This window comes from Podarcis bocagei, assembly GCF_964188305.1.
Source record: "Podarcis bocagei genome assembly, chromosome: Z".
Taxonomy (NCBI): Eukaryota; Metazoa; Chordata; class Lepidosauria; order Squamata; family Lacertidae; genus Podarcis; species Podarcis bocagei.
Window position 1 is genome coordinate 53,411,760 of NC_138140.1, and position 71,388 is coordinate 53,483,147.

The window sequence follows — 71,388 nt, forward strand, 5'->3', positions numbered from 1 at the left end:
TCTAAGCCGCTAAGCCACTTATCAGCTGATCCGATAAGCCGATAAGCCGCTAATAGCGCTAATAGCGCTAATCCGTCAATGGGCTTGCTTCGCAAGACGAAAAAACCACTAGACGAAGAGAATCACAGAACGGATTCTTTTCGTCTTGCTAGGCACCACTGTAACGCCTTATCTCGGTGGGGAGGAGTGTTATGTAATGAAGTTCTCACCCTGGGCCAGCAGGGGGATACTGTAGATAGTTATGCAAATAAGGGATCGAAAGTGACGTTCAGTGATTGGATAGTTTTAGAAAAGTTGTTACAATTATGTGTACTGGAGCTCTATATAAGCAGGCTGACTGACCCCTTCAGCTCAGTTCTGTTCTGGCCTGTGAATAAACAAGGGCTGTTTGAAGAATCGCTGTGTCGTCTGATATGTTTACCCACAACTTAACAGTTTATTTCGGCAGATCTTGTCCTAAAATACCAAACAAGAAAGCTTCTGCTGCAAATTCATATGTTCTGACTGTAGATCTTCTTTCCTTCCCCCCCTTTCCCATGCTTTATTGTCCATAATTGCATTGGTACATCAAAGACGTAGCTTGATTATTGCCCATCAATCAAACTCGTCGAAAATCAGAATCCAGCAAAAGAATGTTTCCACATTGGAAAAGTGACCGTGTTCATTCTAGGACAGGATGGATTCCAAAACCAGTTGAATATGCAGAGTTGTTGGACAATTTGTCGGGGGAAAAAATTAAACAAAACAAAACGCGTGTTAAAATATATATGAAAAATAATTGTTGCAGTCTAAACGCTGTTGTAGCATTTGAATAATATCTGTAATAGTTATTACAGATAAAAATAATACTATAATAATAATAATATAAATATTATAATAACTATGATAATGATAGCAACCTCTGCTTCAGAGTATCTGACAAATGATCCCCAGCGACAAAGTGAGTATTGCACACGAAAGCTCATACCTTGAAAGCTTATGTTTAATTGATCTTTAAGGTGCCACCGGAATTATTACAAAATATTTTTTCATCTTTCATCTTGTGATTTATTATCTGTAATAGGTGGTAGTAAGAATCAAGAACACAGATAATTAAATATTTATGTATACTTTTGGCTTTGATAACAACCTGACAAGTTTTGACAATCAGATAATAATGAATATGTGAAATATGGAGTGGATGGGAAGTGATATGTAAAGTAAGAAGATATTCTTTATTTTATTATATTAGATTTTTTCCCCTTTTAGTTGATTTGCTTTATAATTTTGTATTAATGGATGATAAGGAAGCTTTCTTTTATTTATTTCAATTGAGCATATAAAATTAAAAAAAGAAAAAAGAATATAAATCTTAGAAATATTTTTACCTCCCAAAGCATTTTATTTTAAAAATCCGATTTAAATTTAAAAAAATAGATTAAAAAAATCCGATTTATATGAAAATAAATAAATAAATCCGATTTTTTAAAAAATCAAAAGAAAGCATTGATTTTTATCCACCCTGATAATACATTTTTATTTGCTGCAAGTCACTTAGAGACCTTCAGGTGACAAGCGACTAATAATAATAATAATACCCGAAAAATAAAAGTCACGGGCAAAAGAGCGAACGGGGACTCGAACTCGTACTCCTGAAAAGGAATCATGACGCTTCCTCCACCGGCCCCTCCCTTCCACCGCAAAAGCCACTTTCTGGATTGGCCCGTTGTCATGGGGGACGTCAAAGTAAAGCAGCCAATCTGCGTTACCGCGCTTGCCCCGCCCTCAGTGGGCGGAGCGGCAAGGGACCGCAGCCGCGACGAAATCAAAAGGCTCGCCTTCCCTCGCCCGGGTTTTTTCCCTTTCCCCCCCGCCCTCTACTCCTCCTCCTTGGGAGGTGCTCCGGCCAGACGTACGCACGCGCAGAGGCCGACATGCGCAGGAGCAGAGGGGTGCATGCATGAAGGGCCGGCCCACCGTTTCCCTCCACTCCCAGCAGCCATCGCGCGCACACACCCGCATGCGCACTGCCTCCCGGCTGGCCCGCCTCCGCCTGAGGAGGCCCATCGACGCTGTGCTCCGGCGAGAAGGACGCACGCATGTGCAGGAGCAGCCCTTTCCTTCCCTCTCGCCCATGAGCCGGGCGATCCAGTACGCGTGCGCGCGCATGCGCAACGCCTACCGGCTGGCCGACCTCCGCCTGAGGAGGCGCTCCGACGCCGCTCCGGAGGCGAAGCTGAGGCGACGACGGGCAGGAGGAGCCGCCTCCCCCGGGCAAGCCCTCCGCGGGCGCTGCCATGCTCCTTCCGCCGCAGCTGGGAGGCCGGGCCTGAGGAGCCGCAGCCGAGCCGCCCTCGGTGAGCAGGCCCGCCGCCGCCGCCTCCATGGCCCAGGCCGAGAAGATGGAGCTGGACCTGGAGATGCCGCCGGCCGGGAGCGAGGGGGGCGGCCTGAGGCGCTCCAACAGCGCCCCGCTCATCCACGGGCTCAGGTGAGGCACGGGCCCTCCGTCGCGCGCGGGACCGGTGGTCGGGGATGGCAGGGTGAGGGGAGGGCAGGGGCACCTCCTCCTCTTGGGCTGGCCCTTGGCCACAGGAGGAATAATAACAATAATAAATAATTTTTATTTGTATCTCGTTCTCCCTGGCGGAGGCCAGGCTCGGGACGGCTAACATAGTAAAAACAACACAGTATGCATAAAAACAGACATCAGTTAATTATAATTGATCTTAAAATTAATTCAGACAAGTTATAACCTGGGCAGGTGGCAATTATCAGGTTGGAATTAAGAGAGTTTAACACTTGCTAGGACCAACTGTTTCCACTGGTTATTATTTTAAAAAGGACATTGGGGTCAGGAAGGGCAGAAAGGGGGCATCACCCCCGGAGGTAGCACCGCCCCTTGGCCCTCCAGCTGCTTTGGGACTACAATGTCCATCATCCCTAGGGATAATGGGAGTTGTAGTGCCCAAACAGCTGTAGGGCCAAGGGGATCAAGGCCATGCCTGATCTAGAGTAGTGGTGGCCCAACTTGGCCTGCCAGCTGCTTTGGGACTACAGTTCCCATCATCCCTGACCACTGGTCCTGTTAGCTAGGGGTGATGGGAGTTGTAGTCCCAAAACAGCTGGGGGGGCCAGGTTGTGCCATGCCTGCTTGAAATGAATGGGCGTACAGAGACTCAAAGAGACCAAGATCCATCATGCGCAACGAAGCCGAACTTAGGGTCGACGTGGGAATTATGAGACGTATAGGATGCCGAACTACCACACAGTCCCATGTGAATATTGTTTATAGGCACCTTGCCTGTATATATATGTGCAATGGAAGGCTTAAAAGCAGTTCTTGTGCCAGGTGAGCTGGGGGTTCCCCTGGAGGAAAAGCAGCGTGGATTTGATTTAAATCACTAGTCAGTAAGGTTTGATTTAAATCCATTTTTTACAGAAAGGTTTAACCTTGCTGGCATCCGCTTCGTATTGATAACCAGAAGACGATTGCATTTTTGGAAGAATAAATTTTCAGAGTTGTTTTCACAGTGACATCAGAAATGACCGATTTGGTTATATTATTAGAAATGCATAAACAGATAATGATGAAATTATTTTTATTTGGACACTGTACTCGATTGGAAGGAGAAAAATAATTTCCTTCATAACCATTTAAACCATGTATTCCACTATAACAATAACATGATAGCATATGGATCCATGTTTGTGAACCGACGTGGTTAAACAATTTTTTTTTAGTCAGAGTTTTAGCACACATGAGAAACTTTAAACAAATCCTTATTTCCTGATGAATAGCCTTTGGACTAGAATGTCACATAAATAGAAAACTATCTTTAGAAAGATTTTCCCTCCAGAAGCATTTTATTTTAAAAATCCGATTATTTTTTAAAAAGTGATTTAAATAAAAAAAAATCTAATTTTTATTCTTTACATCAGTGATGACCCAACTTGGCCCTTCAGCTTTTTTGGGCTACAACTCCCATCATCCCTAGCTAACAGGACCATTGGTCAGGGATGATGGAAATTGTAGTCCCAAAACAGTTGGAGGGTCAGGTTTGGCCATCACTGCTTTAAATCATAGATTTTAATCTACCCTGATATATATATATATATCTCGTATTTTTCATTCCATAAGACACGCCTAGTTTTTAGAAGAGGAAAACAAGAAAAAATACATTCTGAATCAAATGTTGTGCTAAACTACAGTGGTACCTCTGGTTAAGAACTTAATTTGTTCCAGAGGTCCGTTCTTAACCTAAAACTGTTCTTAACCTGAGGTACCACTTTAGCTAATGAGGCCTCCCGCTGCTGCTGCGCCACCGGAGCACAATTTCTCTTCTCATCCTGAAGCAAAATTCTTAACCCAAGGTACTATTTCTGGGTTCGTGGAGTATGTAATCTGAAGCGTCTGTAACCTGAAGCATCTGTAACCCAAGGTACCACTGTATATGAGCTTTCCACATTGAGTCCCTTAGATCTAGATTTATTATTTTAATAAAGCCAAAAGAAGTGGGACTTCTTGTTCATTGCAGAGAGCTCTGGGGGCTTTCATATGAGGGAGGAATCTGATTCAATTCCCATTTAAAGTCACACCTTCGTACACAACGCAAGGACCAAACCACAGCTGCCCTTCAAATTTCACACTTCTGCAAAGGAAGGCACTATTGTCCCAGCAAGACCAGTGGCGGGGGGAGGGTCTTGTGTGGCGGCACGTCGCCTGCGGGGACGTGGGATGTCGCTCATGCGATCGTCGTCCCAAGGGGGTGGCATGTGTGCGCGCGTGCCCATCCCAATGGGGCAGCCAAGCACAGGGGCAGACGTATTACACGGCTCCTGCTGTGTTTGCTTTGCACCCGTGTAAGTGGCTCCTTTCCTGCTTTGCAGCTTAAAAGCGAGCTGCGGAGGAGGGATGGACAGGAGCCATGCCTCGCATCTGTTCCGCCTCCGCGCAGCATTCGCTTCATAAGACGCACGGACACTTCCCCTTTTTAGGGGGGAAAAGGGCGTCATGGAGCGAAAAACACAGCATGTGCAATGGAATGCTTAAAAGCGGATTTATGTGCCAGGTCTACTGAGGGTTCCCCTGGAGAAAAGAGAGTTTTTAAGCTGTTAGCCTGACTCGCTAGGGAAGGTCTGCTCAGCACACAGGCTCTGGTGGTACGAGGGTCCTCTCTCACCTTCTAGCCATGGGGTATGCAAGTTTCGCACAATGAAATTTGGAAAAAAACACCCCTGTGTATGTCGAAAGAGAGAGAGGTTTGAGGAATGTAAATTTGCTTCGCAATGTTTTTATCCTCTGGACTACTTGCATCAGTGTTTAAAGCGGGGGTCAGGAAACTTTTTCAGCAGGAGACCGGTCCACTGTCCCTCAGACCTGACCCTCCTATGCCCCACAGATTACCCAGAAATGCATTTTAAATAAAAGGGCACATTCTACTAATGTAAAAACACGCTGATTCCTGGACCATCTGCGGGCTGGATTGAGAAGGCGATTGGGCCGGATCCAGCCCCTGGGCCTTAGTTTGCCTACCCATGGTTTAAAGCAGGCATGGCCAAACTTGGCCCTCCAGCAGTTTTGAGACTACAATTCCCATCATCCATGACCTCTTGTCCTGTTAGTTAGGGATGATGGGATTTGTAGTCCCAAAACAGCTTTAGGGCCAAGTTTGGCCATGCCTGCTTTAAAGCATACAGTTACAGATAGGTAGCCGTGTTGGTCTGCCATAGTCAAAATAAAAAAATTCCTTCCAGTAGCACCTTAAAGACCAACTAAGTTAGTTCTTGGTATGAGCTTTCGTGTGCAAGCACACGAAACACTGTGTATCTGAAGAAGTGTGCGTGCACACGAAAGCTCATACCAAGAACTAACTTAGTTGGTCTTTAAGGTGCTACTGGAAGGAATTTTTTTATTTTGATTAAAGCATACAGTTAAAGTACAAATACAGTGGTACCTCTGTTTACAATTCGTTCCAGAGGTCTGTTCTTAACCTGAAACCGTTTTTAACCTGAGGTACCACTTTAGCTAATGGGGACTCCTGCTGCCGCCGCATGATTTCTGTTCTCATCCTGAAGCAAAGTTCTTAACCCGAGGTACTATTTCTGGGTTAGCAGAGTCTGTAACCTGCAGCGTCTGTAACCAGAAGCATCTGTAACCCAAGGTACCACTGTAAAGGATCTGGAGAGGACATTGGAATGTTGTTCTACTTTACGCTACCTAAGGTCACAGGGAACTGGTATCCTATAGACCAGTGATGGCCAGACGTAGCCCTCCAGCTGTTTTGGGACTACAACTCCCATCATCCCTCGCTAACATGACCAGTGGTCAGGGATGATGGGCATTGTAGTCCCAAAACAGCTGGAGTGCCGAGTTTGGCTACCACAGCTATAGACGTCTGTTACAAAGGGCAATTAACCTGTATATCAGTGGGGCTTCTGTTGTTTTGTTGGCATCCATCTGTCTTGGAAGAGAATGGAGGATTGCACCTGTGGAATGGCCTTCATAGTAGTTTCAGACGGACGGCTTCTTGTCTCACAGCTCATACTCTTAGCCAACGTACTGCTATTCCATTAATAATTAATAATACTAACAATTTATTATTTATACACCCCATGCCCCCCAATCTGGCTGGGTTCCCCCAGCCTCTCTGGGTGGCTTCCAACCGAATATTAAAAACACAAGACAGCATCAAACATTAAGAAACTTCCCTAAACAGGGCTGCCTTCAGATATCTTTTAAAAGTCAGATTGTTGCTTATTGCCTTGATATCAGCTGGGAGGGCATTCCACAAGGCAGACGCCACCACTCAGAAGGCCATTTGCCTGGTTCCCTGTAACCTCGCTTCTCGCAGGGAGGGAACCAATGGGAGCCAATGCAGGTCACTCAGGACCAGACCAGTGTTATGTGATCTTGGTGGCCACTCCCAGTCCCCAGTCTGGCTGCTGTATTCTGAATTAATTGCAGTTTCCAAGTCACCTTCAAAGGCAGCCCCACGTAGAGCGCATGGCAGTAGTTCATTTCCTAAGTTAGATGGGTTCAACACAAAGTTTCTTCAGTCCCTATTACAGGTCCCAAACTGTGTCCCAAATTCAATTCTTGGAAACAGGTGGGTTGCCCTGAGATACAGGCGCTCTTGTTGAAAGTACTGAGATCTTTCTCAGTACTTGGCCTGGGGGAGGGATTACTTCTACATTTAACCAACAAGGAGTTTATCAGCCCATGGCTGAAAACTATGGCCAGAAAATCCAGGAAAGCTATGATACCGCCCTTGAATCCGTGAGGCAAAGATTTTGGGACATTTCACATAGCGACCTGCAATCCCGATCTTATGTAATTTGTAGCCCAGTCGCAGCTGGAATCCAATACAGGTATGAATTTCAGATATCCTCATATCTTAGGAACCTGTCCGTACCAACATATTAGTGTTTATTTACCAAGCCAGACTAAATGTATTTCCATCAGAAGTGCTGAATGGTAGATTGAGAGGCATCCCTTATCAGAACTGGCTTTGTTTATGTTCTCAGGACATCAATTGCATGAAGCATATTTTACTGCGATGTGGGCAGTACAAGCAAGCAAGGGACAAACTGATCAAACCCCTTCTGGCAAATCTGTCGGGAAAATCTGAAGCGTCCCATATTAAACATCTTTTGGAGGACAGGTCCAATGATATTGCACTGGCTGTGGCAAAGTTTCTTTCGGAAGTTAAAAGAAACAAAGATCTTCATGCTTGAGACATAACAAAATGACCGCTTCGGTTTCTCTTTCTTTTGTGGTTGGCTGTCATAACTGTATTTTGTCCTGAAATTGTTCAATGGGTCTTTGGACCGCAATAAAGGTTGATGATGCAGGGCAGCAGTGTGGCCAGGATTCAGAGTGCCACAGGTGATATTGTGCTAGCTCTGCATGGGAGCTACGTATTTATATAGAGCCAGCAATATACGTGGCACATTTCCGAACAAACCAAGCAGCCTCTTCCAAAGTTGATAGTCTACATTCAGATGGGAGAGAAAAGTGTGGGAAGGGAAGGATAGTCACCTGCATAACGTAATAGACGCTTTCGCTTCTTTCAGTGATAATTCCCAGGTCTTCCAGCCGCACGTCTTGCGCACCCGCCGGAACAGCACAACGGTCGTGAACCGGCACAGCATGGTAAGCACTGGGGAGATCCAAAGAGCTTTCGAACTCCAGCGGTTTGTGGAAGATGGAGGCTGTGCGGGAGACTGACTGACAGGCGGCGGAGGCCCTGTTGCATTTTGATCAAAGCTGAATTGGTTGCTGGAGGGCCGAGTTTGCCTATGCCTGCTTTAATGCTACTGTTAACTCCAGATAATAAAGGTAAAGGTACTCCTGCCCGTACGGGCCAGTCGTGACCAACTCTGGGGTTGCGCGCCCATCTCGTTTAAGAGGCCGGGGGTCAGCGCTGTCTGAGGACACTTCCGGGTCACGTGGCCAGCGTGACGAAGCTGCTCTGGCGAACCAGCACCAGCGCCACACATGGAAACGCCATTTACCTTCCCGCTATAAAGCGGTACCTATTTATCTACTCGCACTTAAGGGTGCTTTCGAACTGCTAGGTGGGCAGGAGCTGGGACCGAATGACGGGAGCTCACCCCGCCGCGGGGATTCGAACCGCTGACCATACGATCGCCAAGTCCTAGGCGCTGAGGTTTTACCCACAGTGCCACCCGCGTCCCAACTCCAGATAACAAACCAGAATAAACCAGATTTCCATGTCACAGTTGATGTGTGTGCTGTACTATCCAATCCAAGCCATTTAAACTTGGCCCTCCAGATGTTTTGGGACTACAATGCCCATTAGCCCTAGCTAACAGGACCAGTGGTCAGGGATGATGGGAATTGTAGTCCCCAAACAGTTGGAGGGCCAAGTTTGGGGATGCTTGCTCTAATATGACTCTCCTACCAAGGAGTTAACACTCTCGTGTCCAGATTGTGCTCTGGAGCATGCACACACACACACACACACACACACACGTGTGTGTGTGTGTGCGCGCGCGCGCGCGCAAGTTCTCTCTGGTGTCTCTTAATGAGCTGTATATGTCTGTATATAATACAGTGTTGTGGGGCATGCTTCCTGACTATATTACGTGGAAATTAATTAAATTCCTCTGGGTTGACTCTCCTCTTTACTTCTTGGGTACTCAGGCTTCTTTTCTGATCCAGACATCGTTTTTTTACAATCGCTGCCATTTGCACATCTCAGTTTCCCACCAGGGCAGAACTCCAACTCGAGGCCAGGCTTCCCATCGCGCCCAACGTAATCACACAAATAGAAACTGCAAATAGAAATATGCCCTGCCAGCCCACTGAGAAACTCTGCTCTGGAGCGTAGCTATTCATGACATATCTCAAGATTGAAGTTGTTGAGATTTTTTTACGGTTTTGGCCCAAAGCTGTTGAGCTTCTTTTAGGATTTTTAGGATTTTATCCCAAAGTTGTAGAGCTTTTTTTAGGCTTGATGCTGCTGAGTGCTGAGCTTTTCTTACGTTTTTGCCCCAAAGCTGTTGAGCTTCTTTTAGGATTCAAGTTGTTGAGCTTTTTTTAGGGTTGGAATTGTTGAGCATGCAGTAAACTTTATTTCCTCTTTCTATAACTTTTTGCAAGATGAGAAACTTGCAATTTTCTGTTTTGCAAAGAGGCAAGCTGATAACATTTTCAATGGCAGGGATTAATTCAGCTAATTTTGCCCCGAGATTGAATTAGCTTTAGTATCAGTCTCTGCATGCTAGGCTAAAGTGTCAATCATCTCCACCAGATGAACCAGCAAAGATGAGAAAAATAAGTTTTGCACCTGAAATTTCACATATAAATAATGCTTCAACTCTTCTTAGCCACCAATGAAGGTGTTTTCAGGTTCTATTGTTGTTAAAATATTCAGAGTAATATTACCTTCCTTTGCAACAGATTTATATGATGGAGTTTGACTGCATCTGCATGAGAGAAACTGTCATTCCTCTTTCCTTTTAAGAAGAATGAATATTCTTTCAATGCTATAAAAATAAGGAGTTTTCAGGGCCACCTGCCTTGGAGTAGAGGCTGAGTGGTAGTATATTTCTCCTACATTAAAATGGGTGGAATGCATATCTACCATAATCCATAGTCCTTGGGAGGTTACAGCTGTGGAAATATTAGTGTTCTTCAGGGTGGATTTGATTTAAATCATGATTTAAACCACTAGTAAGTAAGACTTGATTTAAATCATTTTTTTACAGAAAGGTTTAATCTTGCTGGCATCCTCTTCATATCGAGAACCAGAGGAAGGTTTCCTTTTTGGAATCTTAAATTTTCAGTCATTTTTACAGTCACATCAGAAATGACTGATTGGTTCTACTATCAGAAATAAACAGATCATTGTTTCTGTTTGGACAACTTTTCTGCTGTACTTGATTGGAAGGAGAAAAATAATCATTTCCTTCATAACAATTTAAACCATATATTTTACTAAAACAATAGCATAGTACATGGATCCATGTTTGTTAACTGATGTGGTTAAACTATTAGAAATACATTGAAAGATAATGATGAAATGATGGTGAGGTTTAATAAGTTAACTGTTTATATTTGGACAACATTTCTGCTGTACTTGATTAGAAGGAGAAAAATAATCATTTCCTTCATATTTCACTAAAATAAGAACATGATAGCATATGGACCCATGCTTGTAAACCATGCTTATGGTTAAATTTTTAATATTAAAAAAACTTCGAGTTTTAGCACACATAAAAACTTTAAACCAGGGGTCAGCAAACTTTTTCAGGAGGGGGCCAGTCCACTCTCCCTCAGACCTTGTTAGGGGCCGGACCCACCGCCTCCCAAAAGCACCCCCTCTGGAATGCCCCCCCCCCCGCTTATGCCACTCACGCCACAGCCACTGGCGCTGCCCCATCTTCGGCAGCGTCGGCGTCCCCTGTCTTGGCGGAGTACAGAGGCCATGCCGCTGGCTTGGTGGTGGAGGCAGCCTCCACGCCGCTGCCGCTTCCTTCCCACTCGGCCGCTTCCTCCTGCTCAAGGGGCGTCGCGGAAGTCAGTTTCCGCGTGGTGAGGCCTCTGCACCGCGCCTGTTTAGCACGGGGACTGACCAAGTGGGCGGTAGGGTCCTGCAAGGTTTGTGGGCCGGATTAATGAGCCCAGTGGGCCATATCCAGCCCGCGGGCCTTAGTTTGACGACCTCTGCTTTAAACAAACCTTCTTTCCTGATGAACAGCCTTTGGACTAGAATGTCACTTAAATAGAAAACTATCTTTAGAAAGACTTTTCCTCCAAAAGCGTTTTATTTTCCAAATCCGATTTTCCGAAATTTTCTGTGTATAAGATGCCCCCATGTATAAGACATCCCCCCCCCATGGGGGACTCCAAATTAAGAAAACACCCCTCAGCACTACCCATGTATAAGATGAGCCCCAATTTTAAACCTATTTTTGGGGTAAAACCCCCCCAAAAGACACGGAAAAATACGGTAAATTTAAAAAAAAATCCAATTTAAAATTTAAAAATCTGTTTTTTGTGGTTTTTTTTAAAAAAATATAGTTGATTTTTATCCACCTTGGTGTTATTACTATACAAGTTCCATGGGCAGTTTTTATTAACAGCTCATCTTTCCGTCTTTACAAAGTGGCGTGCCAGGTTCTTGATTGAGTGTCGGTTTTCAGCCCAGCCAAAGAAAGGTAACATCTGAAAGGTCTGTGCCTTCTTCCTTCTCTCCTGCAGCTGATCTCTTCCTCTACAATTCGTATCCCCAGCAGCCGACTCCATCAGATCAGAAGGGTAAGCAACATTTCACTTTTATGGGCACTGTCATTAAAGTACAAACATATATAAAAGTTCTTTGGAGTTGGTCTCTCAATAATATCTCGGTTCTTTGAAGAAAACAGTTGTCTTGTGTGCTCCACTCCCAAAACCAAGCTCTATTTTTTTTCCTTCCTAAAAGGAAAAAACTCTGGGTTTCTTAGCTAAATTTTTCTAGCTTCCACATATGGTTGTTAGAATTGGGGTCTCCATGACCCTATTCCACCTCTCCCTAATTTTCAGAAGCGCAGATTTTTCCATGTATAAGACTAGGGTTTCCCGTGAAAAGATAATGTTCAGAATTTGGGGGGTGTCTTATACTTGGGGGCGTCTTATAGACGAAAAAATACGGCAGTTAAATGCAACTTAAGGGCAAGTTCTTGTTTGCAGGTCTGGGGTCCCACAGTGTGCATTTAACCCAGGCATAGGCAAACTCTGCCCTCCGGATGTTTTGGGACTACAATTCCCATCATCCCTGACCGCTGGTCCTGCTAGCTAGGGATGGTGGGAGTTGTAGTCCCCAAACACTGGAGGGCTGAGTTTGGCTGTGCCTGATTTAACCTTTGGCTATTGCTAATTGGAATCCTCCTACTTGCATTCTAGAAGCTGAGCTATATCATCATCATCATCATCATCATCATCATCATCATACTCTTGTTTAGAACCCAGTATAATGGTCTCTATATAATCTTGGACTGGAGCTTTTGTTGGGGGTGTTGTTGCTGTTAATATTTTGTACTGTATCTTTATTTGGAATCTTACATTTGACATGGAAATTGTTCTATTTGGTTATGTACTATTGGATGTTTTCTTTATTGTATGTGACTACTTTTCTGTATAGTTACGTATTTTTTATAGTATGTTGTAAGCCTTGAGCATGACTTTAACTTTGGAAACTCAATAAGCACATGAGATGTAACTGGCTGTGTTCTTAGATAAATAAGGTATACTATTCATAGAATCAAATTGTAAATTTCAACAGAAGTAACTCATAAAATTCAACAAACGAACAAAGCAGAAGACCCAGTGGATCAGATCATTCTATAGTCAGTTCATGCATAAGGTCCATTCGTGTAATGATATTGTATTTATTTGCATTACTTAGAGTTTTAACTACTGATGAAGCCCAGGACGGCAAAACAAGGCCAATATTCCGGAAATCCTTGTCTTAGACTCTGTGAAAGGATTTTATGGAACTGTAACAACCTTTCATGTGGATGGTTTGGACTTTATGAACAGACAGGTGGAATAGACACCATTACACGTACCATTACACGTACAAAACCCACACATATGTACATTAGTGACAGAGGTGACCTCTGCTCTTTTTAAGCAGCATTTGAACACAGTTTGGCATGGAGTCTACTAGTTTCGAACAGTCCCTGTAGATCAGGGGTCAGCAAACTTTTTCAGCATGGGCCTCGTCCACTGTCACACACACCTTGTGGGGGGCCAGACTATATTTTGAAGAAATAAAAATGAATGAATTCCTATGCCCCACAAATAACCCAGAGATGCATTTTAAATAAATGGACACATTCTACTCATGTCAAAACACCAGGCAGGCTCCACAAATAACCCAGAGATGCACTTTAAATAAATGGACACATTCTACTCATGTCAAAATATGCTGATTCCAGGACCGTCTCCGGGCTGGATTGAGAAGGCCAATGGGCCGGATTTGGCCAGCGGGCCTTAGATTGCCTACCCATGATATAGGATATATTAGATTCTGCTGATATAGGACAGGCCTAGGCCAACTCGGCCCTTCAGATGTTTTGGGACTACAATGCCCATCCTCCCTGACCACTGGTCCTGTTAGCTAGAGATGATGGGAGTTGTAGTCCCAAAACAGCTTGAGGGCTGAGTCGGCCGATGCCTGATCGGTTGATATGTGGTTGATATAGGAAATGATAATTTTGCGGAGCAGGAAGTCGTTGAGAACTAAGCTGTGAATTCTTGTACTCCAGGAGGAAGGAGTGGATTTGATGAACAGAGAAGCGGCGCATGAAAGGTAGGTGCAACTGAACTGCTGTTTTTTAAAAAAGCAGATACTGTGTTCTCTTGTCGCCACTGATGAGCCTTTTTGTGTTTTAGGGAAGTCCAAACAGCAATGCAGATAAGCCAATCATGGGAAGAAAGCTTGAGCCTGGTAATCCTTTTACAGATGTTTAATATTTTAATTCCACTCCCTGACTTAACCAGTGAGCTCAGAGTGGGGGATGGAGTGATTGGCCGTTCTCTTTTTCATCGGGATCTTTATGGCGCAGCCTCTAGGGCCGCTGCGTCCCGTGAGGCTGTCAACATGACCCTTTTGTGTTCTCAGAGTGACAATGACTTGGACAAATCGGAAAAATCCTCGTCTCCAAAGAGGATAGACTTCATTCCCGTCTCTCCGGCACCTTCGCCTACGAGGGGGATTGGAAAGGTACGCCAGAGAGCTTCCTCAGTTTGGGAGTTGCAAGGGAAGCGGCATTGTGGGAAGACTACAGGAACTAAATGATATACAGTGGTACCTTGGGTTACAAACACTTCGGGTTACAGACTCCCCTAACCCAGAAATAGTACCTCGGGTTAAGAACTTTGCTTCAGGATGAGAACAGAAATCGTGCGGCGCCAGTGAGAGGTCCCATTAGCTAAAGTGGTGCTTCAGGTTAAGAACGGACCTCCAGAACGAATTAAGTTCTTAACCAGAGGTACCACTTTAGAGCAGGGCCTCAAATCTTTTGGACCGATAAGCTCATTAATAATCTTCAGAGAGGGCTGTGGGCACCAAGCCTTCTTGTTGCTTTTGTCCAGAAATGGAGAGATAAATATCCTTTACTTTCCCATGTAGTCAAGTTAAAAGAAAAACACCGTCGCATTAAAGCTTGCCTTGGTAAAAACCGTAGATTCCCTGCTCACTAACACCACAAAACCTTTGATCCAAAGCATGCAACCGAAGGAGTGCCGGAAGGAGTACCACATAGCGTCATTTCAGCTTCCTTCACTAGCAGGGGTGGAATAGTGAAATCCTGAGCACCAATTTTGAGAACCTGCTAGAGTATCACAGTGGTTTCTGATGACAGCACTTTTTAAGTGAGAAAAAAGCATCCGATGTTTGCAATATGTTTATAAAACTTTTTTTAATATCATAATTTTTATTACTTTTTTGCAAATGTTTTAAACATAACATGCAATTTATATATAATATAGAAAGCATTTGCTTACAACAGCCTGAGACTTCCCTCCTCCTTGACTCATTGTTTCCCCACTTATTACCGTATTTTTCGCCCTATAGGACGCACTTTTTCCCCTCCAAAAAAGAAGGGGAAATCTGGGTGCATCCTATGGGGCGAATGCAGGCTTTTGCTGAAGCTTGGAGAGCGAGAGGGGTCGGTGCGCACTGACCCCTCTCGCTCTCCAGGCTTCAGGAAGACATCCGCAGCCTAGGCAGCCCTGCGGGAGTTTCCGCAGGGATGTCTAGGCTGCGGATAGTAGCCTGCTTCCCGGAGCGTCGGGCGCCCTGAAAGCAGAGCGCCCGGCGTTGGGGAACACACCCGCAGCCTAGACAGCCCTGCAGGAGGTCCCGCAGGGATGTCTAGGCTGCAGATAGCAGCCTGCTTCCCGGAGCGCCGCCCTGGATAGCAGCCTGCCGCCCGGCACAAGGGGCACCGTGAAGCAGAGCGCCCGCGCGCCGGACAGACATCCGCAACGTGGGGAGCCCTGCAGGAGTTACCCTAGTCTTATAGACAAAAAAATACAGTGGTACCTTTGGATGCGAACGGGATCCGTTCCAGAGCCCCCTTTGCATCGTGAGCAGAACGCAACCCGCACCTGCAAGTGTTTTTAGCTAATTTCACTGGTGTTTATATGTTGATAAGACTTCTTTAAAACATCGTTTCAGGTGCTTTTCAATGCTGTGCTTGTCTTTCCTAGCAATGCTTTTCTCCCTCCCTGCAAATGTTTGTGAGTAGTAATGGACTGCCTCCAAGCCCAATTCCCAGCCCCACAAGGAGATTTTCAAAGTAAGTCACTGTATCTGTGGAAGTGTTTCTTAATAATCAGTTTGACTTCTGTACTGTTAATTTATACTGTACATGAACTATGCCTGTGAATGGAATATATCAGGGTGCATAAAAACCATTGATTTTTAAAAAATATATATTTTAAAGAAAAATCGGGATTCTTTTTTTATTTAAATCAGATTTTTTAAAATTTAAATCAGATTTTTAAAATAAAATGCTTTTGGAGGAAAAATCTTTCTAAAGATAGTTTTCTATTTAAGTGACATTCGAGTCCAAAGGCTATTCATCTGGAAATCAGGATTTGTTTAAAGTTTTCCTTTTTGGAAAATAATAAATTTTCAGAGTAGTTTTTACAGTTTTATCAAAAATTACTGATTTGGTCCTACTCTTAGAAATACATTGATTGACAGATAATTATGAAATTTGTTTCATAAACAAATTATGACAATTTATTTTAAGTTTTCATTTTTGGAAAATAATAAATTCCCAGTTTTTACAGTTCTATCCAAAATGACTGATTTGGTTCTACTATTAAAAATACATTGATTGACAGATAATTATGAAATTATTGTGAGGTTTAATAAGTTAACTGTTTCTATAATAATAATAATCTTTGTTATGTTATGTGGTCCAACGACCCATAAAAAGGATTCAAAATAAAATAGATTCATACAGACAACCCCCCAGAGAAGGGAGACCGAAGCGTTATTTGTTTAGTCATGGGTATGTTGATCTTTGATATGTATGACCACTGAAAGAAACTTTGCCGCGGCCACTGTGATATCATTGGACTTGTCGTCCAGAAGATATTTGATATAGTAGGCTTCAGATTGACCCAGCCAATTTGCCAATAGTGGTTTAATCTATAGTTCCCTAGCTTGATCATATTGTCCGCAATGCAATAAAATATGCCTCATGCAGTCGACGTCCTGAGAGCACACACAGATCCTATTTTGATAAGGGATACCTCTCAGTCTGGAGGCAGTGAGAGATTACTTTCTTGGGCTCCATGATCACTGTAGATGGTGACAGCAGCAACGAAATTAAAAGACGCCTGCTCCTTGGGAGAAAAGCAATGACAAACCTAGACAGCATCTTAAAAAGTAGAGACATCACCTTGCCAGCAAAGGTTCGTATAGTAAAAGCTATGGTTTTCCAAGTAGCAATGTATGGAAGTGAGAGCTGAACCATAAAGAAGGCTGATCGCCAAAGAATGGATGCTTTTGAATTATGGTGCTGGAGGAGAGTGTTGAGAGTCCCATGGACTGCAAGAAGATCAAACCTATCCATTCTGAAGGAAATCAGCCCTGAGTGCTCACTGGAAGGACAGATCCTGAAGCTGAGGCTCCAAGACTTTGGCCACCTCATGAGAAGAGAAGACTCCCTGGAAAGCCCCTGATGTTGGGAAAGATGGAGGGCACAAGGAGAAGGGGACGACAGAGGACGAGATGGTTGGACAGTGTTCTCGAAGCTACCAGCATGAGTTTGACCAAACTGCGGGAGGCAGTGGAAGACAGGAGTGCCTGGCGTGCTCTGGTCCATGGGGTCACGAAGAGTCGGACACGACTAAACAACAACAACAACACCTCTCAGTCTGGCGCTTAACACTTCTGATGGGAATACATTTAATCTGGCTTTGGTGAAAAGACGCCGGTATGTTGGTACAGACAAATTTCTAAGACATGCAGGTGTCTGAAACTCGAACCCATAGTGAATTCCTACTTCTAATGGGCCGCAGATAACATGAGATTGAGATCGGAGATCACTATGTGATATGTCCCAGAGGCTTTGCCTCAGAGATTCAAAGGCATTATCATAGCCCAGATGGTACAGGAGAGAAGGTGGCATACCAAGCCAAGTGGCTTTTCTAACCATCATTTTTGGCAGGAAATTGAAGCAACTAAATGCACAAATTGTCATCTCATCTGTCCTCCCAGTTGAACGACGTGGCCCAGGGAGAGAGGGAAAAATTGTGGAAGTGAACAGCTGGCTTCGCAAATGGTGTAAACAGGAACGGTTTGGATTCTTAGATCACGGACTGCAGTTTCTTGAAGATGGACTTCTGGCAAGTGATGGGCTGCACCTCACAACGGTTGGGAGAAATGTTTTTGCCAAAAATCTCAGAAACCTCATCAGGAGGGCTTTAAATTGACTAATGGGGGGGAGGGAGACAGTGCTCCTGAAGGTAGGAGTCTATCAGTTGATGAAGATGATCATCCAAATGTCATAGACCAAATGGAGCAAACAGCATGCAGACCTAGTGGTGGGAGGAAAAAATCCTTAAATAAGAGACACGGGGGAATGATTAATGGACTTCAATGTCTGTACACTAATGCGCAAAGCATGGGAAATAAACAAGATGAGCTTGAGCTCTTGGTACAGCAAACTAAATATGACATAATAGGCATCACTGAAACCTGGTGGGATAAGTCCCACGATTGGAATGTAATAATGGGGGGATACAATCTATTTCAGAGAAACAGACCGGACAAGAAAGGAGGAGGAGTGGCGTTATATGTCAGGGATGTGTATACCTGTGAAGAGATCCAAGATTTAGAACCTCAAAGCCAAAGTGAGAGCATTTGGGTCAAAATAAGGGAGAGAAGAATAACAGAGACCTCATTGTGGGAGTTTACTATAGATCCCCAAGCCAAACGGAGGACATAGATGATGCCTTCCTGGAACAGATGGCCAAGCATGCAAAAGGAAGGGAGATAGTAGTAATGGGGGACTTCAATTACCCGGATATTTGTTGGATGTCAAACTCAGCCAAGAGCATAAGGTCAAACAGATTCCTCACTGGCCTTGCAGACAACTTCATTGTCCAGAAAGTGGGAGAAGCAACAAGAGGAACAGCCATTTTAGATCTGGTCCTAACCAATGTTGATGACCTGGTTAGTGGGGTAGAAGTGGAAGGATCATTAGGCGCGAGTGATCATGCTCTTCTGAAGTTTACTATACAGCGGAAAGGAGCAGCCAAGCATACTAGGACTCAATTTCTTGACTTTAAGAAAGCCGACTTCATAAAACTTAGGGAAGTGCTGGGTGAGATCCCATGGACAGTAATATTAAAAGGAAAGGGAGTTCATGATGGCTGGGAGTTTGTTAAGAGGGAGATAGTAAAAGCGCAACTTCAGGCAATACCAATGAGACGGAAACATGGAAGGTGCCTAAAGAAGCCAGGGTGGCTATCTAAAGAACTTTTAACTGGGTTAAGATTAAAAAAGGATGTGTACAAAAAATGGAAAAGGGGGGAAACCACCAAAGAGGAATTCTAACAAATAGCCAGCACGTGTAGACACCAAGTCAGAAAAGCTAAAGCACAGAATGAACTCAGGCTTGCTAGAGAGGTTAAAAGCAACAAAAAAGGCTTTTCTGGGTATGTTCGTAGCAAAAGGAAGAACAAAGAAACAGTGGGGTCACTCAGAGGAGAAGATGGTGAAATGCAAACAGGGGACACAGAAAGGGCTGAACTTCTCAATACCTTCTTTGCCTCAGTCTTCTCCGATAAAGAAAACAATGCCCGACCTGAAGAATTTGGAGCAAATGATCCAGCAAAGGAAACACAGCCCAGAATAACTAAGGAGATAGTACAAGAATACTTGGCTAGTTTAGATGTATTCAAGTCTCCAGGGCCAGATGAACTGCATCCAAGAGTATTAAAAGAACTGGCAGATGTGATCTCAGAACCACTGGCAGTCATCTTTGAGAATTCCTGGAGAACAGGCGAAGTCCCGGCAGACTGGAGGAGGGCAAATGTTGTCCCTATTTTCAAAAAGGGGAAAAGAGAGGACCCAAATAATTACCGCCCAGTCAGTCTGACATCAATACCAGGGAAGATTCTGGAGCAGATCATTAAGCAAACAGTCTGTGAGCACCTAGAAAGGAATGCTGTGATCACCATTAGTCAGCATGGATTTCTGAAAAATAAGTCATGTCAGACTAACCTTTTTTGACAGAATTACAAGCCTGGTAGATGAAGGGAACGCAGTGGATGTAGCCTACCTTGATTTCAGCAAGGCATTTGACAAGGTGCCCCATGATATTCTTGTAAAGAAGCTGGTAAAATGCGGTCTTGACTATGCTACCACTCAGTGGATTTGTAACTGGCTGACTGACCGAACCCAAATAGTTCCTCTTCATCCTGGAGAAGAGTGACTAGTGGGGTGCCACAGGGTTCTGTCTTGGGCCTGGTCCTATTCAACATCTTTATCAACGACTTGGATGATGGACTCAAGGGCATCCTGATCAAATTTGCAGATGACACCTGTCAGGGGTTCAGGAGCAGAGGCGAGGGCAAGGGAGGAAACAGAGAGCGAGGGGGAGGAGGCCGAAGAAAAGATGAGTGATGACGACGACCCGAGATCTCCGAGTCTTTCCAGTGAATCAGAAGATTCACAGAAAGGAGCGCCAGTGGCCAGAGCAAGGGGGGAGCCTACGGGGACACCCCAGGAAGAAGGGTCCAGAGGGGGCTCAGAGGGCAGCAGTTGGAAATCGGGGCCAGCGTCACCAACAGAGCGCAGTGGAGAGGAAGGGCGCCAGGTACCGAGCTCTGGCAGCTCGCAGCAGAGGGGAGGGCATGAGTCAGGAGTGGCCACACCTCCATCGGGGAGCGAAGAAACGGTTAAGCGGAAAGTGGAAGGTTGGGCGCACGCGCCAAGTTCAAATGCACAGGAAAGTGGCGCAGTAAGCAGCCCGGAAAGGGAGCCAGGTCCTAAAGCCCGACGCAAGGAGACAGAAGGGTCCGGGGGGTCAGCGTCAGAAGAGTCCAGGAAGGAAGAGACCACGGGGGGCAGAGGGACCCAGAGAAGAACGGTCAGGCGGAAAAGGTGGAGTAAGGCTAGGGTATTAAGCTGGTGTACAGGGGGCGGAGACTCAGACGGAGCTTCGCCGGTCTAACCCATAAGACGTAGAGCTGCACGCAGCAGCTTGAGAATGGAAACTGTAACTCAATAAAGACTTTTATAAAGTGAACGCTGGCTAGCGTGATCCTCTGTGAGCTAGGATCTGGAAGCAGCTCTGACAACACCAAACTGGGAGGGGTGGCTAACACCCCAGAGGACAGGATCACACTTCAAAACGACCTTGACAGATTAGAGAACTGGGCAAAAACAAACAAGATGATTTTTTACAGGGAGAAATGTAAAGTATTGCACTTGGGCAAAAAAAATGAGAGGCACAAATACAAGATGGGGACACCTGGCTTGAGAGCAGTACATGTGAAAAGGATCTAGGAGTCTTGGTTGACCACAAACTTGACATGAGCCAACAGTGTGACGCGGCAGCTAAAAAAGCCAATGCAATTCTGGGCTGCGTCAATAGGAGTATAGCATCTAGATCAAGGGACGTAATCGTGCCACTGTATTCTGCTCTGGTCAGACCTCACCTTGAGTACTGTGTCCAGTTCTGGGCACCACAATTCAAGAAGGACACTGACAAACTGGAACGTGTCCAGAGGAGGGCAACCAAAATGGTCAAAGGCCTGGAAACGATGCCTTATGAGGAACGGCTAAGGGAGCTGGGCATGTTTAGCCTGGAGAAGAGGAGGTTAAGGGGTGATATGATAGCCATGTTCAAATATATAAAGGATGTCACATAGAGGAGGGAGAAAGGTTGTTTTCTGCTGCTCCAGAGAAGCGGACACGGAGCAATGGATCCAAACTACAAGAAAGAAGATTCCACCTAAACATTAGGAAGAACTTCCTGACAGTAAGAGCTGTTTGACAGTGGAATTTGCTGCCAAGGAGTGTGGTGGAGTCTCCTACTTTGGAGGTCTTTAAGCAGAGGCTTGACAACCATATGTCAGGAGTGCTCTGATGGTGTTTCCTGCTTGGCAGGCAGGGGGTTGGACTTGATAGCCCTTGTGGTCTCTTCCAACTCTATGATTCTATGATTTTCATCTATGAGCTGGCAAACTCCTCGTTGTTTAGGTATGGAAGCCCTTCCCTAGGCCAAAGACACAGATCTTGAGCTAGTATCTCAGGCCAGCCCACCATGCTTTAGTTGATAGAGGAAATTCACCTGTTTTGAAAAATAGTATTGCATTTGGAACACAATTTGGACCAGAGAAACTTTGCCTGGAAGCCATTGAACCTGGAGAATGAGCCATTGAACCAGGCGTTTGAGGCGTAGAGGAGTTGAGAGACAGATTTTGCATTAAATACCTTAATGGCTGATGGAACATAATGGCCTCCCCTTGTATGAAAGAATTGAAGTATAGCCAGTTTGCTTACCTCTGCCTTTTGATAGGCGGTCTGCCAATGATGTTTCCAGGACTTGGAATAATGGAACAGAAGCCCTAGGTACCAGAAGAATTTGGTCTGCTCTAGTTTGTGACCGTCCAGTACCCATTTACTCAGGGAGAATCTCTTCTCAAACACCAGGACTTTAGATTTTTCATAACTGATGGATAACCCATTACCAGAGCAGTAGTCTCAGAATTTCCTTAGTTGATAGTTCAGGCCAGGTCTGGTTCGGGAGAGGATGGCCGCGTCATCCGCATACAACAAGAGAGGGGTCTTTCTCGTCCCTATTTTTGGAACATGGCCATCAGGGTCCATTAAGCTTGCCTCTAAGTCATTCAGAAACGAACTGAACAAAGTAGGGGCCAAAATGCATCCCTGTCTCACTCCCCTGGCCATCTCAATACAGACCGAGAGCTGGCCCTGCAACCCACACCTAACCTGCAAATTGCTTCCACAGTGCAGGGCTTTAGTAAGATATAGGAGACGTTTATCCTTCAGTGCTAGATGCAACTTGGCCCATAGTTGGAATCTGGGGATGGAGTCAAAAGGCAGGTTTCAGGTCCATAAAGGCCACAAAGTGTTTTCCCTGTCGAGGTCTGGTGTACTTCTCGGCTAGGAGGGACAGCATTAGACAGTGGTCTGATGTTGAGTGGTTCTTGCAGAAAGCTGCCTGAGCTTCAGATAGTATGTTATAGTCATTTAGAAAAGTTGTCAGTTTATTACAGAGAAAGCAGCTGTCTTCCTGCAAAAGAATTTCAGAAAGAGACTTGAAAGAGAAGTGGCTAATTGCAACTTATTACTAAACTGAAAACTATGGAGAGACCTCATCTGAATAGAGATATTGTATTCCTGTCTCATTGCATATGCTAAAGCTATTTTTGGTCATCTGAATACCATCCCTTGCTTTTTCCTGCAGGACTAATTGCAGTCATTCACAGTCGCCAACAGGTTGACCATACTCATACTACTACCCTTCGGAGAAAAACCCCGCCCCACCCTTCCTCCCACTATATATCAGGGTCTGGGGAGTTCTCCTCCCTCTATATATAAGGGTCTGGGGGCTCCCCTCCCGCTATATATAAGGGCCTGGGGACTTCCGCTTCAATATATCTGAAGAAGTCATCCCCTCAATATGGACAAGCAGAAGGTTTCCTTGTTGAAATAATAAAATCCTTTATTTACAGAAAGGTTCGACCTTGCTGGTATCCTCTCAATGTGGACAAGCAGAGGAAGGTTTCCTTTTGGGAACCGTAAAATCACCCATCTCCTACTACCCTTCGGAGAAATACCCCACCCCTCCCTCCCTCTATATATAAGTGTCAGGGGACTTATGTTTCCGTGTATCAGAAGAAGGGGGCCTGCCCACGAAAGCTTTGACCCAGAACAAACTGAGTTGGTCTCTTAAGGCGCTGCTGAACCATTTTTTTATTTTTATTTATTTATTTTGACTGCGTCCCACCAATGCAGCTACCCACCTGAATCTAGATGTATGCTGGTGGACAGTGTCTGGTGTCATGTTTGTTATTATTATTTATTATTTCTTGTATTTCTACACCGCCCCATATCTCTCGGGGCACTTCACATTAAAAACCACTTGCATAAAACCAACACGGAAACCAGATTATCAGTTGTACAATTTAAACATGTGTGTTGCCTTACTTCAAATTCAGCCGCAGCACATGGCTAATTATTATTAATAGTAGAATGTCACCCAAAATTTACAATTTCCAAATAATGTACTGTACCTTTCAATTTTCTTACACTGTTCTTGAGGTTATTGACAGGTGTGTCAAATAAATAATTATCAGTTCTATACATCAGTTTTTATCAGCATCAGCTACCTACACTGGTTAGTGAGGTCTGATCTACAAGTTTTATATTTACATGTATGGATATCCTAAAAAAATTACTTGGTACGTATTCCTTATTTATTGTTTATTTGTTATTTAATATGCAGGGGACGCGGGTGGCGCTGTGGGTAAAACCTCAGCGCCTAGGACTTGCTGATCGTCAGGTCGGCGGTTTGAATCCCTGCGGCGGGGTGCGCTCCCGTTGCTCGGTCCCAGCGCCTGCCAACCTAGCAGTTTGAAAGCACCCCCGGGTGCAAGTAGATAAATAGGGACCGCTTACCAGCAGGAAGGTAAACAGCGTTTCCGTGTGCTGGGCTGGCTCGCCAGAGCAGCTTCGTCACGCTGGCCACGTGACCTGAAAGTGTCTGCGGACAGCGCTGGCCCCCGGCCTCTTAAGTGAGATGGGTGCACAACCCTAGAGTCTGTCAAGACTGGCCCGTACGGGCAGGGGTACCTTTACCTTTTATGCAGGTTGCTTCAGCACAGTTTAAAATGTCAACTCATTACGTTGGTGTTGGACCAATATATCTATATAGCAAATCTGGCAGCACAACGCAATTTGAAACTATAAAGTCACAGGCTGGTTACTTAAAGCCTATTTTTAAAATAAATTTCTTTCTTGTGGAAATTTCTCAGTTATCATTTAAACACGTTGTGTGTTGCATTCCTCATCTATGCAGATATAAATTGGCATTTCGGATGTTACATAACTTGTCATTATTTGTGTTTTATTTTGTGCAGATGATAGCATTTATTTTCAACTTTATATTGATGTTATTAGTGTTGCCCAGAAAATACTGCACCGTGTAGATTTGCTTATTAAAGAGCAGACTCATTTAACAGAGGTTCATTTGATAACCCGCTTGGGCACAGAGTCCATCTTCAGTGAAATTCCTCCGGCGGTTAAAAATATTATGGTGTTTTCTTTTCGGGATGAAATCTTGTGAAAGGCTACTCTTTGTAAGAATTGGGGGGGAGGGTTTCCTATACAGCATTATAATCAGGGTGGATTTGATTTAAATCAAACCGATTTAACTCACGATTTAAATTCCTTGATTTGAACCACTAGTCAGGAAGGCTTGATTTAAACCTTTTTTTCTTTCTTTTTTTACAGAAAGGTTCAACCTTGCAGGCAACCTCTAAATATGGACAAGCAGAGGAAGGTTTCCTTTTGGGAATAATAAAATCCCTTTTTTTACAGAAAGGTTCAACCTTGCAGGCATCCTCTTCATATTGACAAACAGAGGAAGGTTTCCTTTTTGGAATCATAAATCTTCAGAGGAGTTTTTACAGTTATATCAAAAATGACTGATTTAGTTATACCATTAGAAACAATTATGAAATTATGGTGAGGTTTAATAAGTTAACTCGTTCTATTTGGACAACTTTTCTGCAGTACTTTATTGGAAGGAGAAAAATAATCATTTCCTTCATAACAATTTAAACCATTTATTTCACTAAAGGAATAACATTATAGCACATGTATCCATGTTTGTTAACTGATGTGGTTAATTAATTTTTTTTAAACACACCTTAGACCAGCGAGGGCAAAGTTGGGCCACGCCTGATCTAGAACAGTGGTGGCTCAACTTGGCCCTCAAGCTGCCTTGGGACTACAACTCCCATCATCCCTGAGCACTGCTCCTGTGAGCTAGGGATGATGGGAGTTGTAGTTCCCAAAGAGCTGGAGGGCCAAATTTGGCCATGCCTGCCTTAGACTGAGTTTTAGCACTTAAAAAAAATCCTTGTTTCCTTGATGAATAGCCTTTGAGCTATAATGTAACCGAAATAGAAAACTATCTTTAGAAATATTTTTCCTTCAAAAGCATTTTATTTTTAAAATCCGATTTAAATAATTAAAAATCATTTTTATCCACCCTGATTATAATCTTGAAAACACAATATAGTAGCTTTAAAGTCATTCACCTTGTCACCTCGGAAGTTTCCCCGTTCCTGGAAAGACCATAATCTGGCTTTGATTTTAGCAGGAGGAGCCAGAGTCCAATCAACTGCATCCGGCCCAGCGCTCTTGGTCCCATCAAAAGGAAAGGTAAGTGCAGAGGTGGAGGAAGGGGGGGCAGTGGAGGCGGGGCGCCCCGGGTGTCACCACTTGACAGGGTGGTGACAAATTGCCGGGCGGCCCTTGTTGTGGGGCCTGCAGCCCGCCCGAGCCGCACATCTCTCCTGCTCTAGATCAGGCATGGCCCAACTTGGCCCTCCAGCTGTTTTGGGACTACAACTCCCATCATCCCTAGCTCACAGGACCAGTGGTCAGTCCCAAGACAGCTGGAGGGCCAAGTTGGCCTAGGCCTGCTCTTTTCTCTGTCAAGCTTGTGACTCCATCCCTTCAGCTGGTTTTTTTCTTTTCAGATCTTTGTATCGCCCTTTAAATTAGCATTTTCTGACCTTAATATCCTTGTAGCCAACTCTTATCTCTTTGGCCAGATTTTTTGCAGTACATTTTTAGAATAATTGTTCATATACCAAATAAATTTACTCCAGTCTCTTCGAAATTTTTGGTTGTCTTGGTTCCGGATTCTACCAGTCAGCTTGGCCAATTCTGCGTAGTCCAGGCATGGCCAAACTCAGCCCTCCAGATGTTTTTAGCCTACAACTCCCATTGTCCCTAGCTAACAGGCCCAGTGGTCAGGGATTATGGGAATTGTAGTCCCAAAACATCTGGAGGGCAGAGTTTGCCTATGCCTGGACTACAACTCCCATCATCCCTAGCTCTCAGGACTTGTGGTCAGGGATGATGGCAGTTGCAGTCCCCAAGCAGCTGGAGGGTTGTGTTTGGCCCCCTCTGGCTTAGTCCACCATCTTCATTCTGCCACTCCTCAATCGTTGGTAACTCTGGCAGTTTCCACCTCTTGGCTAATAAACCATCTGAAACAAATCTGCTTGATTTCAATAGGTGAAATGGAAACCGAAAGCCAGCCCAAGAGACTTTTCCAAGGAACCACCAACATGCTTTCTCCTGACGCGACACACCTTTCTGACCTCAGCTCATGGTAAAATTAATCTTAATAATACATATACTACTCATCAATGCCCAGAAATGGTTCGCTGTATCTTTTGATGCTCTAGCATTCCAAAATAGTTCCTACCCAGGGTGGATAAAAACCAATGATTTTTTATTAAAAAGTTTTTTTTTAATTTGATTTTTTATAAAATTTAAATCAGATTTTTAGAATTTAATTTGGAATTTTAAAATAAAATGCTTTGGGGGGCGGGAATCTTTCTAAAGATAGTTTTCTGTTGAAGTGACATATATCCATGGATCAGGGTGGCTTAAAATCAAGGAATTTTTTTTTAAATAAAAAAATCGTATTTTTGAAAAAAAAAATCAGATTTTTTTTTTCTTCAATTAGATTTTTTTGATTTAAATCAGATTTTTAAAACAAAATGCTTTTGGAGGAAAAATCTTTCTAAAGATTTTTTATATAAGTGGCTTTCTAGTCCACGCATAGGCAAACTCTGGCCTTCAGGATGTTTTGGGATTACAACTCCCATCATCCCTGACCACTAGTCCTGTTAGCTAGGGATGATGGGAGTTGTAGTCCCAAAACAACTGGAGGGCCGAGTTTGCCTATGCCTGTTCTAGTCCAAAGGCTATTCATCAGGAAATAAGGATGTGGTTAAAGTTTTTCATGTGTGCTAAAAAATCACTCATTTTTTATATAACTGTAAAAACTATTCTGAAAATTTATGATTTCAGAAAGGAAACCTTCCTCTGGTTGTCAGTATTAAGTGGATGGCAGCAAGGTTAAACCTTTCTATTAAAAAAAATGACTTAAATCAAGCCTTACTGATGAGTGATTGAAATAAAGTCTGACTGATGAGGGATTTATATCTATTTGATTTGTATCAAATCCACCCTGCCACAAACACTCCCCCAGCCCATAAACTGTAAAAGCTTCTCTGTAAATTGATGATTCCAAAAAGGAAGCCTTCCTCCAATGGTCCATATTAAGAGAATGCCAGCATGACTGAACCTTTCTGTAAATAAAAAGGATTTTAAATCAAGCCTTACTGACGAGTGATTTGAATTGTGATTTCAACCGACTTGATAGCAATAAATGATAGTACCCAATACACCCGGGTGGGTACTGACCTGAAGAAGTGTGCAGATACATACCGTATTTTTTGCTCCATAAGACACTTTTTTCCTCCTAAGAAGTAAGGGGAAATGTCTGTGCGCCTTATGGAGCGAATACGTGGTCCCTGGAGCTGAATTGCCCAGGGTCAAAAAGCAGATCATGCTCCTTTTTTTGAAAGAGGGAAGGGGGTGTTGAAAGGAAGCAGCTGATTGGTAAGCGATATGGGAAAGAGATAAGGGACGTGATAAAGGAGGCTGCCTGGGAGGGGGGATCCTCAGGATTTTTGCATTGGGTCACCCCAAATTCACCGTCAGATCACCTAACATGTCCATGGCTACAGCCTGCACCAAAAAAATCACGCACCCACTGTTTTGTGGGGCAAAAACGTGGTTACAAAGCACAGATCCACAGGGATTCTCAGGATTTTTGTAATGGGCCACCCCAAACTTACCGTCAAATCACATGTCTGTGGCCATTGCATGAACCACAAAACTCATACATCCACTGTTTCGTTCAGAATTTTTTTTTCTTGTTTTCCTCCTCTAAAAACTAGGTGTGTCTTATGGTCAGGTGCATCTTATGGAGCGAAAAATACGGCAACTTGGCCCTCCAGCTGTTTTGGGATTACAACACCCATAATCCCCAGCTCACAGGACCAGTGGTCAGGGTTGATGGGAATTGTCCCAAACCAGCTGGAGGGCCAAGTTTGGTCACCACTGCATGGCCCAACTTGGTCCTCCAGCTGTTTTGGGACTACAACCCACATCATCCCCACTTCACAGGAGCACTGGTGAGGGATGATGGTAATTGTAGTCCCAAACATAGTTTGCCTATGCCTGCTCTAAGATGCTACTGGACCATTTTTTATTTTATGTGCCCTGACTGAAGCTTGCGGTTTCCCCTCGTTTCCGCAGCCTGCCCTCAGATACCCTCGAAGGTTGCTCCAGCGGCGCCAGCCCCTCCATTGACTCACTGGCCAAAAGCGCCACCTCTGGCACCGCAGCAGAATCGCCTGCTGCGCGATCCGAACCTGCTTCCCCATTCATCTTGATGGAAGACCTTTCCCCCAAGTGACTCACCCTGCCGTCTGCCTGGATGTCCGCCTGTGCCATCCTTTTGCTATACCCGCCTACGGAGAAACCGGCGGCATAAAATCCCCAAGGGCATCCGGATTAGGAGTGCCGAGTGCGAAACACCCACGTCAACCCTCCTTGGCAACGTCTCCAGGCGATTTTAATCCTCCTTTTAATGGACGCGTCAGGCCCTGGCGCTGCCTGGCTTGCCGGTTTCCCTTTTAATTCTTTTGCCAACGTCTGCTCAGTTTTCCTTTTAACTACAAATTATTTTGCGAATGTATCCTTGGATCGGGACTTTCCTTTCAAAGAAATGACACCCACATTTCCTCCGAATTCCCAGAAAAGCATCCAATTTATATTCGCATTAAAAATGTCGGTGGGAAACCGGTCACCGTCACAATCCCTTGTTCCAAAGGTAAGAATGGAGCTGAAATAAATGAGTTTATTCTAGGTCAGGCCTAGTCAAACTCTGCCTTCCAGCTGTTTGGGGACTACAATTCCCATCATCGCTGACCACTGGTCCTGTTACCTAGGGAGGATGGGTAATGTATTCCCCAAACAGCTGGAGGGCCAAGTTGGGCCACGCCTGATCTAGAGCAGTGGTGGCCCAACTTTGCCCCATCCGCCATTTTGGGACCACAATTCCCATCACCCTGACCACTGGTCCCGTTAGCTAGGGATGATGGGTGTTGTAGGCCAAAACATCTGGAGGGCCAGAGTTTGCCTGTTTCTTGAGATGAATGCTAGTGGAAACTGAGAAGTACACTTAAGTATGGGAAATGTCATTCGGCTTGGGGTGCAAGAAATGATCTATTCCAGGCTTCCTCAGCCCTCTAGATGTTTTGAGACTACAAATCCCATCTTCCCTGACCACTGGTCCTGCTAGCTAGGGATCATGGGAGTTGTAGGCCAAAAAACATCTGGAGGGCCGAGGTTGAGGAAGTTTGATTTATTCCTCACAAGATCCAATTGGGCTTAATTTCCAAAAAAGGGAAAAAAAGATGCAACCCATTTGTAATCTACTGTGTCATGCTATTTATTATTTATAATTCTGTAAAATAATAACAAAAGTCTGGTGATTTATTAGAGTATTTTTTTATGATTGAAGCCCTTTCCCCATGTCCTGCGAGCACTGGCTGGTCTGTATTGATAGGCAACTTTGTCCGCTGGATTTGTGCGATTCCGGTTCCAAATGTTTCTTGTCTTCCGGATTTGGAAAACTTTAATTTCCTTCCTTCCTTCCAAGAAATAGTGCGGAATTTGAAGCGTGATTGTGCTTGTCTGGCTCGGAAAAAGGGCGAAAAGGGACATTTGGCTTTCCCCTTCCTGGAATTTTCCTTTGGAAAGTGTTGGTTTGGAATCGGAGTTGGGCCTCTTGTTACCTGTATTCCGGTTTTTGCCTGGGAGAGAGAGAGATTCCTCGCCTCCAATAAATGTGCATATTGTAAAATGTCACCCAGGGGTATCTTTATTTTTTTAAATGACTATTTTATCCACATGCACACAAAAACTTTGACCCAGAACAAACTTAGTTGGTCTTTAAGGGGCTACTGGACCGATTTTTTTATATATATATATATTTCAATTTTATCCGCGTGCGAATTGTATTTGTGTAGATAAACTGTGCTGTTTTGGCTGGCCTCCCAGCTGCTGCTAAACAATAAAGAAATCTGATTTAAATCCAACAAATTCGATCTTTTATTATCATCATCATTATTTTTTAAAAATAATAATTTTATTTTATAATAATTATAATTATAAAATTAGTAATATATTATTAATTTAATATTAATGTTATTAATATAATTTATAATAATTTTATTTTAGAATTATTAAGCTTTCCCTGACATCTCTAGGGGGAAAGACACACGTGAAGCCCATGAGAACAGCTGCCAGTCAGTGTTGACAACACCAAGCTAAACGAAGGGCTGACTCATATCAAGAGGGTTTCCTATAGTCCCAGCAATACAAGACCTATTACACAGGATGTTATCCACAGCTTAGAAAATTTATATTATATAGCAACAATTTTATAATTATTTTATTTTATTATGATTAATAATAATTTTAAAATACAAGTTGTCAATCCGTGCACTTACTGGCTGCTGTTTGACCTGGCACTGGAACTTCAGAACCGTAGCAGTGAAGTTTTCAAACCTCAATTCAGGAAAGGCTCGATACCTTTGGATAGATCAGGCATAGGCAAACTCCAGCCCTCCAGCTCTTTGGGAACTACAACTCCCATCATCTGTAGCTAACAGGACCAGTGGTCAGGGATGAGGGGAATTGTAGTCCCAAACATCTGGAGGGCTGGAGTTTGCCTATGCCTGGGATAGATCATTCTTGCTTAGCCTCGGTTCCTTGTTCTTCAAAATGGGAACACTTGAGACTTATGTGGGCAATCCCAGGTAAGCTCAGAGCATTTGAAAGCACTGCATGACCACATGACAGGGTGGATAAAAATCAGTGATTTTTAAAAAACAACAACCCCAAAATCAGATTTTTTTGGATTTAAATCAGATTTTTAAAATAAAATGCTTCCGGAGAGAAAATTTTTCTGAAGATGGTTTCCAATTTAAGTGTCATTCTAGTCTTAAGGGCAGCTGTGTCCAGCATTGCCAAAGGCTTCACAATAATGTCCATGGATCAGAGTGGATAAAAATCATTTTTTTTTAAAAAAATTACTTTTTAGAGCTTCTTTTTACAATTTTACCCCAAAGTTGCTGAGCTTTTTTTAAGGATGTTTTTAGCGTGTTTCCCCACACTTTGTAACTCTCCCCACTGGCACCCACGCTTGAGAATACAGTAGTGATAGAATCAATGAATAGGTTTCCATTGGCAAACCCTCTTCTCAATTGGTAGACCAAGTTACAAGATGTAGTTGTCATGGGAAACGGAAGGAGCTATCCCCTACTACAGGCATGGCCCAACTTGGCCCTCCAGCTGTTACAGTTCTCATCAACCCTGATCACTGGTCCTGTTAACTAGGAATGATGGGCGTCGTAGTCCCAAAAGAGCTGGAGGGCCATGGCTGCGCCTGCTATGCATGACCTGCCCTGAAGTGCAGATACAGCAGTACCTCAGCTTACCTAACCCTCTGGTTGTGTAAACTTCGGGATACGTAAGCGACAAACCTGGAAGTATTTTACCGGGTTTTGCCGCATGCACAGAAGCACTCTACTGCGCCGCACGCATGCGCAGAATAGGCACCTCCTGTTGCAAAAACCTCGGGATCTGGCCACTATAATGTATTAGTTTTAAAAAATTAAAAAATCTTGTCGCCAATTTGGCAGTCAACAATTCATCTTGCAAAAGCTTGTCCTCTTTTCTCCTTTTGTAAAAAGGGCGTCAGGGGTCAGCAACTTTTTCCAGCTGTGAGCTGGTCCACTGTCCCTCAGACCTTGTGGGGGGCTGGACTATTGGGGGGGAATGAATGAATTCCTATGCCCCAAAAATCACCCAGAGGTGCATTTTCAATAAAAGGACACATTCTACTCAGGTCAAAACACGCCGATTTCCGGACTGTCCATAGGCTGGATCCTGAGGCGACTGGGCAGAGCCTTAGTTTGCCTACCCATGCTCTGGGCACCCCCCCCCCCCCCGTTTTCCTAAACCGGAGTCTCCAAAAATAAACGGAAAAATCCGGCAGCTTCCACCATCGGGCAAGCGGCTTCCAATTCCGCCATCCAGGCGTTTTTATCTGTATTTAAATTTGCAATACTTACAGGCAAATGAACACTGCAGATAGAACTGCCGGCTCCTATGGTGGTCAAACACTGAAGTTGACATGAATTTAAAAACATGCAATTTAAAAAGTAAGCACAAATGAGATTTTTGCATGGTAGACGTAGGTAGAAAAGCTTCTTTCGATTCCTTTTCCTTCAACCATTTCATCAGTCAAAAAGCACCTCCGAGCGCATGAGTCTTTCTGGTGAAAACAGAGTTAAAACTTTGCTTTTAAAAAGAGAGAGAGAGAGAAAGAGAGCGATGCAAATCGCCAGATGATTTTTGCACCCAAATGGAGAACAGAGGCCCACGTTCAGGATGCGGATTTAAAAGGCAGTAAAAAAATAGGAGAAAAAAGGTGGACATCCAATTGTGTTATCGCTCATGTTTTCAGGATGACCATAGTGATGAGACCTGCAAGAATCAGAAGAAAAAAGCCAGTTATTTCAGCTTAACTTGAGAAATAACCCACACGAAGAGTTTTGTTAGGTGGGGTGCACGCGCATGAAAGCTTGTTCACTGGGAACACGTTTGTGAATATTTATGAAACGTGGTTTACATACACAACTCATCTTACATACACAACTCATCTCTCTACAAATGCCGAAATGTCAGAGAGCTCAAATTTACTTTCAGTTGCAATCAGTTAAATCACTAGTCAGTAAGACTTGATTTAAATCTTTTTTCCCCCCTTACAGAAAGGTTCAGCCTTGCTGGCATCCTCCTAATATTGACAAGCAGAGGAAGGTTTCCTTTTTGGAATCATAAATTTTCAGAGTAGTTTTTACAGTTCTATCAAAAATGACTGATTTGGTTCTACTATAAGAAATACATTGACAGATAAGGATGAAATGATGGTGAGGTTTCATAAGTTGACTGTTTCCATTTGGACAGCTTTTCTGCTGTACTTGATTGGAAAGAGAAAAAGAATTGTAGTCTCAAAACATTTGGAGGGCCGAGGTTGAGGAAGCCTGCTTTGGACTATAATGTAACCTAAACAGAAAACTATAGAAAGATTCTTCCTCCAAAAGCATTTTATTTCCAAAATCCGATTTAAATTAAAAAATCCTATTTTTAAAAACTTGTTTTTAAAAAAAACATTGATCCACCCTGGTTGCAATTTGCTGACATGGCCCTCACGCAGTGACTTGATTATAGGGTTGTTTTTTATGTTTCTTTACACATTTTCATTTTTACACTCGGCCCCAAATCCTATTTCGAAATGACAACAAAAAGATGCGTACCTAATACGTAAGCCGCTACTAACTTTTGATTCACACTTAAGTGGAGGTAGAGAGGCACAAAGGAACCCCCTTCTCCCAGTGTGGGAAGCATGAGAGCCACAATGCACACGATTCCGAGGAACACGGTGAGCAAACTCGGCCCCGATGAGGCAATTCTGTTTTCTGGAAAAAGGAAAAGGCATTTGACACTAGGGAAAGGGGCAATTTCTTTCCTTTCCTTTCTCCCCCCCCCCCTTATTGAATTTAGTAAATAACAAAACATTTTTAAAAAATCTTTAATATGTTGCAAAGTAAATACATCAAAACAAAAACCATACATAAATAAAGAAAAAGAAAAAATGCAAAGAAAAGTAGACAGAAAAGAATAAAGTATCATATTTCATTACAATAAACACTGTTTCACAAAATAATAATAGACTTCCATCACTCTCACAGCACTTCCTTTCACCTTTCATATTTTATCTGTATTTCAGTATTATTTTCATCTGAATATATAGATGTGTATATATGTATATTTCCCCTTTTCCATTCACCAGGTCATTCTAGGCACAGCCAAATTTCTACATTTGAACCTTGTCTTTCTAAGTAGTCATTCAAGCAATTCCATTCCTCCTGGACTTTATTCATTGGCTTTAGTCTTATTATATCCGTCCATTTGGCCAGTTCCAAATATTCACATAATTTATATAGCCACTCCTCTTTGGTCAGTACCTTGTTACCCTTCCAGTACTTAGCCACTAGAATTCTTGCCGCTGATGTTGCATACAGAAGAAATTGAGTTTTTTCTTTTGGAATATCACTGTTCAATATTCCCAAAAGATATGTTTCTGGTCTTTTACTTTGTGAAGTTCTTAGTAACTTTTTTATTTATTCATGGATCATGTCCCAGAACTTTCTGATCTCTGAACATAGACATGTTCTACCACCTATGGTAGAAGGTTCCAATCTGCTTTGTGCATCTCCCAACACTTATTACTAAGCAATCTGTTCATTTTAGCCAATCTCTCCAGTGCTTAAATACCACCTATGGAGCATTTTCAGGTAATTTCCTCTTATTAAATAACATGCTGTAAAATTTATATTTTTTACCCACAGTTTTTTGAATGGTATAACATAGGCATGTCCAACAGGTAAATCTGAAAGCATCTGAAGGCAGCCCTGTTTAGGGAAGTTTTTAATATTTAATGCTGTATTGTTTTTAACACTTGATAGACTGGGGAAACTTAGCCAGATGGGTGGGGTATAAATTAATCATCATCATCACTGGCTCCCCCCAAAGAAGCTCAAGAACTTTGGCTTCCCTAAAAAAAGCTAAACAAAGCTAAACAGACCTGAACTGGGGTAGATCACTGCTAGTTTTTAACTTTGTGAGTAGATCACAGTCTTGGCCACCCTAACAAAAAGTACAAATGAGATCCACTTCATTCCTAAACATTTCATTTCACCAAACATTCTTGCTTTTATTGACATTGGGCTTCCCGTCAAATCCACCCAGCCAGAATGGCTAGGACTTCAGAGATCGGCAACCTTTTTCAGCAGGGGGCCGGTCCACTGTCCCTCAGACCTTGTGGGGGGCTGGACTAGTTGGGGGGGGGGGGAATGAACGAATTCCTATGCCCCACAAATCACCCAGAGATGCATTTTCAATAAAAGGACACATTCTACTCATGTCTAAACACAATTGACGGATGGTCCGCCAACTGGATTGAGAAAGCGATTGGGCTGGATCCGGCTCCCGGACCTTAGTTTGCCTACCCATGGGCTAGGTTCGACCTCTGAATACCAATTGCCAAAAACCACCAGCGGGGAGAGGGGTGCTCAGGTCCAGCTTTGAGCTTCCCATTAGGTGCAGGGGCCAGCCTTTTTTTTTTTACTGCAGGCTTGTCGAATGTCCCTCAGACTTTGGGGCGGGCCGGAGAACCAGCACCAGGGAGGGTGGGAGCTGGAAGAAGAGGCGAGGTGGGCAAGTAGTCCTCCTCCCCATCCCCCACGCTTACCCTCCCAGGGGCTGCTGCCGCTTCTCATGGGTAGCAGGGCGGCAGGGGAAAGATGAGCGGTGCGAAAGGGCTGGCTCCAGAGAGGGATTGCTGAAAATGGTGCTCAGCCAGCCCCCTTCCTCCTCTAGGCAGGGCAGCGAGAAGCCAGGAGGTAAGACTTGATTTAAAACACACACACACACACACACACACACACACACACACACATTACAGAAAAGTTCATCCTCTTCATATTGACAAGCAGAGGAAGGTTTCCTTTTTTCCCGAATCATAAAATCCTTTTTTTCCTTACAGAAAGGTTCAACCTTGCTGGCATCCTCTTCATATTGACAAGCAGAGGAAGGTTAAGCTTGTAAGGTGACTTGATGTTACACCGTAATCATACTATCCAAGAAGTAATTGCAGTGATAAATAATACATAATGGGAATGAGAACTTAAAAGGACTCTCAAGGTGACAAGTGCTGGTGGAGGGGAGTCAAATGGGTGTGCTCCTCCATCTTTTCTTTCTTTCTCACCTTTTCCCTTTACTGTCTTTGGTTTTGGGGGGTGAAGTGTGTGTACCTGTTTGTTTGTAAATATTCTCAAATAAAACATCAAAAAGTCAAATGGGTGTGATCCTTTCTTTCTTTCTGACCCTTTCCCTTTACTCTTTTTGGTTTTTGGGGTTAAGTGCAGGCTTCCTCAGCCTTGGCCCTTCCAAATGTTTTGAGACTACAATCCCATCATCCCTGACCACTGGTCCTGCTAGCTAGGGGTGATGAGAGTTGTAGGCCAAAAACATCTGGACGGCTGAGGTGGAGGAAGCCTACTTTAAAGGTGAAAACCAGCCCCTGAAACCTGACCCTGTGCTCCACTGGGAGCCAGTGCGGCTGGCACAGCACTGGGTGGACGTGGTCCCGCAGCGGGGACACTGTGAAGAACCTCGCTGAGGCGTTCTCTGCCCACTGGGGTTTCTGGGTGAGCTTTGAGGGCGACCCTGCGTAGAGCGAGTTACAATAATCAAGCCTGGAGGTGACTGTGGCATGGGTCACTGTGGCCAGGTCAGGACAAGGGAGGTAAGGGACCAGCTGCTTAATACGGCAGATATGGGGAAATGCCTCCATATTGTCTGCTTGTAAATATGCTTAAAGAAATAAGAAATAAGAAAGGACAACTGGAAATTATTTATGCGTGAAACAACAGCAGCAAGGATTCTATTAGCCCCAGCTCGGAAGAAGGAAGAAAGCCAAGAAAGAACAACGGCAAGAGAAAGTCATGGAATACGCAGAATTAGCAAAATGAACAGATAAATTAAATGAGAGGGACAACAAAGACTTTAAAAGAGAATGGGAACCATTTATGATATATATGAAGAGACAACAAGGAGAGTTGGACTCATTGGCAGGGTTTGAGTAAACATTCACAAATGCATATAACAAGGCTAGGCAACCTAAGGCCCGGGGGCCAGATGCAGCCCAATGGCCTTCTCAATCCGGTGGACTGGGACTAGGAATCGGCATGTTTTGACATGAGTAGAATGTGTCCTTTTATTGAAAATGCACCTCTGGGTTATTTGTGGGGCATAGGAATTCGTTCTCCCCCCCCCCCTCAAAAAATCTAGTCCAGCCCCCCACAAGGTCTGAGGGACAGTGGACCAGCCCGCCATGAAAAAAATTTGCCAGCCCCTGCCATGGGTAGGCAAACTACAGCCCAGGGGCCGGATCTGGCCCAATTTCCTTCTGGCGGTCCTTGAACCAGCGTGTTTTTACATGAGTAGAATGTGCCCTTTTATTTAAAATGCATCTCTGGCCCCCTGCTGAAAGTTTGCTGACCCCTGGTGTATAATACAGTGGTACCTCTGGTTAAGAACTTAATTCTTAACCTGAGGTACCACTTTAGCTAATGGAGCCTCCTGCTGCCGCTGCACGGTTTCTCTTCTCATCCTGAAGCAAAGTTCTTAATCCAAGGTACTATTTCTGGGTTGGCGGAGTCTGTAACCCGAAGAGTATGTAACCCAAGGTACCACTGTAGCAGTAGTAATAATAGTAATAATAATAAATAGAGAAAGAAGCAGGTCTATAGCTCCAAAAAACTATGGGGTTCCAACCATCCAACTACCTGGCTGGCACAAAGCCTGCTCGAAAAAGACGCTCTCTGCCAGATGCGCCGTGATCCTCTTCTCCTCCTCTTCCTTCGGGTCTTTCGCTGCTGGAAGCAGAGTGGCGATGACCTCTTTCCTCCCCAGTGCTTTCCTCTGGCTCTGCTCGGAGACCTGGAGCCGAAACTTGTCGATCACGCCATAGTGGCAAGGTCGGACATCTCTGTGACGGATCACGCTGTAATGGGAGGAGGCCGTGAATGGCCATATTTCCTTTTTTAATGCGTTATTGCTCATTTTTTTGTTTTAATATAATGTTTATTAAATTTTCTTTTTTATTTTATAACAGGCATCCCCAACCTGCGGCTCCCCAGATGTTTTGGCCTACAGCTCACATGATCCCTAGCTAACAGGACCAGTGGCCAGGGATGATGGGAATTGCAGTCCAAAACATCTGGAGGGCCAAAGGTTGGGGATGCCTGCTTTATAACAAACAACCAAATAAAAGTTCTTCATCACATATATCTTTGCTCAAATTGAGCTTTGACTTTCTCCCGTTCTCCACCCTGACTACCATATGCAATCACTTTTATCTCAGCATTTCTAAATCACCCTATTTACCTTATCTCAGGCTTCCTCAACCTCGGCCCTCCAGATGTTTTGAGACTACAATTCCCATCATCCCTGACCACTGGTCCTGCTAGCTAGGGATCATGGGAGTTGTAGGCCAAAAACATCTGGAGGGCCAAGGTTGAGGAAGCCTGTCATCTCCATACTAAATAGACTTACTTCTAATATTTATAAACAGCTCATTATTTATATATGCACAACAAGTCGTCATAATCATTTCTATTAGTACCTTGGTTTGTGAACAACCTAGCTTACAACAGTTTTGAATGACGATCGATTCAAACCCAGACGTGCACGTCCCGGTTTGCAAACCTTTTTTCGGGTTACAACCCGTGGTTTTTTATTACAAACAATTTTTTTGGTTGGCGAACACATTTTTTTGGACAATGACCCATTTTTGGAGGCCCCATTGGCAAAAGCATGCCTTGGGTTACGACCTGTTTCAGTTTACGAAGGGACCTCCGGAACGGATGATGGTCATAAACCAGGCATAGGCAACCTAGGCCCTCCAGCTGTTTTGGGACTACAACTCCCATTATGCCTAACTCACAGGATGAGTGGTCAGGGATGATGCGAATTGTAGTCCCAAAGCAGCTGGAGTGCCAAGGTTGCCTATGCCTGTTGTAAACTACGGTACCACTGTAAAGCTATCGGTGATCACAAAAGATGCATACAGTTTCAATTATGGGGTTTCTTCACAAACCTATGACTACCCATCCTCTCCATGTTTTTTCCCTTTCTCATAAGCGTGTTGTATCATTTTATTTCTGTGATGTTTTATAAAAACTTTCTTTCCTAGATCAATATTGTATTCCTTTATACCATGGGTAGGCAAACTAAGGCCCAGGGGCTGGATCCGGCCCAATCACCTTCTCAATCTGGCCCACGGACTGTCCAGGAATCAGCGTGTTTTTACATTAGTAGAATGTGCCCTTTTATTTAAAATGCATCTCTAGGTTGTTTGTGGGGAATAGGAATTCATTCATTCCCCCCCCCCATCTAGTCCGCCCCCCCACAAGGTCCGAGGGACAGTGGATTGGTCCCCTGCTGACCACGTCCACCCAGTGCTATGCCAGCCACACTGGTCCCCGGAGCACAGGGTCAGGTCCTGTCGGACTAATTGCAGTTGTTTACAGTCGCCCACAGGTTGACCATACCCATTGAGTCCTACTACCCTTTGGGGAAAAACCCCGCCCCACCCTCCCACTATCTATCAGGGTCTGGTGAATAATAATAATAAATAATAAACTTTTTTTTGTATCCCGCCCTCCCCGTCCGAACCTGGGCTCAGGGAGGCTAACACCAAATAGGTAACACTGGTATAAAATCAAGCAATAACGAAATTACCTCCTGAGAACAAGTCAGGATCAAATTCAAATCCAACTAGATGCCTTTCCGCAGGATTAGGGTTGGGAACAGTAAACACTCGTCAGGCCCAACTGTTTGCGCTGCTCTTATATGGGCCTGTGGGAACGCTGGGAGGCCTCTTTCATACTAGACTTCGGTTTCTGTGTATCTGAAGAAGGGCACATGCCCACGTAAAGCTTAGACCCAGAACAAACTGAGTTGGTCTCTAAGGTGCCACTGGACAATTTTTTGATTTCCCCACCGTGAGATGTCTTGATGAGGGTGGACTTTATATCTAATAAATTAACGAATGGTCTCTGGAAGGCAGCTTAGTGGTTGCTATTCATTACAAAGCAACAAACCAAAAACCAGCTTTTTACTCACATGTCAACACAGCACTGAGGCTTCACCGCGCCCGCTGCATCGACCACGACATATTTATTTGGGGTTGTGCAAAGAACTGAAAGAAAAGAAAAGAAAAGGGGCCGTCATCCGATGTCAGCCAATCGCAAGGAAAACTAGCACAGAAGCGAAGCTCAACATCAGGAACAACCGAACTCCAGCCCTCCAGCTGTTTTGGGATTATAATTCCCACCATCCCTGACCGCTGGTTCTGTTAGCTAGGGGTGATGGGAGTTGTTGTCCCAAAACAGCTGGAAGGCCAAGTTGGGCCATGCCTTATCCGGACTCCCAAGTTCTTGTAACCCACCCACGGACCTTCAGGCAAAAGGCAGGTCAGAAAGCAAATAAAAGGAAGTCCCTCCTCCCCAAGCAAACCCTTAAATAGAATTGTACCTGAGACGCACCTTTGAATTTTAAGGCAAATTCATAGGGGTTATAGAGAGTCAACACCTGTTTATGGGTCGACTGGTCGTCCGCATAAAATATAAGCTCCGTGGGGAATAGGAAGACAGGAAGGTTTCCTTCCACTAACTCTGGCTGCCTTTTTTGCTGCTGCATTGGCCCCAAGTCGTCCTCGCCACTGCGCCTTCTGCTCTCCCGACGGCTTTGTCTCCCCACACGTCTCGTCACAGCAATTTAGGAATACGAAAGCATTATGGCAAACCTATAGGCAAACCTATAAAAACACAAGACAGCATCAAACATTAAGAAACATCCTGAAACAGGGCTGCCTTCAGATGCCTTTTAAAAGTCAGATAGTTGTTTATTTCTTTGACATCTGACGGGAGGGCGTTCCACAGGGCGGGCGCCACCACCGAGAAGGCCCTCTGCCTGGTTCCCTGTAACCTCACTTCTCGCAGCGAGGGAACCACCACTCTGGCAGGTAGGGTCTCATCCATCTACCCTTCTACCTATCTATATCTATCTATCTATCATCTATCTAATCTATCATCTATTTATCCATCTTATATCTAACTGTCAATCATCTATCTATCTACCTATCTATCTATGCCAGTGCCGGATTTAAGGCCCTCGGGCTTTCAAGGTCCATACGGTCACTTTGAATTGTGCCCAGAAACGTCCCGGGAGCCTATGCAGGTCTTTCAGGGTTATGCAGTCTCTGCAGTCCCAGTCTCCAGTCTGGCTGCCGCATTCTGGATTAGTTGTAGTTTCCGGGGCATCTTCAAAGGCAGCCCCACGTAGAGCGCATGGCAATAGTCCAAGCGGGAGATAACCAGAGCGTGCACCACTCTGGGCAGGGAGGGTCTCATCCCACATACCAGATGAAGCTGCCCTGGACACAGAACGGACCTGCACCTCCATGGGTCCAAAATGACCCCCAGGCTACGCAGCTACACAGTTGCCCCATTCAGGACCAGGGAGTCCCCCACACCAACCCAACCCCTGTCCCCCAAGAACAGTACTTCTGTCTTTTCAGGATTCAACCAAAATCCGTTAGCTGCCAGACATCCTCCAACCGCCTCCAGGCACTCACACAGGACCTTCACTAGTTCTGATTTAAAAGAGAGGTAGAGCTGGGTATCATCCACATATTGATGGACGCCCAGCCCAAACAGCTGGAGGGCCAACTTGGGCCATGCCTGAGCTAGAGCAGTGGTGGCCAAACTGCGCCCTTCAGCTTGAGACTATAATTCCCACCATCCCTGACCACTGGTCCCGTTAGCTAGGGGTCATGGGAATTGTAGGCCAAAAGCTTTTATGCATCTATGAGATCCCACAGCAGCTATTCACAACACCCATGCCAATTAATCCTGAAAATTGCAAGCCTGCCACATTTGCGAATCACGTCATTGTTATTGGAAAAAGCAGGGGTGGCCAACTCCCAAGAGACTCACACAATTCAAAACTGGCAAAACTTGAACTAGCCCAGACGACAGCGTCAATTAGAATGCAATCAAAACAAGAATTAGTGGGATGGGAATTGTAGTCTCAAAACATCTGGAGGGCCGAGGTTGAGGAAGCCTGGCCAAGGAGCTTAACGAAGCACGAAGCACGTTCCTTTAGATGTGTATCAGGCACACCAAGCAGCGAAGAGAAATCCAAAGAAATGAATAGGAGACAAACCGAATGGAATATTGTAGAGGAGGAGACATGATTCTGGCCCTCTCCAATCTAGCTTGCACCCTTGACAAAACGCTGCCAAGTCACATTAGTGTTTACAGCGGCAGGGGTATCTTGTCCCGATTGGCCGGAACAGCAGACAAAAAATGAGCGGGGGGGGGGGGGGCCACAAGCAGAGTCCAACCTTCGGATCCATACGTGCTCTCTCTGAGGATACGGCCCCTGCTGCTGCTGAAGCCCCCTAAGCGGCCAACCCTGGCATTCTTTTTAACAGAGCTACCAGACCCCTTGCACTGCCAGCAGGCATGGCCAAACTTAGCCAGTGGCCAAGGATAATGGGAGTTGCAGTCCCCAAACAGCTGGCGGGCCGAGTTGGGCCATGCCTTAAATTTGGCCCTACAACTCTTTTGGGGACTGCAACTCCCATCATCGCTAGCCAACAGGACCAGTGGTCAGGGATGATGGAAATTGTAGTCCAGGACAGTAGAACAAGGACACCGCTGCTGTTCTCTCTTGCAACAGACTTCATCCCTTTCTGGCCCAGGCATAGCCCAACTTGGCCCTCCAGCTGTTTTTTGGATTCCAAATCCCATCATCCCTAGCACCAGTGGCCAGGGATGATGGGCACTGTAGTCTCCAAACAGCTACGGCGGTCATCTCTGACGCAACTCTGCCAAAGGCACGACGACGACCCCCCCTCAAAACAGCCAGGCCCTCCTCGCCCTCAGCGATGGTCATCTACTTTTTCGAGAGCCATTCCCCCCCAGGAAGCCCCCACCCAGGCCAGAGACCCCCGATCGCCCCCTCCACGCCGAGGGGCGGGGGGCGCGCGAGCGCTCAGGCTGAGGCGAGCCGCCGCCCCACCGGAGCCGCAGAGGAGCGCAGCGCAGCCCCTTCCCCTCAAGCCCGAAGAGGCCCGCTTTTGTTTCGGGCTCGGGTCGCCTCGCAGCTGTTTGGGGACTACAACTCCCATCATCCCCAGCTACCAGTAGCCAGCGGTGAGAGATGATGGGAGTTGTAGTCCCCAAACAGGCCCCTCGCCGGGAATGAGATCCCCGAGGACCCTCCTGGGCGACGACGGACCCTCGCTCCCTGCCCTCACTCACCCCTCGGACCCGCCTCCGCCTCCGGGTTCTTTCGGTCACCAGCCGCCGCCGCCGCCGCCGAGGAAGCGCCGCCTCTTCCCCTCTCTCCCTCGCCTCAGCGGACGGGCCCGCCCATTTCCCCGCCCCTCTCGCGTCACCAGGCGCTAGGGCTGCCGGGAACGTGAAATGGAAAGCGGGAAAAGGGCGACAGAGGCGCGAGAGGCGGCGCTTTTTCTCGACGTCCGTGGGAGGCGGGGGGGGGTGGGAGCTTCTCCTACGCGTGCGCAGAGAGGATGGCTCCTCGGGCCCGCCCCTCGTCGCTTGCCGCTCACGGGACCAGTGATCAGGGACGATGGGCATTGTAGTCCCCGAACAGCTGGAGGACCCGCTTCCCTCAGGGCTGCCACCATTCCACCCTAATCCGTTATCGGAACGAATTGCTGGTGTTGCCGTTTGTAAACTACAATGCCCATCACCCCGACCGCTGTGAGCTAGGGATGATGGGAGTTGTAGTCCGAAAACAGCTGGAGGGCCTCGCCAGGTTCAACATGCTGCCATCTGCCTTATTGCAGGGCAGATTCGCGGGTAATCCATAATACACAGAAGGAGTCTGCCCCTGCGGCTTGATGGAGGTAGAAACCGTCTCTCATGTCTTGTTACGCTCGGCATTTATCACCCCTGCTATACAAAAATCTCCAAATGGGTCCAAACTTCAATGTCTAAAACTCCTGGTAGAGAACAAGGATCCAGAGATCACGCTCAGGGTGGCCAAATTCCGTGCGACTGCCATAAAACTTAGGGAACAAGCTGTGCTACCAAAATGATTAAGCTCTTAAATGACAAATTTAGGTTATATTTTAGTGAAATGTTGTTGTTGTTGTTGTTGTTGTTGTTGTTGTTGTTGTTGTTGTTATTTCTTCTACCCCACCCATCTGGCTAGCTTTCCCCAGCCACCATGGGCGGCTTCCAGCAAAATATTAAAATACAATAGTGTGTCAAACATTAAAAGCTTCTCTAAACCGGGCTGCCTTCAGATGTTTTCTAAAAGCCAGAGAGTTGGTTCTTTCTTTGACATCTGATGGGAGGGTGTTCCACAGTGGGGGCTCCACCACCGAGAAGGCCCTGTGCCTGGTTCCCTGTAACCTCACTTCTCACAGAGGGAACCGCCAGAAGGCCCTAGGAGCTGGGCCTCAGTGTCTGAGCTGAACGATGGGGTTGGAGATGCTCTTTCAGGTATACAGGATGGGGCCGTTTAGGGCTTTCAGGCTAGGCACCAACACTTTGAATTGTGCTTGGAAACGTACTGGGAGCCAATGTAGGTCTTTCAGGACCGGTGTTATGTGGTCTCGGCAGCCACTCCCAGTCACCAGTCTAGCTGCCGCATTCTGGATTAGTTGTAGTTTCCAAGTCCCCTTCAAAGGCAGCCCCACATAGAGCACATTGCAGTAGTCCAAGCGGGAGATAACTAGAGCATGCACCACTCTGGTGAGACAGTCTGCGGGCAGGGAGGGTCTCATCCTGTGTACCAGATGGAGCTGCCCTGGACACAGAATGGACCTGCGCCTCCATAGACAACTGTGAGTCCAAAATGACTCCCAGGCTGCGCACCTGGTCCTTCAGGGGCACAGTTCAAGACCAGGGAATCCCCCACACCAACCCGCTCCCTGACCCCCAAAAACAGTACTTCTATCTTGTCAGGATTCAACCTCCATCTGTTAGCCGCCATCCAACTGCCTCCAGACACTCGCACAGGACCTTCACCACCTTCACTGGTTCTGATTTAAAAGAGAGGTAGAGCTGGGTGTCATCTGCATACTGATGAACACCCAACCCAAACCCCCTGATGATCTCTCCCAGGGGCTTCATATAGATATTAAAAAACTTGGGGGAGAGGACGGAACCCTGAGGCACCCCACAAGTGAGAGCCCAGGGGTCTGAACACTCATCCCCCAACACCACTTTCTGGACACGGCCCAGGAGAATGGAGCGGAACCATTGTATAACAGTGCCCCCAGCTCCCAGACCCTCTAGACGGTCCAGAAGGATGTTATGGTCGATGGTGTCAAAAGCCGCTGAGAGATCCAGCAGAACTAGGAAACAGCTCTCACCTTTGTCCCTAGCCCACTGGAGATCCTCGACAGGCGCGACCAAGACAGTTTCAGTCCCATGGTGAGGCCTGGATCACAACTGGAAGGGATCCAAATTGTCCGCTTCTTCCAAGCTAAGATTTAACTTATATGTTTTTAACTACTGTCCAGTTGCCATTCAATGTATCCCTCTTGTGTTTTTATGATTTTCTTGAGATTGTAAGTGAGCCAGAACTGGTCTGTGACTGTAATAATAAATTCATTCACTGAAGGGCCAAGTTGGGCCATGCCTGCAGAGGGTTTTGATTCTTGCCATGTTTTGAGCCACTTTGAGTACGTATTTTTTCGTGTATAAGACTAGGTTTCCCCCCTAAAAAATAATGTCCAAAATTGGAGGCGTCTTATGCACGGGGGCCATCTCCCCCCATTTTCTTAAATCAGAGTCTCCCCAAATAAGGGGTGTCTTATACATGGGGGCGTCTTATAGACAGAAAAATGTGGTATATATATGTATGGGAAAACAGATTGCAATGTGAATAAAAAAGTCATCCGCCTGTCTTGTAAGATGAAGGAAGAGTGCGCTGCCTTTGGGAGTAAAGTCAAACCCTTGCAGGCATAGCCCAACTTGGCCCTCCAACTATTTTTGGGACTACAACTCCCATCATCCCTAGCTCACAGGACCAGTGGTCAGGGATGATGGGAACTGTAGTCCACAAACCGCTGGAGGGCCAAGTTTGGCCACCACTGTCTAGATCAGGCATTGCCCAACTGGCCCTCCAGCTCTTTTGGGACTACAACTTCCATCATCCCTAGCTCATGGGACCAGTGGTACAATAAACTACAACACAATAAAATGGCAGCAAATGTCAGTGTAACGCACAATGCTACAATGAAGGAAGTGAGGGTGAAGGAAGCCTTTTTTGTTGCAACTTCATTGTCTAGAAAGTGGGAGAAGCAACAAGAGGAACAGCCATTTTAGATCTGGTCCTAACCAATGTTGATGACCTGGCTAGTGGGGTAGAAGTGGAAGGATCATTAGGCGCGAGTGATCATGCTCTTCTGAAGTTTACTATACAGCGGAAAGGAGCAGCCAAGCATACTAGGACTCAATTTCTTGACTTTAAGAAAGCCGACTTCATAAAACTTAGGGAAGTGCTGGGTGAGATCCCATGGACAGCAATACTAAAAGGAAAGGGAGTTCATGATGGCTGGGAGTTTGTTAAGAGGGAGATAGTAAAAGCACAACGTCAGGCAATACCAATGAGACGGAAACATGGAAGGTGCTTAAAGAAGCCAGGGTGGCTATCTAAAGAACTTTTAACTGAGTTAAGATTAAAAAAGGATGTGTACAAAAACTGGAAAAGGGGGGAAACCACCAAAGAGGAATTCAAACAAATAGCCAGCACGTGTAGACACAAAGTCAGAAAAGCTAAAGCACAGAATGAACTCAGGCTTGCTAGAGAGGTTAAAAGCAACAAAAAAGGCTTTTCTGGGTATGTTCGTAGCAAAAGGAAGAACAAAGAAACAGTGGGGTCACTCAGAGGAGAAGATGGTGAAATGCAAACAGGGGACACAGAAAGGGCTGAACTCCTCAATGCCTTCTTTGCCTCAGTCTTCTCCGATAAAGAAAACAATGCCCGACCTGAAGAATTTGGAGCAAATGATTCAGCAAAGGAAACACAGCCCAGAATAACTAAGGAGATAATACAAGAATACTTGGCTAGTTTAGATGTATTCAAGTCTCCAGGGCCAGATGAACTGCATTCAAGAGTATTAAAAGAACTGGCAGATGTGATCTCAGAACCACTAGCAGTCATCTTTGAGAATTCCTGGAGAACAGGCGAAGTCCCGGCAGACTGGAGGAGGGCAAATGTCCCTATTTTCAAAAAGGGGAAAAGAGAGGACCCAAATAATTACCGCCCAGTCAGTCTGACATCAATACCAGGGAAGATTCTGGAGCAGATCATTAAGCAAACAGTCTGTGAGCACCTAGAAAGGAATGCTGTGATCACCAATAGTCAGCATGGATTTCTGAAAAATAAGTCATGTCAGACTAACCTGATCTCGTTTTTTGACAGAATTACAAGCCTGGTAGATGAAGGGAACGCAGTGGATGTAGCCTACCTTGATTTCAGCAAGGCATTTGACAAGGTGCCCCATGATATTCTTGTAAAGAAGCTGGTAAAATGCGGTCTTGACTATGCTACCACTCAGTGGATTAGTAACTGGCTGACTGACCGAACCCAAAGGGTGCTCATCAATGGTTCCTCTTCATCCTGGAGAAGAGTGACTAGTGGGGTGCCACAGGGTTCTGTCTTGGGCCCGGTCTTATTCAACATCTTTATCAACGACTTGGATGATGGACTCAAGGGCATCCTGATCAAATTTGCAGATGACACCAAAGTGGGAGGGGTGGCTAACACCCCAGAGGACAGGATCACACTTCAAAATGACCTTGACAGATTAGAGAACTGGGCCAAAACAAACAAGATGAATTTTAACAGGGAGAAATGTAAAGTATTGCACTTGGGCAAAAAAATGAGAGGCACAAATACAAGATGGGTGACACCTGGCTTGAGAGCAGTACATGTGAAAAGGATCTAGGAGTCTTGGTTGACCACAAACTTGACATGAGCCAACAGTGTGACGCGGCAGCTAAAAAAGCCAATGCAATTCTGGGCTGCATCAATAGGAGTATAGCATCTAGATCAAGGGAAGTAATCGTGCCACTGTATTCTGCTCTGGTCAGACCTCACCTGGAGTACTGTGTCCAGTTCTGGGCACCACAATTCAAGAAGGACACTGACAAACTGGAACGTGTCCAGAGGAGGGCAACCAAAATGGTCAAAGGCCTGGAAATGATGCCTTATGAGGAACGGCTAAGGGAGCTGGGCATGTTTAGCCTGGAGAAGAGGAGGTTAAGGGGTGATATGATAGCCATGTTCAAATATATAAAAGGATGTCACATAGAGGAGGGAGAAAGGTTGTTTTCTGCTGCTCCAGAGAAGCGGACACGGAGCAATGGATCCAAACTACAAGAAAGAAGATTCCACCTAAACATTAGGAAGAACTTCCTGACAGTAAGAGCTGTTTGACAGTGGAATTTGCTGCCAAGGAGTGTGGTGGAGTCTCCTACTTTGGAGGTCTTTAAGCAGAGGCTTGACAACCATATGTCAGGAGTGCTCTGATGGTGTTTCCTGCTTGGCAGGGGGTTGGACTCGATGGCCCTTGTGGTCTCTTCCAACTCTATGATTCTATGATTCTATGATTCTATTCTATGATTCTACATTGACATCACAAACACACAAAGACAAAGACAAACATGCATAATTTTAAAACCTTACTTTCTTAACCACGTTCTCCGACTTCCCCGCACCACCCCTTCATACATCCTAATTCCAATAGTTGGCTCAGCAAGTTCTTACTCTCCTCTTCAAAATATTATTATAGTCTTTTCTTTTCTTTTTGACTTGATTCTTCTTAATTAACCAATTTTAACTTATGCATCAATTCTAATGTTAACATCCTTTTCTAAGGTCGACCTAAGTTCCCTTCCACAAATTTCCCAATTTTAAATATTAGTTACTAAACACCCTAAACTTAAACATCATAAAATTCTCCTTTTGGATTCAGAAGCTCTCACCCCCCCCCTCTTTCCCGGTTACGATCCCTCAAAACAAAAAAAATGTCCACAGTATCAGTTCTTAGCCTGGATTTCTCACATCCGAGGCCTTCAAGTCCCCATCAGTCCCTCTCCGCCGATTTTGTTGATAGTCCTTTATGTTGGTCATCGGGTCTCGAAGGAGCTCTTTCCCAATAGGATCCAAGTTTCTTCCAACCAGTCCTCCATATTCCAAAAGGGAGCCCCAATCATATTTCTTGATTCTTTTAAATCCCGATAATCCAAATGTCCCAAAGGCTTCCCCTTTCATCTCCATAAAGGGATCACTCCCTACTTCATACTCAATTTCAGTCCAAATTCTCATCATCCGAATCTTATTTTCTTTGTAATCCACAATTTCCTTGTTTTCTTTATATTCCACAATTGTAGGCTTCTTGTTGGCCCTTTCCACCAGCAATATTTCCGCTCCTTCTTCCTCTAGTTCTGAAAGTATCTCTTCTGGTTCAGCTGCAGAGTTGTTTTTTGTCAAGTCCTTAACACAGTCAGCAGGATTATTTACTTTAGAATTCAAGGTCGCAAGTTTTGTAGCCATAGCTGTGTTCTGGTCTTGTAACATTCCCACGAGAAAGAACATTTTTTCTAACCCTGCTTGTAATTTTCCATCTGCAGCCATTGTAATGTCTCAGAATCCCCCCTAGAGGGATTCTGGTTACTTAGTATTCCTTCTCCAACAGTCAGTAACTTTATTTATTTATTTCTTCTTTGTTTCCAGCAGCTTAAGATCAAATGTAACTCATCCAGTCTCAAAGATAGTAAATAACAAATTTTTCTAGCTTTAAAAGCTCGTTTGACAGCTCTTTTGACAGCTGTCAAACTTCTTGTGTCTCTCAGCAGGCTCACTCACGGATCACTCCCGGATCCGGGGGGGGGGGGTGTTTCACATCAACTTCTAAAATTCCGTTCTCATCCTCCAGCACAAAACTTCTAATGCCAATCGTGAAATTAATAACTTTTGTCTCACAAAGAGATAGATAGTCTCTCCACCTTAGTTATCCAATTCTTGCTTTAAATGTATGCAGAAAGGGGGAGCGGACTTCCTTTTAGCACTCCCCCGATCGTTCCAAATTCAAAAAAAGAGAGATTTTTAAATCCAAATTCCTTACTACTCACGGGTTCTTTCTTTTTTAGTCCAAATGTTCAAGGAAAAAAGTCAGCGCTCTCCGGCCATGGCTCGCGGCTTCACTCCACTGAAGTAGCGGTCTACTCACAGCACCGCGCCGCTCTCCGCACCCTCTCCAAAGCCTTTAAAAAGGCTTCTTTGTGGGTCGGGGGGCGCAAATGGTGCCCTCCGAGTCACCAAGTCCACAGGCTTCTGTGCCTGTGGTTTCTGAGGGTCCCCGCGTCGCCGCCGCGGCAGGACCCGTCCTCAGTAGAGCCGATTCCCTCCGGAGCTCGGAGGGAATCCACCATTGACCGATCGCGCTAACCCGGAAGTCCGGTACCCTCTTTTTTCAGATCGGAACCAGTAAAGGCAGTGAAGGTCCTGTGTCTAGAGGCAGTTGGAGGACGGGTGGCTGCTAACGGGCTGAGGTTGAATCCTGCAAGACAGATGTCCTGTTGTGGGTGGGCAGGTGGGGAGCACTCCCTGGTCCTGAACGGGGCAACTGTGTCCCTGAAGGACCAGCTGCGCAGCCTGGGGGTCATTTAGGACCCATGGAGGTGCAGGTCCATTCTGTGTCCAGGGCAGCTCCTTGTGGGACGCAGGATGAGACCCTACCTGCCCAGAGCGGAACATGCTCTGGTTACCTCTCGCTTGGACTATTGCTATGCGCTCTATGTGGGGCTGCCTTTGAAGATGCCCCGGAAACAACAACTAATCCAGAATGCGGCAGCCAGACTGGGGACTGGGACTGCAGAGACTACATAACCCCGGTCCTGAAAGACCTGCATTGACTCCCGGGACGTTTCCAGGCACAATTCAAAGAGTCAGTGCTGACCTTGAAAGCCCTCAATGGCCTCAGCCCAGTAGACCCGAAGGAGTGCCTTCACCCTGGACGCCAGGGTCCCTCTCCCCAGGGCCTTCTGGTTCCCTCCCTGCAAGAAGCGAAGTTACAGGGAAGCAGGCAGAGGGGCTTCTCGGTGGTGGCGCCCACCCTGTGGAACGCCCTCCCATCAGATCTCAAAGAAATAAGCAACTCTCTGGCCTTTAGAAGACATCTGAAGACAGCCCTGTTTTGGAAAGGTTTTAATATTTGATTAATTATTCGCAGGGGTGGCCAACTCCCAAGAGACTGCAATCTGCCTACAGAGTTAAAAACTGGCAGTGATCTACTCACTTTGGGGGGGGTTCAGGTCAAAGTTGTTGAGCTTTTCTTAGGGAGGAGAAAAGTCCCGTTTTGGGGGAGTGCAGGGCAAAAATGTTGAGCTTTTTTTAGGCGAGTCAAAGGTGTTTAGATTCTTTGGGGGGAGCCAGTGACCTGCCAGTGACCCCATTGCTTCCCTCTCTGCAGAGGAACATGTGAGGTCAATTGGGTAGAGTCCAAATGGTTTCAGGATTGTCTTCTTGTGCTGTTTCAGACACGTGGTTTACATCTTTATGTACATGTTTGCCTTGTACATTATTGAACATTGAATTTATATCTTGGAGACCTTCAGTTCTTATAACACTCTGAAGGAAGTAGACGATTCCATGTCTGGTGTTGAGGAGGAGCCTCCTAAGCAAGCGTTTAGGGTGAAAGTTGTCGCCTTCTTCCAAACATGCTTTGCAGCGAAGCGGCCAAAACCCTCCCATTTTGTGTCCCTCCATTTCCAACATTTCCAAATAAAGCTCTTTCTCCCTGCGGCTTCTTCTGCAGTGACTAATACACTGGAAACCTCTTCCGAGGCCCCGTGCTTATACTTCGTTCCTGTTTGGAAAAGCAAGCCAAGTCTCCATTTGTCTCCGTTTTATTACGTTTGCCAAGAATTGATATACAGTTGTACCTCAGGTTACAGACGCTTCAGGTTACAGACTCTGCTAACCCAGAAATAGTACCTTGGGTTAAGAACTTTGCTTCAGGATAAGAACAGAAATCGTGCTCTGGCGGTGCGGCAGCAGCAGGAGGCCCCATTAGCTAAAGTGGTGCTTCAGGTTAAGAACAGTTTCAGGTTAAGAATGGACCTCCGGAACGAATTAAGTACTTAACCAGAGGTACCACTGTATACCAAATGAAATTAGTTTTATTTCCCATTGGGCAGCGGCCGCAGACACATTGCAGGCTCAGGATTCTCTCCCAGGCGATGTGAAGCAATGTGGCCTTTTCTGAAAGTGAACCTTCATGGTTTTACTAGCGCTCCTTGCCTCAATTTTCCTTGGTGCCTTGTCTCCTTGCCTTAGTCCCCCGCTTGGTTTCTGATACACTTTCCAACATAGCCCCAAAGCAGTTGCTTTTGCAATACCACCAACTGCCCCAAACAGAGGGTCGTGATGAGTTAATCTCACACCTTTAAGCTTGAAAGGGGTGGTGGCCCAAAGGGCCAAAATAAATATCATAATGTGTACCCCTAGAAATCCTTCAGTGTACTTCTAACAGGAAAGTTATGGTAACCTATTGCTTTATGAAACTGAGGATTTTGCAAGTTGCCGCCCCCCCCCCAATTGGGGCAGGAATACAGTCGTACCAACTTCCGGGTTAGCGCGATCGGCTAATGGCGGATTCCCTCCGAGCTCCGGAGGGAATCGGCTCTGTGGAAGACGGGTCCTGCCGCGACGACAACGCGGGGACCCTCAGAAACCACAGGCGTGGAAGCCTGTGGACTTGGTGACTCGGTGCGCACCATTTGCGCCCTCCCCAACCCACAAAGAATCCTTTTTAAAGGCTTCGGAGCGGGTGACGGAGAGTGGCGTGGTGCTGTGAGTAGACCGCTTCTTCTACGGAGTGAAGCCGCGAGCCATGGCCGGAGAGCGCTGACTTCTTCCTTTGAACATTTGGACTGCAAAAGTAACAACCCGTGAGTAGTACGGAAATCGGACTTAAAAATTCTATTTTTAAATTTGGCACGACCGGGGGATGCGTTAAAAGGAAGTCCGCCCCCCGTCTTGTAGACAATTTAAAGCAATAATTGGATAACTAAGGTCGAAAGACCACCTTTCTCTTTGCGAGACAAAAGTTTTTAATTCCACGATTTGGCACTATAAGTATTCTGCTGGAGGATAAAATCTGATTCTAAGGAGCTGATGTGCAACCCCCCGGGATCCGGGAGCGATCCGTGAGAGAGCCTGTTGAGGAGATATAAAGACTTTGACAGCTGTCAAACGAGCTGTCAAAGTTAGAAAAATTTGCCTTTTGTTATTTCTGCTGGATATTTTTGATACATTTGACTTTAAGTCGCTTGAAAATAAAGAAAAAATAAAAACAAAGTAACCAGACTGTTGGAGAAAGAACACTAAGTAACCAGAACCCCTCTAGAGGGGGTTCTGAGACATTACAATGGCTGCAGATGGAAAATTACAGGCGGAGCTGGATAGAATGTTCTTTCTCTTGGGAAAATTACAAGATCAGAGTGAAGCTCTGGCCACAGATGTTATGACCTTGAATTCTGAAGTAAATAATCTTGTTGATGGTGCCAAGGACTTGACACAAGAAAATCTTGCAGATGAACAAGAAGAGATATGGGCAGATTCAGAGGAGTGGGAAGGAGGAGCTGAAACGTTGCAGGTGAAAAAAAGACAACCAGAGGCCTGAAAAAATGGATTACAAAGGAAACAAGACCTGGATGATGAAAATTTGGCTTGAACTTGAGAATGAAGATTGGAGAGATCCCCCCATGGGGAGATCGGAAGACCTATGGATTACAAATTTGATCAAGGTGAAAGTTGGAGCTTTTGGGACATTTGGGACATTTGGACTTAAAAGGAATAAGAAATATGATTTGGGCTCCACTTTTGAATACGGAGGTCTGGTTGGAAGAAACGTAGACCCCATTGGGACAGAGCTTCTCCGAGATTCGATGTTTACTATAAAGGACTACCAACAAAACCGGCAGAGAGGGACTAAAAGAGATTTAAGGGCCTCGGACGTGAGGGATCCGGGCTGAGAGCTGATGGATTGATGGACATTCTTTGGGGATCAAAACCGGGAAAGGGGGGGAGAGTTTTGGAATCCAAAGGGTCTATAATTATATGGTTTTTTTGGTTATTTTGTTTTGTAAATAATATAAAAATTGGGAAATTCGTGGAAGGGAAACTGGGTCGACCGTAGAAAAGTATGCAAAGGGTGTGTATTTGGGTTTAATTGAGGTGTATAAGCTAAATTTGGTTAATTAAGAAGAAGTAAGTAAAATATTAATAAGGTAAAAGTTGGAGATAATAACTTGCTGAGTTAATCACTGGAGTTGGGATGCAGGAAGGGGAGGTGTGGGGAAGTCAGGGAAAGTGGTTAAGAAAATAGGGATTTGAAATTATATGTTTTTGTTTCTGTGTTTGTATGTCTTTGTATTGTTTGTGTTTGTGTAAATTGTGAAAACCCAATAATTTATTTATTTTTTAAAAAAGGAATACAGTCGTACCTCTGCTTACTCTGGATACGTAATTTTTGGGATGCAAACGCAGCAAACCTGGAAGTATTTTTCTGGCTGTTGCCGTGCACACATGCGCAGAAGCGGTCCTCCAGGTGCAAATTCCTCGGGATGCGGCCAGACCTCCAGAACAGATCCCGTTTGCAACCAAAGGTACCACTGTACAGCTAATTGTGGATCACAAAGATACAGCTCAAAGCTAGAACCGCTACATGGTGCAAACGGCATACACACTAACACAATGTAACACAGGCATCCCCAACCTACGGCCCTCCAGATATTTTGGACCAATTCCCATAATCCCTGACCACTGGTCCTGTGAGTTAGGGATCATGGGAGTTGTAGGCCAAAACATCTGGAGGGCTGCAGGTTGAAGATGCCTGATGTAACAGCACACGGTGGGAATCCAAGCTTAGTTGACAGAAATGGGTGAGAATCAAACCTGAATTGGCACAAGTGGCCACTCCTTATTACACATGTGTATTAAACAAAAAATGAGGTGATGGTGTGCACCAGGCATAGGCAAACTTGGCCCTCCAGCTGTTTTGGACTACAACTCCCATCATCCCTAGCTAACAGGACCAGTGGTCAGGGATGATGGGAACTGCAGTCTTAAAACATCTGGAGGGGGCCTAGTTTGGCCATGCCTGATCTAGGGCATAATGATATTTGTTTCTTATAACCTCCGAGAGAAACTTTGCCATGACCAGTGTAATATCATTTGACCTGTCTTCCAAAAGATATTTAATATGGGGGACTTTGGATTTTCCCGGCAAATTTGCCAGGAAGGGTTTGATCCCTTCCTCACTTTGCCCACAATGCAGTAGGATATGCTTCATACAACCAGTTGAAACTGGAATCCTTTGTTTGAAACTTTATCAACACCACTACCAGAACCACTGGGCGGGGTTGCACTTTTGCAGAACAATCTGGCTGTAACCTATTGCTTTGCAATCACCGTTGGACTTTTAACTCCTCAAGCTCCTGGGTTTTCATTGGCAGGAGATAAGCCACTTTAGGCTTACAACATAACAAAAGGGCATATTGCAGTCTAGAATTTACTTCACCATTTTGTTTTAAATCCTGCTTTGCACATTTGTAAGCAGGAAAATTGCCTTTTTCCCCTTCCAGCAAGCATGAAAAAGCCAGTTCTCTTTCTGGTAGCAAAGCTGTACTTTTCCAGAATAAAAAATCAGAGTCACCTTGCTTTCCTGCCTGCAATAGGACAAATTGTTGTTGTTGCTGTTGTCCTCCTCCTCCTTCTCCTCCTCCTCCTTCTCCGGCGATCCCTCGTAGCTGAGTAAGATTTTCTTCCATAAATATGGATTTTAACAGTGAGTCTGTAAGTGACTGTGGAGGCCAATTCTGGATTCACACATCCTTCCACAGTGGGGACATTGGTTTCTGGGCAGGAGTTGATCCCAGCGAGGCTTCCTTCCTCTTCGCCCGTTTCTCCCTTGTGTCCCGAGTTTGAGTGTCTTCAAAGCCCACGACACCTTTGGTCAAGGCTGTTCTCCCATTGGAGCGCTCGCAGGCCAGTGCTTCCCAGTTGCCGATGTTCATACTACATTTTTTAAAGATTTGCTTTGAGCATGGGAAATAAACAAGATGAGCTTGAGCTCTTGGTACAGCAAACTAAATATGACATAATAGGCATCACTGAAACCTGGTGGGATAAGTCCCACAATTGGAATGTAATAATGGGGGGATACAATCTATTTCAGAGAAACAGACCAGACAAGAAAGGAGGAGGAGTGGCGTTATATGTCAGGGATGTGTATACCTGTGAAGAGATCCAAGAATTAGAACCTCAAAGTCAAAGTGAGAGCATTTGGGTCAAAATTAAGGGAGAGAGGAATAACAGCGACCTCATTGTGGGAGTTTACTATAGATCCCCAAGCCAAACGGAGGACATAGATGATGCCTTCCTGGAACAGATGGCCAAGCATGCAAAAGGAAGGGAGATAGTAGTAATGGGGGACTTCAATTACCCAGATATTTGTTGGATGTCAAACTCAGCCAAGAGCATAAGGTCAAACAGATTCCTCACTGGCCTTGCAGACAACTTCATTGTCCAGAAAGTGGGAGAAGCAACAAGAGGAACAGCCATTTTAGATCTGGTCCTAACCAATGTTGATGACCTGGTTAGTGGGGTAGAAGTGGAAGGATCATTAGGCGCGAGTGATCATGCTCTTCTGAAGTTTACTATACAGTGGAAAGGAGCAGCCAAGCATACTAGGACTCAATTTCTTGACTTTAAGAAAGCCGACTTCATAAAACTTAGGGAAGTGCTGGGTGAGATCCCATGGACAGTAATACTAAAAGGAAAGGGAGTTCATGATGGCTGGGAGTTTGTTAAGAGGGAGATAGTAAAAGCACAACGTCAGGCAATACCAATGAGACGGAAACATGGAAGGTGCTTAAAGAAGCCAGGGTGGCTATATAAAGAACTTTTAACTGGGTTAAGATTAAAAAAGGATGTGTACAAAAAATGGAAAAGGGGGGAAACCACCAAAGAGGAATTCAAACAAATAGCCAGCACGTGTAGACACAAAGTCAGAAAAGCTAAAGCACAGAATGAACTCAGGCTTGCTAGAGAGGTTAAAAGCAACAAAAAAGGCTTTTCTGGGTATGTTCGTAGCAAAAGGAAGAACAAAGAAACAGTGGGGTCACTCAGAGGAGAAGATGGTGAAATGCAAACAGGGGACACAGAAAGGGCTGAACTCCTCAATGCCTTCTTTGCCTCAGTCTTCTCCGATAAAGAAAACAATGCCCGACCTGAAGAATTTGGAGCAAATGATTCAGCAAAGGAAACATAGCCCAGAATAACTAAGGAGATAGTACAAGAATACTTGGCTAGTTTAGATGTATTCAAGTCTCCAGGGCCAGATGAACTGCATTCAAGAGTATTAAAAGAACTGGCAGATGTGATCTCAGAACCACTGGCAGTCATCTTTGAGAATTCCTGGAGAACAGGCGAAGTCCCGGCAGACTGGAGGAGGGCAAATGTTGTCCCTATTTTCAAAAAGGGGAAAAGAGAGGACCCAAATAATTACCGCCCAGTCAGTCTGACATCAATACCAGGGAAGATTCTGGAGCAGATCATTAAGCAAACAGTCTGTGAGCACCTAGAAAGGAATGCTGTGATTACCAATAGTCAGCATGGATTTCTGAAAAATAAGTCATGTCAGACTAACCTGATCTCGTTTTTTGACAGAATTACAAGCTTGGTAGATGAAGGGAACACAGTGGATGTAGACTACCTTGATTTCAGCAAGGCATTCGACAAGGTGCCCCATGATATTCTTGTAAAGAAGCTGGTAAAATGCGGTCTTGACTATGCTACCACTCAGTGGATTTGTAACTGGCTGACTGACCGAACCCAAAGGGTGCTCATCAATGGTTCCTCTTCATTCTGGAGAAGAGTGACTAGTGGGGTGCCACAGGGTTCTGTCTTGGGCCCGGTCTTATTCAACATCTTTATCAACAACTTGGATGATGGACTCAAGGGCATCCTGATCAAATTTGCAGATGACACCAAACTGGGAGGGGTGGCTAACACCCCAGAGGACAGGATCACACTTCAAAACGACCTTGACAGATTAGAGAACTGGGCAAAAACAAACAAAATGAATTTTAACAGGGAGAAATGTAAAGTATTGCACTTGGGCAAAAAAAATGAGAGGCACAAATACAAGATGGGTGACACCTGGCTTGAGAGCAGTACATGTGAAAAGGATCTAGGAGTCTTGGTTGACCACAAACTTGACATGAGCCAACAGTGTGACGCGGCAGCTAAAAAAGCCAATGCAATTCTGGGCTGCATCAATAGGAGTATAGCATCTAGATCAAGGGAAGTAATCGTGCCACTGTATTCTGCTCTGGTCAGACCTCACCTGGAGTACTGTGTCCAGTTCTGGGCACCACAATTCAAGAAGGACACTGACAAACTGGAACGTGTCCAGAGGAGGGCAACCAAAATGGTCAAAGGCCTGGAAACGATGCCTTATGAGGAACGGCTAAGGGAGCTGGGCATGTTTAGCCTGGAGAAGAGGAGGTTAAGGGGTGATATGATAGCCATGTTCAAATATATAAAAGGATGTCACATAGAGGAGGGAGAAAGGTTGTTTTCTGCTGCTCCAGAGAAGCGGACACGGAGCAATGGATCCAAACTACAAGAAAGAAGATTCCACCTAAACATTAGGAAGAACTTCCTGACAGCAAGAGCTGTTCGACAGTGGAATTTGCTGCCAAGGAGTGTGGTGGAGTCTCCTACTTTGGAGGTCTTTAAGCAGAGGCTTGACAACCATATGTCAGGAGTGCTCTGATGGTGTTTCCTGCTTGGCAGGGGGTTGGACTCGATGGCCCTTGTGGTCTATTCCAACTCTATGATTCTATGATTCTATGATCTTTCAACCTCTTTTGGAGACCACAAAACAGACCTCAGTGTAACACTCAAAGTGGAAGTGTGGCACTCAAATCAGAAGCAGAACCAGGGCCGTCTTGAGCACCCCAGGCTCTCCTGTCTTCCACTGCCTCCCGCAGTTTGGTCAAACTCACGTTTGTAGCTTTGAGAACACTGTCATCCCCTTCTCCTTGCGCCCTCCATTTTCCCCAACATCAGGGTCTTTCCCAGAGAGTCTTCTCTTCTCATGAGGTGGTCAAAGTACTGGAGCCTCAGCTTCAGGATCTGTCCTTCCAGTGAGCACTCAGGGCTGATTTCCTTCAGAATGGATAGGTTTGTTCTTCTTGCAGTCCATGGGACTCTCCAGAGTCTCCTCCAGCACCATAATTCAAAAGCATCCATTCTTTGGCGATCAGCCTTCTTTATGGTCCAGCTCTCACTTCCATACATCACTACTGGGAAAACCAGAGCTTTAACTATAAGGACCTTTGTCAGCAAGGTGATGTCTCAGATTTTTAAAATGCTGCCTAAAGGGTAAAGGTAAGGGTACCCCTGCCTGTACGGGCCAGTCGTGTCCGACTCTAGGGTTGTGCACTCATCTTACTTAAGAGGCCGGGAGCCAGAGCTGTCCGCAGACACTTCCGGGTCACATGGCCAGTGTGACGAAGCTGCTCTGGCAAGCCAGCACCAGCGCCGCACACGGAAATGCCGTTTACCTTCCCGCTATAAAGCGGTACCTATTTATCTACTTGCACTTAAGGGTGCTTTTGAACTGCTGGGTGGGCAGGAGCTGGGACCGAAAGACGGGAGCTCACCCCGCCGCGGGGATTCGAACCGCCAACCATGCGATCGGCAAGCCCTAGGCACTGAGGTTTTACCCACAGCGCCACCCGCGTCCCCCCAAAATGCTGCCTAGTTTTGTCATTTAGTTTAGCCACCTCCAATTTTTTGGGGGGGGCAAACTCAAAGCTTTTAGTTTCCTTACTCATCAGGAATATTTGCTGCCATGGAGTAACAGAGTGGCAGAGGGTGGGGGCAGGGACTTTCACTCCCGTGCTTTTCACTGCTGCCAATAGAGAGGGACTGGTACAGTTGCAGCCAGGATCCGTTCCGGAGATCTGGCCGGATCCCAAGGTTTCCGCAATTCTTCCAGGCTTGCCGTGCGCGTATCCCAAAGGATATGTGACAAGAGGGGCACGTAAGTAGAGGTACCACTGTATACAATAGGTATACATTGGGCACCCCCCAGAATCTGGTGCCCTGGTTCCCTACACCCCCTTGCACCCCCAGGTCGAGACAGGCCTGAGCGTGCTCAAAACAGAGAACGTTCGGCTTCTGGGAAAAGTCCACCAACCGGAACACTTCCCTCCGGGTTTGCAGCGTTTGAAAACCAACATTGCACCGTATAGTAGCATTGCTTTCCTTGCTCCTTGCCTTCTGAAGGAGCTTTTGTCTCTCTGTCCTTCCCCCACCCAACACTCAGTCTCCCTCTAGACACTAAAAATTCCTCAACGCTTCAGTCATTTCTCCTTTGTGCAGCTATCTAAACTGTGTACATACATGGCGGGGAGATAATTTTGAATTACAGCAAGGGAAAAAAACTAGAAAGCCACCCAGGGCTGGAATCGTGAGCCATATATGGGATCCAGAATAGTTTTCACGGGGTGTTGGCTGACTTTATCTTCTGCTGGATTTCGCCAAACTTAATTCCAGAATCGTGACCTTTCCTTGTTCTTGCTTGCGTTGCTAGGGACCTGGAGCAGACCGTGCATTAACAGGACAGCTTTAGGGTGAAGAGTATTGTTTCTAGGACAGTTCCTGAGGAGGAACTCTCTGCTTTTTAAGATGCTGTCTAGCTTTGCCGTTGCTTTTCTCCCAAGAAGCAGGCGTCTTTTAATTTCATGTCTGCTGTCACCATCTGCAGTGATCATGGAGCCCAAGAAAGTTGATTTTATTATTGTTGTTATTTTAATATTGCATATATATATATATATATATATATATATATATATATGCAGGTTTTGGTGTCTTCGGGTGTCTTCCCGTGTAAGAGTTGGGGTGTCTAGGCGACGTTTCGACGAGGTCTCACTCGTCATCTTCAGGCTGGTGCTTTCGGCTTCTTGTTACTGGAACAGAGCAGGATCTCAGTGTTTGAGTTCCTATAAATACTGTTGAGGGGGTGTGGTGTATAGCCTCCAACGTTCTGGGCAGAGAGGAAGTTCCCAGGTTAGTGTGTCTTTTCTTCTTTTGTTCATTAATTACTTGAGGGATATCTTGAGTGATTTCTTGAGTGATATTCTGAGTACCACTTAGGAGGGTCATTAGGTGTGGATTAGTTGCTAAAGCTTTCGTGTCTTGACCTCTTGAGCTTGTGAAGAGTTTTTTCTGAGGAGATGGCTGTACTGCACTTAGTTGTGCTCTGGCTTGGCTTCGTGTATAGGGGCGAGCTGTGGTTTTGTGCCCTGTGCCAGCCAGATCTGTGTAGGGATTGCAGGGGGGTGCAGCATCCGGAGGTGCCACTATGGTTTGGCTACTGGATGGTGTCTGTAATTTATCTGTGGAGAGGGTCTGGGTTTGGGTCTGGTGTGGTTGATTGGAGATGGCGTTCTGTGTGCCTCTGGTTCTGGTGTCGGTTTTTGTGGGGAGGGCTCCGGATGCTGCACCCCCCTGCAATCCCTACACAGATCTGGCTGGCACAGGGCACAAAACCACAGCTCGCCCCTATACACGAAGCCAAGCCAGAGCACAACTAAGTGCAGTACAGCCATCTCCTCAGAAAAAACTCTTCACAAGCTCAAGAGGTCAAGACACGAAAGCTTTAGCAACTAATCCACACCTAATGACCCTCCTAAGTGGTACTCAGAATATCACTCAAGAAATCACTCAAGATATCCCTCAAGTAATTAATGAACAAAAGAAGAAAAGACACACTAACCTGGGAACTTCCTCTCTGCCCAGAACGTTGGAGGCTATACACCACACCCCCTCAACAGTATTTATAGGAACTCAAACACTGAGATCCTGCTCTGTTCCAGTAACAAGAAGCCGAAAGCACCAGCCTGAAGATGACGAGTGAGACCTCGTCGAAACGTCGCCTAGACACCCCAACTCTTACACGGGAAGAGACCCGAAGACACCAAAACCTGCATTCCTGTACCCGTGAAAATCTACGAAAGCAAATATATATATATATATATATATATATATATATATATATATATATATATATATATATATACACACATACACACACACCAAATATACCAGGCATGTCCAACAAGTAGATTGCGACCTACTGGCAGATGTTCATGGGATGTTCCTGGTAGATCCTGATAGATTTCCGGCCCCTCAGTGATCCCCTCCCACCCCTCAAAAAAGCTCAACAACTTTGCCTTCCCAAGAAAAGATCAACAACTCTGGCTTCACAAGAACAGCTGAACAACTCTAGATTCCTTTAAAAAAGCTCCACAACTTTGCTTTTCCGAAAAAAGATCAAACAACTCTGGCTTCCCAAGAAAAGATCAAACAACTCGGGCTTCCCAAAAACAGCTCAACAATTCTGTGTCCCCCCCCCCAGCTCAACTCAACAACTTTGGTCCGTCCAACGACAATGGGTAGATCACTGCTAGGTTTTTTTCCACACTGTGAGTAGATCGCAGTCTATTGGGAATTGGAAATATATTTACAGAATGTAAAGGAAGAAATGTTAGAAGATGTTCTCTTTTTAAAAAATGTAATACTGTAAGAAGAAATAAAAATAAATAAAAAGTATGCATCCCTCCCCTCCTCCTCGCCCTTCCCACCCCATTAGTAGATAGGTAGCCGTGTTGGTCTGCCATAGTCAAAATAAAAAAATTCCTTCCAGTAGCACCTTAAAGACCAACTAAGTTAGTTCTTGGTATGAGCTTTCGTGTGCATGCACGTTTCGTGTGTATCTGAAGAAGTGTGCATGCACACGAAAGCTCATACCAAGAACTAACTTAGTTGGTCTTTAAGGTGCTACTGGAAGGAATTTTTTTATTTCTTCCCACCCCATGTTTCCGTGGGAGAGTTGGCTTATGCTTCTTTTTATCAAAAACAAATTCCTAACAGAAGGTGGCAAAGAGAGGCAATGTTGTTGCAAGCAGGGTTCCTGTGCGTTGCGAATTAATGTGCCACTTTTCTTTTACTTTCTATTGTTGCCGGAAAATCCGAGGGCTCCCTTGCACGAAGCAAAGACACCAGCCAGAGCAATTCAGAGCAAAACAGCAGCCAGTAGGCTTGGTCTTTATTAAGAGAAGACTGTCGCGACAGGACTCCCACCGCCCACGAGGTGAAGCAAAATGGAAGCCCAGAACAAAAGAAGACCCCAACTTTTATTAGTTGCTAATCCCCTAAGCTACACCCTCAGAATTACATCATATTTACATCATGATTATATTAAAAATAGGAGGAGTCGAGGAGGGGCTGCACAGGTAATCCGAGTGTCCTGACACCTGGCCGGAGCCTCCTCTCCCCTCCCCACATGAGTCATAGAATCATAGAATCATAGAATCATAGAATCATAGAGTTGGAAGAGACCACAAGGGCCATCGAGTCCAACCCCCTGCCAAGCAGGAAACACCATCAGAGCACTCCTGACATATGGTTGTCAAGCCTCTGCTTAAAGACCTCCAAAGTAGGAGACTCCACCACACTCCTTGGCAGCAAATTCCACTGTCGAACAGCTCTTACTGTCAGGAAGTTCTTCCTAATGTTTAGGTGGAATCTTCTTTCTTGTAGTTTGGATCCATTGCTCCGTGTCCGCTTCTCTGGAGCAGCAGAAAACAACCTTTCTCCCTCCTCTATGTGACATCCTTTTATATATTTGAACATGGCTATCATATCACCCCTTAACCTCCTCTTCTCCAGGCTAAACATGCCCAGCTCCCTTAGCCGTTCCTCATAAGGCATCGTTTCCAGGCCTTTGACCATTTTGGTTGCCCTCCTCTGGACACGTTCCAGTTTGTCAGTGTCCTTCTTGAATTGTGGTGCCCAGAACTGGACACAGTACTCCAGGTGTGGTCTGACCAGAGCAGAATACAGTGGCACGATTACTTCCCTTGATCTAGATGCTATACTCCTATTGATGCAGCCAAGAATTGCATTGGCTTTTTTAGCTGCCGCGTCACACTGTTGGCTCATGTCAAGTTTGTGGTCAACCAAGACTCCTAGATCCTTTTCACATGTACTGCTCTCAAGCCAGGTGTCACCCATCTTGTATTTGTGCCTCTCATTTTTTTTGCCCAAGTGCAATACTTTACATTTCTCCCTGTTAAAATTCATTTTGTTTGTTTTTGCCCAGTTCTCTAATCTGTCAAGGTCGTTTTGAAGTGTGATCCTGTCCTCTGGGGTGTTAGCCACCCCTCCCAGTTTGGTGTCATCTGCAAATTTGATCAGGATGCCCTTGAGTCCACCATCCAAGTCGTTGATAAAGATGTTAAATAAGACCGGGCCCAAGACAGAACCCTGTGGCACCCCACTAGTCACTCTTCTCCAGGATGAAGAGGAACCATTGATGAGCACCCTTTGGGTTCGGTCAGTCAGCCAGTTACAAATCCACTGAGTGGTAGCAGAGTCAAGACCGCATTTTACCAGCTTCTTTACAAGAATATCATGGGGCACCTTGTCAAATGCCTTACTGAAATCAAGGTAGGCTATATCCACTGAGTTCCCTTCATCTACCAGGCTTGTAATTCTGTCAAAAAATGAGATCAGGTTAGTCTGACATGACTTATTTTTCAGAAATCCATGCTGACTATTGGTGATCACAGCATTCCTTTCTAGGTGCTCACAGACTGTTTGCTTAATGATCTGCTCCAGAATCTTCCCTGCTATTGATGTCAGACTGACTGGGCGGTAATTAATTGGGTCCTCTCTTTTCCCCTTTTTGAAAATAGGGACAACATTTGCCCTCCTCCAGTCTGCCGGGACTTCGCCTGTTCTCCAGGATTTCTCGAAGATGACTGCCAGTGGTTCTGAGATCACATCTGCCAGTTCTTTTAATACTCTTGGATGCAGTTCATCTGGCCCTGGAGACTTGAATACATCTAAACTAGCCAAGTATTCTTGTACTATCTCCTTAGTTATTCTGGGCTGTGTTTCCTTTGCCGAATCATTTGCTCCAAATTCTTCAGGTCGGGCATTGTTTTCTTTATCGGAGAAGACTGAGGCAAAGAAGGCATTGAGGAGTTCAGCCCTTTCTGTGTCCCCTGTTTGCATTTCACCATCTTCTCCTCTGAGTGACCCCACTGTTTCTTTGTTCTTCCTTTTGCTACGAACATACCCAGAAAAGCCTTTTTTGTTGCTTTTAACCTCTCTAGCAAGCCTGAGTTCATTCTGTGCTTTAGCTTTTCTGACTTTGTGTCTACACGTGCTGGCTATTTGTTTGAATTCCTCTTTGGTGGTTTCCCCCCTTTTCCATTTTTTGTACACATCCTTTTTTAATCTTAATTCAGTTAAAAGTTCTTTAGATAGCCACCCTGGCTTCTTTAGGCACCTTCCATGTTTCCGTCTCATTGGTATTGCCTGACGTTGTGCTTTTACTATCTCCCTCTTAACAAACTCCCAGCCATCATGAACTCCCTTTCCTTTTAGTATTGCTGTCCATGGGATCTCACCCAGCACTTCCCTAAGTTTTATGAAGTCGGCTTTCTTAAAGTCAAGAAATTGAGTCCTAGTATGCTTGGCTGCTCCTTTCCGCTGTATAGTAAACTTCAGAAGAGCATGATCACTCGCGCCTAATGATCCTTCCACTTCTACCCCACTAACCAGGTCATCAACATTGGTTAGGACCAGATCTAAAATGGCTGTTCCTCTTGTTGCTTCTCCCACTTTCTGGACAATGAAGTTGTCTGCAAGGCCAGTGAGGAATCTGTTTGACCTTATGCTCTTGGCTGAGTTTGACGTCCAACAAATATCCGGGTAATTGAAGTCCCCCATTACTACTATCTCCCTTCCTTTTGCATGCTTGGCCATCTGTTCCAGGAAGGCATCATCTATGTCCTCCGTTTGGCTTGGGGATCTATAGTAAACTCCCACAATGAGGTCTCTGTTATTCTTCTCTCCCTTAATTTTGACCCAAATGCTCTCACATTGGCTTTGAGGTTCTAAATCTTGGATCTCTTCACAGGTATACACATCCCTGACATATAACGCCACTCCTCCTCCTTTCTTGTCTGGTCTGTTTCTCTGAAATAGATTGTATCCCCCCATTATTACATTCCAATCGTGGGACTTATCCCACCAGGTTTCAGTGATGCCTATTATGTCATATTTAGTTTGCTGTACCAAGAGCTCAAGCTCATCTTGTTTATTTCCCATGCTTTGCGCATTAGTGTACAGACATTGAAGTCCATTAATCATTCCCCCGTGTCTCTTATTTAAGGATTTTTTCCTCCCACCACTAGGTCCGCGTGCTGTTTGCTCCATTTGGTCTATGACATTTGGATGATCATCTTCATTAATTGATAGACTCCTACCTTCAGGAGCACTGTCTCCCTCCCCCACATTAGTCAGTTTAAAGCCCTCCTGATGAGGTTTCTGAGATTTTTGGCAAAAACATTCCTCCCAACCGTTGTGAGGTGCAGCCCATCACTTGCCAGAAGTCCATCTTCAAGAAACTGCAGTCCATGATCTAAGAATCCAAACCGTTCCTGTTTACACCATTTGCGAAGCCAGCTGTTCACTTCCACTATTTTCCCCTCTCTCCCTGGGCCACGTCGTTCAACTGGGAGGACAGACGAGATGACAATTTGTGCATTTAGTTGCTTCAATTTCCTGCCGAGAGCCTCGTAGTCTCTTTTGATCTTCTGGAGGCTATTGCTTGCAGTGTCATTGGTTCCCACATGAACCAAGAATGTTTAAGAACAAAGGGAAAGGGCGAAGTTTCCTGCCCCCTGAGGGGAGTCTGGTCACAGTCCTTTGTGAGGGTCCGCGCGGAATACACTAAAACATGCAGTTCATTGTATCCCTGATAGCCTTCTGTCTGAGCCCATCACAATGGCTATCAAGGCTGCCACGTCAACTGGGAAGGGCCGCAGCGTACATGACTGCTCGGTCAAGGGATTATGGCTGCCTAGTATCAGGCCACCCCCCTTTGATAGTCCTTGTAATATGTAGCAGAATAAAAGTGGTCCGGTGAGAATCCGAGGTATGGCTGATTTTTGGTGAATTTATAAAGAATACTGTTCTTGAAGTTCAAAGCACTTTCGCCTTCAGGAAGCAGCTTGCTGCATTTTGATTAAATCAGTTACGGTCAATTGAGATCGGAAACTTTGTATTGAGAGCTGTCAAAAGCAAGGGAAGAGAGCGCCTGTAGCCTGCAGTACCTGCGTGGCTGCTGCAAGGGGCGCTGTTCGATAACGCTGATTGGCTGAGGCGGCCGCCGATTGACCCAGAGTTCAGGCGACCGGTCTACCAGTAATACAGATAGGGTGATGCGGAATGTTATAGCGAAAAGGCTGTCAGGCTAGCGCTTCCTTATTTACGGAAGGCTTTTTTCTTCACATAGGAGACGGCCCTCTAAAGGGACGTCTCTTGGGTAGGGGAGGGGAAGGTGTGTGCGTGTATGCGTGTAGTGTTTGTGCAACACGTGTGAGTGTGAAAGAAAAAGGGGGGGTCTCCTGCAACACTATGATCTTAAATGCATGGCTCTTGCCCTTGAAGAAGAAGAAGAAGAAGAAGAAGAAGAAGAAGAAGAAGAAGAAGAGGACAGGATCACACTTCAAAACGACCTTGACAGATTAGAGAACTGGGCCAAAACAAACAAGATGAACTTTAACAGGGAGAAATGTAAAGTATTGCACTTGGGCAAAAAAAAAATGAGAGGCACAAATACAAGATGGGTGACACCTGGCTTGAGAGCAGTACATGTGAAAAGGATCTAGGAGTCTTGGTTGACCACAAACTTGACATGAGCCAACAGTGTGACGCGGCAGCTAAAAAAGCCAATGCAATTCTGGGCTGCATCAATAGAAGTATAGCATCTAGATCAAGGGAAGTAATAGTGCCACTGTATTCTGCTCTGGTCAGATCTCACCTGGAGTACTGTGTCCAGTTCTGGGCACCACAGTTCCAGAAGGACACTGACAAACTGGAACGTGTCCAGAGGAGGGCAACCAAAATGGTCAAAGGCCTGGAAACGATGCCTTATGAGGAACGGCTAAGGGAGCTGGGCATGTTTAGCCTGGAGAAGAGGAGGTTAAGGGGTGATATGATAGCCATGTTCAAATATATAAAAGGATGTCACATAGAGGAGGGAGAAAGGTTGTTTTCTGCTGCTCCAGAGAAGCGGACACGGAGCAATGGATCCAAACTACAAGAAAGAAGATTCCACCTAAACATTAGGAAGAACTTCCTGACAGCAAGAGCTGTTCGACAGTGGAATTTGCTGCCAAGGAGTGTGGTGGAGTCTCCTACTTTGGAGGTCTTTAAGCAGAGGCTTGACAACCATATGTCAGGAGTGCTCTGATGGTGTTTCCTGCTTGGCAGGGGGTTGGACTCGATGGCCCTTGTGGTCTATTCCAACTCTATGATTCTATGATTCTAAGAGTTTGGATTTGATATCCTACTTGATCACTACCCGAAGGAGTCTCCAAGCGGCTAACAATCTCCTTTCCCTTTGAGGTGAGTGAGGCTAAGAGACTTCAGAGAAGTGTGACTGGCCCAAGGTCACCCAGCAGCTGCATGTGGAGGAGCGGAGACGCAAACCTGGTTCACCACATTACGAGTCCACTGCTCTTAACCACTACACCACACTGGCTCTCAGTGTGTGATGTGTTCCTTGGCTCTGTGATGGAATTGGCCACCTCTCTCGGATCCTCAGAATAGTGCCGTTCTTTCTGTGCCCATTGGCAATCTCACAGAGAAGACCTCCCTTGTGTCACAGCCAACTGTATATCTTTTTATGTTAGGAAGGGTGGTTTAGAAAGGTTTTTTTAAAAAACAAACTAGCCATCGAAAATAATTGCCAGCATTTTGAACTGGATATTGCAACTAGCCAAAAGGCAGCAAAGGCAATTCAATGAACGGAACAAGATATTGCGGGGGGTGGGGTGGCAGAAGGTTGCACTCTGCACATAACCAGAGGACACGTCAGCTACAACTGCGGTGAGGGTTTTATTCACCCAAAGATTGAAAAGTGATAAAAAACTGGTGGAATTTGCTGAAATGGCGAAATGAACTGAAAGACTTTGAGACAAGATTGGAAACCATTTATGTTGTATATACAGAATCAATGTAAAGAAATGGACTCGCTCACAGGGTTTGAGTAGACACTGACAATTAACAACAGAAACACTGAAATGATAGAATGTCAGGATAGAACACCATTTCATTTAAGAATATAGTACTGAAGTATAGTATTGTAAGCAGGGCCATTTTTTCATGTAAAAAACCAAAAGGGGAAGTGGGGGGTGTTAATCTGTTATTATTTGTTAAGATATATTTGTGGAAAAGATAACAATGTAAAATGCAATAAAAATTATTTAAAGAAAAGAAAGGAAAAGAGGACAAATCCCAGTTTTCAGGACTTCACAAGTTCCAGCACTGAGCCATTCACCGAAACACGGTTCGCTCATTTATTCATCTGCCTTCCTTTGAGCAGATTTTTCCCAGGATGGGTGTCAGGGAAGAAATGATAATTTTGGCTGAGCCCTGGTTCACATTAAACCCTGGATACTATTCCATTGCCTTCTTCAGATGAAACCTCCAAAGGTTTTATATGCATGTTGCTTCCCTTTCGCTCCATCTCACTGAACCACCTTTGGTGCAGGATGCCTCAGGATCGTCCAGGCAAGTGTGCCCCCCCTCCCCGCAATGGGAATTGAAAGACAAAGAGGTAAAGGAGGTTATGATTAAGTGGAGCCAGGATTTTGAGTATGCAATCAGGATGGATCAGTGGGAAAGGCTGTGGAGACAAGATGTCAATTTTACTGCCTATTACACAATCAAGGAAAATCTAATGAAGATGTGGTACAGGTGGTACGTGACCCCTGCCAGATGAGATAAAACATATACAGTGGTACCTCGGGTTAAGAACTTAATTAGTTCTGGAGGTCCACTCTTAACCTGAAACTGTTCTTAACCTGAAGCACTACTTTAGCTAATGGGGGCCTCCCGCTGCCGCCACTGTGCGATTTCTGTTCTCATCCTGAAGCAAATTTCTTACCTGAGTTAAGTTCTTAACTATTTCTGGGTTAGCGGAGTCTGTAACCTGAAGCGTCTGTAACCCGAGGTACCACTGTAAATTAAAATCAAACACATGTTGGAGATGTAAGACAATGGAAGGAACAAGGTATTGCGTATGGGGGGACACATCCAAAAGTTCTAGAGTAATATCTATGAATAACTAAAAAAGAGGTTCAAAACAACGTTTGAGAAAAGCCCAGAAGCGTTCCTTCTGGGTATAGTGAAAAAAGAAATCTCCAACGATAAGAAAAGAAATATTCTGCCACTATGATTTTAGTGGCCAAAAACTGGAAGGGAGATATAGTCCCATCAGTAGCGGACTGGCAAGTAAAATTTTGTGAATTGATTGAATTGGCCCAAAAGACAGCAGCAATCGGATGACAACTGAATCAAAAACTCAGGAAATAATGGGAATGTGTAGAGGAGTCTATAGCAAAACATTGTTCCCAAAGAAACTGACTGATAGGCTGATGTTCGCAAAGTCAGGATAAAAGTTGGAGAAGATTTTATGGGTTTCTATGTTGGACAATAAACTACAGTTAGAACTGGATATGGAACAACTGCTTGGTTCAAAATTGGGAAAGGAGTACAACAAGGCCTTCTTATATGCCCGATAGATCCTGCGAAAGGCTGGACTGGATGAATCCCAAACCAGAATTAAGATTGTTGGAAGAAATATCAACAACCTCAGATATGCAGATGACACAACTTTGATGGCAGAAAGTGAGGAGAAATAAAAGAACCTCTTAATGAGGGTGAAAGAGAGCGCAAAATATGGTCTGAAGCGCAACATCAAAAAAACTAAAATCATGGCCACTGGTCCCATCACCTCCTGGCAAATAGAAGGGGAAGA

The 71,388-nt window shown here is 45.2% G+C and overlaps 2 protein-coding genes and 1 long non-coding RNA gene across 11 annotated transcripts in view; 1 reads left to right on the top strand and 2 right to left on the bottom strand.

The window, feature by feature from the left end:
• Positions 1 to 2,134: 2,134 nt before the first annotated feature.
• Positions 2,135 to 36,640, top strand: LOC308579422 (P2R1A-PPP2R2A-interacting phosphatase regulator 1-like; the record flags this gene model as incomplete). 8 transcript variants are annotated; one of them, XR_014004462.1, is made up of 11 exons in its annotated part: positions 2,142 to 2,470; positions 8,056 to 8,134; positions 11,711 to 11,767; positions 13,759 to 13,802; positions 13,886 to 13,940; positions 14,115 to 14,216; positions 15,707 to 15,795; positions 25,876 to 25,940; positions 26,805 to 26,901; positions 28,905 to 29,481; positions 36,328 to 36,640. XR_014004462.1 is itself a non-coding variant. In XM_081180546.1 (10 exons), exons 1-10 carry the CDS (start codon positions 2,364 to 2,366, stop codon positions 29,062 to 29,064), a joined length of 852 nt encoding a protein of 283 aa, XP_081036672.1. In that variant the 5' UTR covers positions 2,135 to 2,363. The 8 variants fall into 8 exon arrangements, 5 of the variants coding, with proteins under 5 accessions (XP_081036672.1, XP_081036675.1, XP_081036674.1 ...); XR_014004463.1 differs by lacking the exon at positions 36,328 to 36,640 and adding an exon at positions 33,491 to 33,873; XR_014004464.1 differs by lacking the exon at positions 36,328 to 36,640 and adding an exon at positions 31,403 to 33,030 and having other exon boundaries at positions 28,905 to 31,268.
• Positions 32,713 to 43,843, bottom strand: MOSPD1 (motile sperm domain containing 1). Its single transcript, XM_081180554.1, has 6 exons — positions 43,679 to 43,843; positions 40,895 to 41,166; positions 40,473 to 40,548; positions 38,132 to 38,349; positions 34,037 to 34,198; positions 32,713 to 33,206 (listed from the first exon to the last, which is right to left on the bottom strand). Exons 2-6 carry the CDS (start codon positions 41,046 to 41,048, stop codon positions 33,175 to 33,177), a joined length of 642 nt encoding a protein of 213 aa, XP_081036680.1. The 5' UTR covers positions 41,049 to 41,166; positions 43,679 to 43,843; the 3' UTR covers positions 32,713 to 33,174.
• Positions 43,844 to 50,863: 7,020 nt separating this feature from the next.
• LOC308579436 overlaps positions 50,864 to 71,388 on the bottom strand; it is a 44,796-nt gene continuing 24,271 nt past the window's right edge. Inside the window, exon 3 of one of the 2 annotated variants that reach the window (XR_014004474.1) lies at positions 50,864 to 50,964. This is a non-coding gene — a long non-coding RNA (uncharacterized lncRNA). Of the gene's footprint in view, positions 50,965 to 68,899; positions 70,255 to 71,388 lie in introns of those variants that run through there. The other variant, XR_014004475.1, reaches the window with a different exon arrangement.

Coding starts and splice junctions, on each gene's coding strand:
- MOSPD1 (XM_081180554.1), bottom strand. CDS start 41,048: ATGCAGCAGCAAAAAAGGCAGCCAGAGTTAGTGGAAGGAAACCTTCCT. Junction 38,350..40,472: donor CCTCAGTGCTGTGTTGACAT/GTGAGTAAAAAG, acceptor CTCCCATTACAG/CGTGATCCGTCACAGAGATG. Junction 33,207..34,036: donor AGTAGCGGCTTACGTATTAG/GTACGCATCTTT, acceptor TGATTCTTGCAG/GTCTCATCACTATGGTCATC.